Source organism: Anabas testudineus, chromosome 10 (assembly GCF_900324465.2).
Source record: "Anabas testudineus chromosome 10, fAnaTes1.2, whole genome shotgun sequence".
NCBI lineage: Eukaryota > Metazoa > Chordata > Actinopteri > Anabantiformes > Anabantidae > Anabas > Anabas testudineus.
This window is the reverse complement of record NC_046619.1, coordinates 17,654,499-17,715,446: the sequence shown is the minus strand read 5'-3', so window position 1 is coordinate 17,715,446 and position 60,948 is coordinate 17,654,499. Positions and strand designations below refer to the sequence as shown.

The 60,948-nt window shown below is 35.9% G+C and overlaps 11 protein-coding genes and 1 long non-coding RNA gene across 13 annotated transcripts in view; 6 read left to right on the top strand and 6 right to left on the bottom strand.

The window, feature by feature from the left end:
* The first annotated feature begins 1,037 nt into the window (after positions 1-1,037).
* LOC113160100 lies at positions 1,038-3,869 on the top strand. The gene is made up of 6 exons (XM_026357163.1): positions 1,038-1,120; positions 1,336-1,665; positions 1,778-2,131; positions 2,430-2,573; positions 2,701-2,744; positions 2,847-3,869. The coding sequence occupies exons 1-6, from the start codon at positions 1,081-1,083 to the stop codon at positions 2,979-2,981; spliced, it is 1,047 nt and encodes a 348-aa protein (XP_026212948.1). The 5' UTR covers positions 1,038-1,080; the 3' UTR covers positions 2,982-3,869.
* A 135-nt stretch (positions 3,870-4,004) lies between these two features.
* Positions 4,005-5,808, bottom strand: LOC113160108. The gene is made up of 3 exons (XR_003298669.1): positions 5,698-5,808; positions 4,718-4,782; positions 4,005-4,458 (listed from the first exon to the last, which is right to left on the bottom strand). It is a non-coding gene; the product is annotated as an uncharacterized LOC113160108 (long non-coding RNA).
* Positions 5,809-6,062: 254 nt separating this feature from the next.
* Positions 6,063-7,034, bottom strand: LOC113160964. Its single transcript, XM_026358429.1, has 3 exons — positions 6,981-7,034; positions 6,525-6,869; positions 6,063-6,427 (listed from the first exon to the last, which is right to left on the bottom strand). The coding sequence occupies exons 1-3, from the start codon at positions 7,021-7,023 to the stop codon at positions 6,063-6,065; spliced, it is 753 nt and encodes a 250-aa protein (XP_026214214.1). The 5' UTR covers positions 7,024-7,034.
* A 1,938-nt stretch (positions 7,035-8,972) lies between these two features.
* On the bottom strand, positions 8,973-11,489 carry LOC113160105. Its single transcript, XM_026357169.1, has 4 exons — positions 11,087-11,489; positions 10,649-10,990; positions 9,987-10,080; positions 8,973-9,358 (listed from the first exon to the last, which is right to left on the bottom strand). Exons 1-3 carry the CDS (start codon positions 11,487-11,489, stop codon positions 9,989-9,991), a joined length of 837 nt encoding a protein of 278 aa, XP_026212954.1. The 3' UTR covers positions 8,973-9,358; positions 9,987-9,988.
* A 10,630-nt stretch (positions 11,490-22,119) lies between these two features.
* On the top strand, positions 22,120-23,748 carry LOC113160963 (signal-regulatory protein beta-2-like). The gene is made up of 5 exons (XM_026358428.1): positions 22,120-22,159; positions 22,282-22,608; positions 22,712-23,071; positions 23,474-23,532; positions 23,614-23,748. Exons 1-5 carry the CDS (start codon positions 22,120-22,122, stop codon positions 23,746-23,748), a joined length of 921 nt encoding a protein of 306 aa, XP_026214213.1.
* Positions 23,749-26,782: 3,034 nt separating this feature from the next.
* LOC113160101 lies at positions 26,783-29,474 on the top strand. Of its 2 annotated transcripts, XM_026357164.1 has the most exons (6): positions 26,783-26,865; positions 27,078-27,407; positions 27,539-27,892; positions 28,194-28,337; positions 28,455-28,498; positions 28,613-29,474. In XM_026357164.1, the coding sequence occupies exons 1-6, from the start codon at positions 26,826-26,828 to the stop codon at positions 28,745-28,747; spliced, it is 1,047 nt and encodes a 348-aa protein (XP_026212949.1). In that variant the 5' UTR covers positions 26,783-26,825; the 3' UTR covers positions 28,748-29,474. The 2 variants fall into 2 exon arrangements, with proteins under 2 accessions (XP_026212949.1, XP_026212950.1); XM_026357165.1 differs by lacking the exon at positions 28,194-28,337 and having other exon boundaries at positions 28,613-29,470.
* A 421-nt stretch (positions 29,475-29,895) lies between these two features.
* LOC113160103 lies at positions 29,896-32,413 on the bottom strand. The gene is made up of 6 exons (XM_026357166.1): positions 32,360-32,413; positions 31,896-32,240; positions 31,453-31,794; positions 31,067-31,183; positions 30,435-30,499; positions 29,896-30,175 (listed from the first exon to the last, which is right to left on the bottom strand). The coding sequence occupies exons 1-6, from the start codon at positions 32,400-32,402 to the stop codon at positions 30,050-30,052; spliced, it is 1,038 nt and encodes a 345-aa protein (XP_026212951.1). The 5' UTR covers positions 32,403-32,413; the 3' UTR covers positions 29,896-30,049.
* A 1,783-nt stretch (positions 32,414-34,196) lies between these two features.
* LOC113160106 lies at positions 34,197-38,863 on the bottom strand. Its single transcript, XM_026357170.1, has 5 exons — positions 37,206-38,863; positions 36,752-37,096; positions 36,309-36,650; positions 35,406-35,499; positions 34,197-34,776 (listed from the first exon to the last, which is right to left on the bottom strand). Exons 1-4 carry the CDS (start codon positions 37,246-37,248, stop codon positions 35,408-35,410), a joined length of 822 nt encoding a protein of 273 aa, XP_026212955.1. The 5' UTR covers positions 37,249-38,863; the 3' UTR covers positions 34,197-34,776; positions 35,406-35,407.
* A 4,950-nt stretch (positions 38,864-43,813) lies between these two features.
* LOC113160099 lies at positions 43,814-47,390 on the bottom strand. Its single transcript, XM_026357162.1, has 6 exons — positions 47,329-47,390; positions 46,820-47,164; positions 46,380-46,724; positions 46,138-46,254; positions 45,248-45,312; positions 43,814-44,632 (listed from the first exon to the last, which is right to left on the bottom strand). Exons 1-6 carry the CDS (start codon positions 47,369-47,371, stop codon positions 44,492-44,494), a joined length of 1,056 nt encoding a protein of 351 aa, XP_026212947.1. The 5' UTR covers positions 47,372-47,390; the 3' UTR covers positions 43,814-44,491.
* A 3,521-nt stretch (positions 47,391-50,911) lies between these two features.
* LOC113160962 (signal-regulatory protein beta-2-like) lies at positions 50,912-52,761 on the top strand. The gene is made up of 5 exons (XM_026358427.1): positions 50,912-50,954; positions 51,092-51,421; positions 51,546-51,902; positions 52,005-52,320; positions 52,414-52,761. The coding sequence occupies exons 1-4, from the start codon at positions 50,912-50,914 to the stop codon at positions 52,139-52,141; spliced, it is 867 nt and encodes a 288-aa protein (XP_026214212.1). The 3' UTR covers positions 52,142-52,320; positions 52,414-52,761.
* Positions 52,762-55,314: 2,553 nt separating this feature from the next.
* On the top strand, positions 55,315-56,701 carry LOC113160961 (signal-regulatory protein beta-2-like). The gene is made up of 5 exons (XM_026358426.1): positions 55,315-55,357; positions 55,484-55,798; positions 55,931-56,278; positions 56,448-56,547; positions 56,671-56,701. Exons 1-5 carry the CDS (start codon positions 55,315-55,317, stop codon positions 56,699-56,701), a joined length of 837 nt encoding a protein of 278 aa, XP_026214211.1.
* Positions 56,702-60,844: 4,143 nt separating this feature from the next.
* Positions 60,845-60,948, top strand: part of LOC113160960 (signal-regulatory protein beta-2-like) — a 1,452-nt gene continuing 1,348 nt past the window's right edge. Inside the window, exon 1 of the mRNA XM_026358425.1 lies at positions 60,845-60,887. Coding sequence (XP_026214210.1) covers positions 60,845-60,887 — 43 coding nt within the window. The remainder of the gene's footprint in view (positions 60,888-60,948) is intronic.

Genomic DNA, 60,948 nt, shown 5'->3' with positions numbered 1-60,948 from the left:
CACATAACATAAATCCTTTGCAATGAATGACTACCCTTACATCTGGATCCAAAGACTTTGACCAAATGTTGTGTTGTCCCAAGAGAAACATTGTTAAGCCATTACTGCAGCTTCCTTCAGGTGCTACATGTTTGTAGGCCTGTCTGCCTTCAGTCTTGTCTTCAATAAGTGAAAAACATGCTCTGAGTTCCTTGTCTGACAGATGATGTTTTATGCTTTTGGATCATAAAGAGTTTCTGCCTCCTGAAGTGTCATCGATTTTTACTTGTCTATTACAGTTATTATTTTGTTTTCCAGGCCTTCAGCGGTTTAGCTCACCAGTTATCTACCAAATGCTAATATAACACTTTGTGTTGGTTTTTAGTTTTAGATTTTGGGTCGACTTGATTTAAAAATGAGGCTGCATCACTCTGTGTAATATTGTTCCCTTTCATCTATCTGCACTGAATTAAGTAGAAATTTAGTAAATTGGCGAGTGTCCACTTTGTCCTGCACATGTGCTCTTATAAAGAGCCATTTAGAAAAGTTCACCCTCAGACATCGAATTATCCGAGTTATGCATAAGCAGCAATTTTTTTCAAACAAGAATAAAATTTCTATAAAACAATACTGCAACAGTGACTTCACACACACTATAAAGCCTTTAGTAAGTTTGAAACACACTGACCATCTTTCTAAACCTTAAGTGATAGTGATGAATGTTATGTGGTGTCATGTAGGTCACTGTAAACCCAAAGATAGAGTTGAAAACAGCTCGACATGGAAGATATGTTTTTCCTTATAAAGCAAACTGAATTATGAGATTGATGTACTGTGTAATTATTCACGAACACCAAGAGTTTTAATTTCGTTTTTATGCTACAGAAACCACCTTAGAAACAATCTGCCCAGTAATGTGTTTTTTGAAGGTACAGATGAGCAGTTTGGCATTGTTTTCTGGTATTGAACAACACCACAAAACCTCAGATGTCAAAAAGTTGCATAAGAACAGAGTGACAGGAAATGTACTTTAGAAACTTGTAACCAAGAGGATGTATGAGACAGTTTGACCCATCACAGCCACCCTGTCACCTCGCTGAGATGATTCTTTTCTGGATTACACTGCTTCTTCATCAAGGAGGTAAGTGCTTTCTCTCTCTGTTCAAACACTGGTATTTATTGTAGCACATGTAAACTACATTTAAATTACGAAATTGTGTATATTAGTTATTAATATGATTATTACCTCATAAATGATTTGTCCTGTCTTCCTTTCACTGTCATCCATAATTAAATGATTATATTCTGATTATTTTGTAAAACTAATTTTATATTCTCTCTTGTATTTTAATTTAGATGCACTGATCTCGGTGACCACAGTCCAACTGGGTGATCCTGTGACTTTCAAGTGTTTTTTCCCTGATGCGGAGTACAGCAATACACGAGTGAAGTGGTACAAACAGAGCACTGGTGATACCCTCACATTAATTACTACACTGATGAAAGCTACTACAGATCCTGTATTTGAAAAAGGATTTAGTCACTCGCGATTCCATGTAAACCACACCCAAACAAAAAGCACTCTGACAATTTTGACGACAGTTGAATCAGATGAGGCCATATATCACTGTGCAGTCAGTACTTGGAGTAAGGATCAGTGGAGTGGCTCGTATTTGGATTTAAAAGGTAGTACACACACCTGATTCACAAAGACATTATGACTGTTTGGTATTTGTACATATGTTTTAACTCAGTCCTGATTAATATTTTTATAATTTCTACTCTTCTATATTTATAGAAAACAGTAAAAGAAGATCAAGGTATACTGTTATTCAGTGGCCGACAGTCTCTGATCCAGTCCGTCCAGGAGACTCGGTGGCTCTTCAGTGTTCAGTCTTCTCTGTCATTAAGAACAAGACGTGTCCAGGAGATCACAGTGTGTACTGGTTCAGAGCTGGATCAGATGAATCTCATTCAAACATCATCTACACTGGTGGAAATGATGAATGTGAGAAGAGATCTGACTCTGTGAAGAGCTGTGTTCATCGCTTCTCTAAGAATGTCAGCTCCTCTGATGCTGGGACTTATTACTGTGCTGTGGCCACATGTGGAGAAATCGTTTTTGGACAAGGGACTAAATTGGACATTCAAGGTAAATGTACATGTATTTTGTTTAATTATTTGTCTCCTTTAATTGTCCCCTTAAGTTATTTTAAGTGTTTTTACTCAAATTGAAACATTTAAAATGTGTTCTGCATAATACTTGCTGAGGTGTCCTTGGACAAGACCCTGAAACCCCCTAGTTGTGCTGACATTCACTGTCTGGCACCTGTTCAACTGCAATTTCTCCAAATGGGTCACTAAAGTATTTATTATTCTTGGTTTGACTTTGAAATGACCGACACTTTGTAACTTTTAATTTTGATTGTTTGTTCCTTTTTATGTTTCAGAAACCAGTTTGTCACCAGGCATCTTTGGTGTTTTACAAGATAATATAATTCTGCTTCTACTTTGTGCTGTCTTGGTTATAACTTTGGTCTCTACATCCTTGTTTGTTTATGCCACAAAGGAGAACAAATGTGATTGTTGCAATGGTAATAAAATGTATCTTATATCACATATTAATAAGTCAGTGGTAATTTCATTAAGTTCATTGTGTCAATAAAACCAGTGCAGTTTGGTGTTTTTATTTTAATTTTTAATTTTTTTTTTATATTGCAGCCACTGTTTCCTTGCAAAGAAATGTTGCAAAAGCAAATTTGAAGGTAAGATCCACTTATTTGAAACATATTTCAAAACAGCATTTTCACTGATAATTATTATTTCACAAAATGCGTCCTTTAATCAAAATTAATACATTTCCTCAGAGAGATAAAGACACATGGATTTATTCAACTGCTGTCTTTACCATGCTCAAAACCGGCAGTGGTGGAATGAGAGATCCAAAGGCAGTGGACAGAGAGAGGATCTATGCTGCTGTCAAAGCTTTTGGATTGAATTAGTTAACCACTGAGCCATCTGAGATCAGTGTCCAACTTGCAAGCTGATGTTACCGAGTTTGAAATCAACATTTTACATGGGGCCACAAGTCAAATCTGTTCTTTTCATTAGAATTAGTACATCCAGTCAAACGTATTGTTGTAAGAAAACATGTCACACTGACTCAGTCTTTTTCTCTGATATGACAAATCTATACTGCTGTTATGACAATCTGTCAACAGATGCTTCGTAATGACCGCTGCACACCACAATATGCTGACTTGGTGTGTTTTTCTAACCATTTATTCTTGTTCACCATACACAAACATGGATGGGTGTAAGACGCAACATAAGTTGTAGGAATGGGTTTAGAAATAATTGCATTGTCTGCATTGTTGTCATTTTGGTGAACAAAATGTCTATTGACATTGTCATATGAAAAATGTAACTGTAGAACTGTTAACAGCAGTAAAACATGATCAACATCATTTGACGACCTCTAGCGGCTGCAGTGAAAACTACATGGTGACCAATAATTGAACCCTCAAACCCTGGCACAACAAAGGACAGGACGTTCACACAGGAAACTTTGGAGTCCGGACGACTTTGTATTGATGTTATTCTTACCAGTCACCTGACAAACATGACGTGTCAGAATGGTATGTTTACCATATACCTACACCAGTTCCCAACTAAATTGCTTTGTTTACACAGTTGTTGTTCAGTGTTTCTGAAAAAACTTTTACCAGGCGACTAATGTCACGGGGGGTGACTTTGGTCATATGAAAGAGTTGAAACAAGCGACCTATGTGGGTGTTAAACAAAAGGACCTGTTGCGTTTAAATGCTAGGTTGTGCTTAAACTACACCTGAAGTAGTATTATTTTTAAAAATACTGTATTCCACAGTAGTGTGTGTTAATGTGTGAAGTAGGCCTACCACATAAAGAACATGGGAATTCTTAAAATTCGAGATTTTGCAGAAATTTTACAAAAAAAGAGTAGAAATAATAATAATGGACAGTATACAGACTTTTGTTTCCTACAAAACATTAAGCTAACAAGCTGTTTGTCATAATCGGAGAACTGATGTTTGCACAGCAGACTTAATCTGGATCAGCTTTGCTCCATTGTTTTTGCTTATAATAACTATTTATCCACTTGAGTTTAACAGTATTTATTGTTTATCATGAAAACGTCATTTACCTTTGACAAGCTGACTTATGTTATAACTGGATATATAATTTGTGGCCACTGAATTTCCTTTCTTGATATATTTTAGTTAGAGAAACAATAAACCAAAGCGACTTACAACCATAGCAGCCGGGAATTGAACCCCGGCCTCCCACATTGAAGGTAGTGTGCTTTCCGCTACTCTATCCAGATAATCTGACAGCAGAGTAAACACACTCCTCTGGAGACTCTCTCTTCCTTTTCCCTTTTTTCACTTTCTTCGTATTGAAATCCAGTGTCGCATAGTTTGCTGTTTCTGCATCACCATCCTGAAAATAATAGTGTATTAACACCTCTAATTTTAAACAGTGGTACTGTGAAAGAGCAAAATATACACATGTACCTGAAGGCCTTGGTATCTACTCATGGGCTACTGAGTAAAATCTCACTAAAAGTAAGGGTTTGATTAAAAATCACACATTACAACCTGTGACACATTAGGTGTAAGAAATTAGATGTCAGTCTATCATTGAGCAACATTCAACAGCACTATACTGTACCTAGCTGATTAATTTGAAGTATATTTACCAGGTCTGTTGATTGATCCACTGGCGATTGGTCATTGGCCAGATTCAGTGTGGTGCTCATTGCTCCTGTTAACAAAAACCAACCACCATTGTTTGGTCATAGTGTAAGTTCTTTGATTTTACAGTTAAATTTACTGAAATGAATGTGGGTCTTTTATATCATGATGTTATAAAGGACTGAATTTTTAGTTAGTTACTGTAGGTGTGGATTTTTTCTTGTTGTTGTTATTTCTGAATGTAAATTAATATGAATGTGATAAATTCCCCGGTAAGACACATTATTAATATGTTTTGCTCCCCAGGAGTCAGCATGTGCGCTCAGTTACACAAACCCATACGTGTTCTCACAGTCGTGCATACAGTTTTTTCCACATTGACCATCGGCCAGCCGTCAGTGCACAGTGTATAATTTCACATAACAGAATGGTGAAACAGCTCTCCATATATTTTAATTAGAAATATATACTTTTCATCAGTTTTTAACTACAGTTAAGAATTTTTACATTTTGTTTCTTGTTTTACCGTGTCTTTTCCGGGGCTTTTAACTGTTCTCCAGAAATATTAGTTTTCATGCCAAAGCTGTCTTAACTTAATTTGCACTGTATAGCAAGCAAACATACACTGAGCTCATAAAATAATTTAGTTTCAGCAGATTGAACTGTAATTAATTTTCCACATATAAATTTAAAAGGAATAACAGGTGCATATTCTTCCAGTAATAAACTCAATGTTGCCAACTAACATTTTACATGTAGTACAATATCACTTGTGTTTTTCAAACACTGAATGTGTGCAATTCATTTAACTGCTTTTAACATTAGGCAGCAGTAAAAGAAATGATTACCTAAAAATACAAAAAATTAAAAATATCAACACAAATATATATATATATATATTTTTTGCAGACATGAACAAGTTAAAGTAAAAAAAAATAGCACTTGATTCTTAACTTAAAAATATAATTTTATTAAATGAACCTACCTTTGCAATGTTCACAAACTCTCATTCGAATTACATAGAAAGTAAGAGCAGCAGTCACTGTCGCACAACAGGCCAGCAGCACTCCGAGTACTATCACAACTTGGTCCGGGTTAGATCCTGGAATTTCAAGAAACCTAATTTATACACATCTTTCCATGAGTACATAGGACAATCTTAGGATAAACTCCAAGGTTGTTGAGAAACTGAATTAAATGTATTTTCTCATTCAAGGTAGTGTAGTTACCATTTGCGTTGGAAGCACCGTTGAATTAATAGAGTTCTCCTCAAAAACCTAACCTAAATCTAATTGAATTTAATTGAATTTAATTGAATTTAATATTAGTTTTAATAGTTTAGATATATTATTACGAGAGGACTTTGAACATACTTGTCTCGACATTCGTTCCTTCACCAAACAAAATCTTTCCACATGTGACCACAGCACAGTAGTAAGTCCCAGCATCAGAGGAATCCTGTATAGTTTTGGACAAACTGTAAGAACAGTTCATCTCATCTTGTTCATCACTGCGGCTCCTGTGAGTGTAAATGAGGCTTGGGTGGGATCCTCCTGATCCTGGTCTGAACCAGTACACATTGTGTTCACCAAAGTGGACTTTATTTTCTTTGTCCTTGAAGAGAAGTGAACACTGGAGATTCACTGCATCACCCGGTTGGACGGACTCAGTCTGCGGACATCGTTTCACATGGACAGATTTCTGCTGATTCTGTTCTGCACAATTCAATAAAAAAAGCCATAAAAGAAATTTAATTTTTTAAATTGGTTGTATGACTGAAGGACATGGATATTGAAAATAAACAAACATTACCATTCACAGCCAGGTAGGTGCTATTAACAAAGGTTTGTGAATATGCTGTTCCACTTTGACAGGAGTAAGTTGCTTCATCCTCTTTGATGACGTTTCTGATTGTAAGAAAATACTGAGACTCCGACTCTGTGACTGTAAAACGTGAATTGTTAAATTGTCCATGAAGTTTTTGTTCAGTATAACTTCCTGTAGCAACAGTTTGGACCATGTACCCAAGAGACTGTTTATACCAATGGACAAATTTGCCTTCCTTCTCAGACACTAGACATCGCAATGTAACATTTCCACCAATTTCAGCCACAACAAAAGCGATCTGCTGACGAACCTCTGTGGGGTGGATCAGGGCTGAAGATGAGAGATATATATATATATATATGTTATAACCATACATTAGCATGGTTCAATATAAACATATAACATATACATTAGTATAGATAGACTAAAAGTTGTACTTACAGACTGTACTAAGAAGAATCAAAGCACCCAGCTGTCCAGTCATTGTGTTAATGCACCCTTCTCACGCACAACTGATGCCTTCCTACCCAAATGAAGGTTTACTCTCTTAAACATCAAAGTCTACAAAGTGGAAACTGATTGGTTGAAATGCTGAAAACGCACTTCCCCCCTAAATTTAGGAAATCATTGTCATTTTAAGTAGCTCTGCTACTTTGAGACTTTCAGTGTAATTCAGTTTCACCTAGCATGCATGTTTTATTTCAGTTGGTTTGTTTCTATATGTGAGCACCAGTTTTTGACAGTTAATATGTAATGATTTTAATGTTCTTTCACTTCACCATTTATTGAAAGCAACATGTGTAACATACTGTACTTACTAAACTAAATATGTCAGCCTACAGTTTCCATTGCAAATTAATGAAGTTAGTGAGTTACAAATATAACTGTAAACAGAATTATATAGAGCACCTTACAACCCCACTTGAGCAAGCACTAGGTGAAAGTGGAGAGGAAACACTGCCTTTAGAGGAAGAAACCTCTAGAGGGCAGAACCAGGCTCAATGTGGGCGGCCATCTGCCTCAACCAGTTGGGGTGAGTAGAAAGAAGAGAGGGAAAAGAACAGCAGGCAACAAAAAACAACAACAAGCAGGAGAAACACTGTGCAGGTTGGTAAGACCAGTACCTGGACTCTGGAGATATACAGTTTCAAGGCCAAAGATCCCTGCAGAGGAGAACTGAGAGAGGGAGACAGGGAGAAGGAAATACAACTACAGGAGAGACAAAAGACAAAAATAATGACATGCACAGTGACATTTGAATGGATAAAGGAGAGAAGCTTGAAAGCTAAAGGCTCTGTCTCCCATTCCACATTTGGACAAGTGCACCTGCACTCTGAGAACAAAGTGCTTCCCAGTAAAGTCACTGGACAAACTACAGTAATCATAAATAAAACAGCCACTTATAGTACTTGGTCCCTTAAATTTGCTTACTTCCTAAAGTATGTATACTGAACATATACCCATTTGTAGTTTGAATTTTGCTAGTAGTATCTGTCAATGGACTGTGTTTTGCCCTAACACAGAACTAAAGCATATATTACAAGTTATGTCAGTACAAATGTGTAAACTCAAATTTAATTGATGTGATGATAAAATCTCAATGAAATTGTCAAACATGTAAAAAACTGAAGACGTATTTTGCAGTTTTGAGCATTTAAGGGATAGCAGTTTCACAGCACTTTGCATTCAAAGGGGCATCAGCTACACTGAGATATTCATAATCTACAACTGGTTATTTAACTAACCACTCAGACTGTTTATACAGAAGAACCCTGACTGTGACCTTCAACAGGATATTTAGTGAGAAAACAGGTGCAACAAGAAACAGCTGAACATTTAGTTCAACTAATGGACCTGATTGGTGCATATGGAGTCAAGTAAAACTAAAACAATCTACAGCATGATTTATTTTATAAAAATATATATTTATTAGGGATTCATGGTTTTTGCTTATGTTAAATATGTTAATTTATTTATCGTCAGTCTTTCTTTTCTGTTCAGCCAGTATGAAAGCCTTTAATTTCCATTATGAATGAAGTAGCTGTGCAGTTGTTACTGTGTGGTAGACACTGGAACAGAGTTTATTGCATATTTATTCTCAAAATTAGGAAAGCATCAATTAGTACATTTATAATATTTAACAAAATTTTTTTTTACATTGAATGTTATGTTAAAAGAAAAAAAGTTAGCTCAAAAGAATAACTTAATTAGTACTATGCTAACATTCAAGTTTTGTTCATGTTGACACGGACTTTTTTTAAATGCAGTTTTTCATAACAATGACATTTCTGACACTGTCCCTTTTCTTTATTTAAACTTTAACAAATTTAAGATGCACTCCCATCTTTTACAGAATAAAAGAAACATCAAATCATGTTTTTTCAACAAGGCAACATTTGCAAATACAAGTAATGCTAGGAAAATCCTGCAGCCATGTGTGACTTATTCATTAATATTTAATGAAAAACATTTAAGTCCATGTTGTAATTTCTATTTCCAACTTGTTTGAGTTATCAGATAAACAGCTTGTTTCCCTATTCAGGTCAACATGAAACATTGTTAAGATTTGGGAGGTGTTTTTTTCTGTGTTGTACGAAAGTAAAATAATTCCAGCAGTTAGTATACATAAAAAATAACATGATTATTTACTTGCAAAGACAAACAGTATTAACTTTATTTTTTTATTTTACAAACAGTTGAACGTCTTTACACTCACTGCTCGTCATCACTGCTGTTCCTACTTTTTTCTTCTCCCTCTTCTTCCTTTCTTCTCTAAAGAATCCAGTGAGTAGTTCAGAGTCTGCGTCACCATCCTAAAACTGTAAACACAGCATGGACATTGATGATGTGTCAGATCAGGTGTGAGATGTGAGAACATATAAGGTTGTCCGACAGTATTCTTTGACCTTTCCTTGAAAAGACCAGTTATGATCGTAACATACAGTAGGTCTTATCAGGAAATGGTGCAGGCTTAGTGTGCAGTTCTTTGTATTATAATAATATGCTGATGCAAGTTACAAGTCTATTAGATGCAAATTAGAGTTTGATTCTTTTCAAACTGAGCACTGACCTAAGCGATTATAATCTTATGTTGCAAACTATGACTGGCATGTTGCAAATTGACAAGAAATGAGCTGTAATGCTCAACACTGAGCATCACAAGGCCTAATGTGATGGTGTGGATCCAGGAATATATGTTTTCAAGTAAATTAAAAATACAATAAAATAAAACAAAATTACAAAGAAATCCACCAACCTATTAATTTCAAGGTCAGAAATTCAGTGCCTGGTCCTAGTTTCCTCGGGCAAGACAGTGAAATCTAAGCCGGTCCTATATTTGTTTGTTCCTTATTGTTAGTCACTTTAGATAAATGTTTCTGCTAAATTACTGAATTATAACTGAGATCAAAGTTACATAATTAATTTCTGCAGTATTACTAAACTTAACTTTAGTCTCTTGAGAAAATTAAGATAGCGATAACAATCACACTGAAGGTCAACAGTATCCCGAGCACAGCAACAACCGGATCCAACTGTTGTCCTGAAATCAGAACAAGAAAGCAGAACAGACTCTTTACTTCACTCATCTTTCAATGAATAAAAGTCATTAGTGCCAACATGCATCATCAAGTTATAGTAACATTGTATTAAGAGTAAACAAAATTTAGCCAGATTACATGTATAGAAGTATAAAAAAGGTGAGTACAACTGTAATTTTGCTAATAATTGCTCACAGTGAATGTGGTGTTTGACAGTTTGACACTTCATTTAGTCCTTTTTTCTCTTCTAGTGAAGTTTGAGTCTTGTTTGAGTCGAGTGTGCCACCCATAGACTATTTGCCTATTTTAGATTCTTTGTTAAACATGGACAGATCTGGTTTTCATCCCAGTTTGCCTGCTTAGCCCAACGGCCTGCAGGTCACTAACTAAACTAACACTAAAGAACGGAGCATATAACTGAGTTGCAAGTGTTAATCAAAATCAAAATAATTGCTAGAATTACTTTAAATGACTACATTTGGAAACAGTTTTCTATTGATTAATTAAATACAATTATTACAATACAATTATACAAAAAACAATTTTTTTAATAACACAGTAAATTCATACTTGTCTCCACTTTTGTTCCGTCACCAAACAAGATCTCTCCACATGTGACCACAGCACAGTAGTAAGTCCCAGTATCAGAAGAGTCCTGTATAGTTTTGGACAAACTGTAAGAACAGCTCATCTCGTCTTGTTCATCACTGCGGCTCCTGTGAGTGTAAATGAGGCTTGGGTGGGATCCTCCTGATCCTGGTCTGAACCAGTACACATTGTGTTCACCAAACTGGACTTTATTTTCTTTATTCTTGGAGAGAAGTGAACACTGGAGATACACTGCATCACCCAGCTGGGCTGACTCAGTCTCTGGACTTTGTTTCACATAGACAGATTTCTGCTGATTCTGTTCTGCACAATTCAATAAAAAAGCCATAAAATAAATTTAATTATTTATATTGGTTGTATGACTGAAGGACATGGATATTGAAAATAAACAAACATTACCATTCACAGCCAGGTAGGTGCTATTAGCAAAGGTTTGTGAATATGCTGTTCCAGTTTGACAGGAGTAAGTTGCTTCATCCTCTTTGGTGACATTTCTGATTGTAAGAAAATACTGAGACTTCGACTCTGTGACTGTGAAACGTGAATTGTTAAATTGTCCATGAAGTTTTAGTTCAGTATAACTTCCTGTAGCAACAGTTTGGACCATGTACCCAAGAGACTGTTTATACCAATGGACGAATTTGCCTTCCTTCTCAGACACTAGACATTGCAATGTAACATTTCCACCAATTTCAGCCACAACGAAAGCGATCTGCTGACGAACCTCTGTGGGTTGGATCAGGGCTGAAGATAAGATATAATCTATTACAACCATACATGCATGGACATATAACATATACATTAGTATAGATAGACAAGTTGTACTTACAGAATGTACTAAGAAGAATCAAAGCAGCCAGCTGTCCAGTCATTGTGTTAATGCACCCTTCTCACGCACAACTGATGCCTTCCTACCCAAATGAAGGTTTACTCTCTTGATCATCAGTCTACAAAGTCTCCTGATTGGCTGAAATGCTGATAGGGCACTTCCCTCTAACAACAATTGTTGTTTTCTTTTATTTTCTGGACAAGGGGATATTTTTTAAAGCAGTTTTCATACTTTTGCAAGTTAAGTGCCTTAAATCTCAGTGCTTCACTGCTTTTTTACTCCTGTGAGTCCCCGCTTTTACAGATTTATATAAAAGTTATTGTGGAACTATTTATAAAGAGTAGCATGTGTGACATAACTAGGTAGAGACGAATGCAACTGTTGGGCTTAAAATCTGCCTAATATGACCATATTGTACTAAAACATACAGAGATGTTACTCTATTTAGCCTAGCCTCACTATTCTACACGGAGTTCCTGAAATAAAAGAGTTGAATTTACAGCTATCCAAAACAAAATTTAACATTACAACCTTCATTACTGTAAAAGTGCTGCATTAGATTGCATTAGTTCTAACTAGGTGTCTCTAGATGGTAAAATAAAGAGGCTGGGTTATTTAATGTGTGTGTAGAGCACCTGCTCACGGCTCAAAGACCTGATTAAATGTGCTATCAATGTTTTTTTTTTTTAAATGTCCAATTAAAGCCAGGGAAAATAACTTTAGATTGCCACCTTTTATGTTACTACGGCTAAATTGTTTCAAGTTATATTATATATTATATATTATATATTATATAGTCACTCTGATAGCCCTAAGCCAGATAAAGAGTAAGTAGAAGTTGTTGTTGTTGAAATGTTAAATTCAATACATAACAAATTAAACTTATATCTCTAGAAACAGATAAACTAAAGTAAATGTTGGTGAATAGAATATCCCAGACGTTTTTAAAGTAGACTCTGTATTTATTAGTTATTTCTCCAGTCATTACTATTAACAGCAGAGATATTTGACTGTCCTGTGTCCTGCGTCTGTTCTGTGTTGTTCTGAGTTGAACCGGTGCCACTAGTGTATTTGGTTTTCTATGTACACAACAGCATCAAAAGACACATCGGGTTGTTACATTGCAGTGGTTTGGATTGCTGGGATCACGCTGGGCTTGTAGTCTTGACTAAGTTCTTTTTTGAAAGCACAGGAAGGAAGGAGACAGATTGAGTTATAGCAGAGACACACCTAGTGCTTCTAAGTGTAGTTGTTTTCCTCGACCATATGCAGATGAAAGAAATGTTGTGTTGTATGTTTCTTTCAAGATTGTTTTAGGAAAAAACTTCATATCAGAAGAGAGTTGCTGTCGAGGACCTCTCTGTAGTTTCAGTTTCACACCTTCAAAGCTCTTTGTCAAAGCAGGTTGAATTCTTGTTGTGCAAACGTGCAAAACCACTCGTTAAAGCTGCAGATAGACAAAGGCTGTAACAGGCCATTTCACCACTTTTGACCAAACACCAAGGCGTTTTTTCGCAGAATAGACCAGACAGGATATGTAATGAGGCTAGAGGTGCATTAAGGGAGGTAGGAAGGTAGAAGAACCAGATGATTTTGAGTTAGTTACTGCGTATACAGATTTTTTGCCGTATTGCTAAACTTACCTTTAGTCTCTTGAAAAAATGTAAATCACAATAACACAGACAGCCAGCAGAATCCCAAATACAATGACAACGGGGCTCGACAGTTTTCCTGCAAACAGAAAATAAGTCCATAAGTAAGAGACATTTAACCCTTTAGTCCTGATTTACCTAATTTATTATACCCTGTGTTGTGAGATGAATAAACATTAGCCGTGAACTTTTACACTGTCCAAGTCATGCAGTTGGATATAACGTGACTCATGACACAACTCATGCATTGTTATTCTTCCAAAATATTTAATTAAAACAATATAAGCTAATGTTAAGTTTAGCTTAACACAGCGTGTTGTTCTAGTAATTCTTTGCATCAGAGGAGTTCTGAATATTTTTGGTAAAACTGTCGACACAGCTCCTTCTCTCTTGTTCATCACTCCTGTTCCTATGAGTGTAAATCATGGGATTAAATCATGGGATTAAATCCCACTGATCCAGATCTGAACCAGTAGTTGTGTTTACCTGGACATTGAACTTTGTTTTCTGTGTCCTTAGTGAGAAGTGAACACTGAAAGGTCTCTGGACTTTGCTTCCCATAGATGAAGATCTCTTGATTTTTTTGTATCTGTGTGATTCCTGTAAAAACACAGTCAAATCAAAATTTTGTCATCAATTTGGCTCAGGATCATAAGTACTGTACAAAGTTTTAGTGGGAGTAATTTCATAAATTTAAGGAAAGAAAGGCAAATCATTCAAGCATGGTCGAAAGTTGAGCTGAGGGATATTTTTATGTGTGATTTTATCAATAGTCGGTCAATCTGCTATTTAAACACAATCAAATTCAAATCTATGCAGAACTTCAGATAACCTTAGTACACTATAATCTTGAAGTCATGCTTTTTTTGTAACATCTAACGTTGATATATACTGTACAAGAACCTTTGCACCAAAGGTCAACCATAAGTTCTCGTGATCTTTTAACTGCAAGTGGTAATCAAACAATAGACTTTGCAGTCACACAACAATACTTAACTTGCCATGCATCACTTAGCAGTGGCATCAGCCAATCTGTGTACATGTTTATATAACTACCATCAAAATAATTGGTCCCCTTTCTTCAAAAGTGAGAGCTCAAGGTTAATGTCCATGCTTAAAAACCACACAATTTGGATGAGTTTGAACAATTTCAGGTAGGATCTCTCACGAGACAAGAAAAGTAAAACTGTAACTTATGTTCTGCTGTAACATGCATTTACAATATCTGTAAATGCATGTTACAGTATATACTTATCGTCAGTCTCCTGCAAAAATAAGGACTGCAATCACAGTTACTCAGATAGCCAACAGTACCCCGAGCATAATAACTACTTGGCCCATTGGTTCATCTGCAATCAGAAAATTAGTCCAAGTACATATTTAAGCTTTTAACGCCTTATTTACTGTTGATAAATTGACTTTTAAGAAGCTGAGTATAACTTTTATTATCTGCAGCTGTTCATCTCTAGCTTCCAGCACCATGATCATTCACCCTGCCTTTTTCTGCTGTCTCCTGATAAAACCCCTATTATACTATGATTATACAAGCTTATTCAAAATAACAAGACATTGGTGATGCTTGTTTTAATGTTAAACATATTAGCATCTGTCCCCTTTCTTATGTACAATTTATCTCAGTGTGCAGCTTCCCAGCGTGTATCCATAAAGGGACAGATGCTACCGGTTGTCTATTTTTGTATATTGTAGGTATGTATTTTTCTTTCCAAATGTGTTCCACATTTGTAAATAAGATTACTGTATAACCAGCCTTTCAGGAACATTTAAAACATGGTGTCCATGGATAAAACAATCTGGCCCCTATTTATTCTCACAACAAGCAAAGCCTCATTCAAAAGCTGCACTTGCAGACAGAAGGCCATTTCTCTTTCTCTTCCTTTGACCAACTACTAAAGCTGTTTGCTCAGAAGAGATCTCACTACAGGTTTCAACAGGATATGTAGGTGGGCTGTATGAGAAAGGAAGTGCTGCAAGGTGTTAAAAAGGCTAATTATAGTTTAACCAGTCCACAGAATCTGTTTTAATTTCACTTTTCTTGATATTTGTTTAATTGCAGTATAATTGTGTAAAAGCATTAAAGTTAGCCTAGCTGTACAGTACAGTGAAAGTGACAGATCTTATAAGTTACTGCAAGACGAGACACAAACGATAAATTACAGAATGTGTGAGTGTGTTTTGATTTGATTTTCAAATGGAATGAAAGATTGTTAACAAGGTCACAACATCGTATATTGATGCATGGCACAGATAAACATATACATATTTGTCTTCTATGTATGTGTTACACAGAATTCTGTATGCATGTACATTTACGTTTACATTTTAGTCATTTAGCAGACAGTGCATATAAGTTACGTGCACTGTGTATCACACTGCAAGCTAAAGGAAGAGAAGTGAAAACCATGGTCACCACACTGTTTCAGTGTGGTCTACATATAGTGTTTCCATCTAGCCTGCAGGCACATTGCATGCCACTGAGAGCAAATTTACCAAATATCACCTATGGGTTTTTAAACTGCAGTTGGCAACAAAAATAAGCAGCAGAAGAACATGGAGAATATGAGTTGGGTTTTTTCCATTAGAGTTATTAGTGAAGAGGTAGTGGTTGGACCAGCGAAGACTCTCTTCCCTGTCTCTTAACAAAAAATAAATGAAGTAAACAACCATTGCTTAACCCTCCTCCCATCGCCCCACTGCCTGTCAAGCCCTCCCTTTTGCTAAAAGTATAATTTTGACAGGAAGAAAAGCTGCTTTGCAATCACACCTTATTTTTGCAGCTCACCCACAACCATACTCAACTTTCCATACATCATTTGTCAGTGGTCACAACAAATGTGTTTGAATGTGCATGCAAACCGTGTCTATCTTCCTCTACATTATTTTGCATGTGCTGTAGGGATGGACACAGGATGGACTCAAGGAACTCTTTTGCAAACCTTTGATACTTCTCAAGGTGTTACTTTAGTGTACGTGCATTCAAGTCTGAGAGGCATCCCGTTTCATCTTCAGTTCTTGCTATACCAAACAAAAAGCTTAATCTTAATAGGCATCAATTAACATGTTGCCTCATTACATGAAGGTCTAAAATTGAATTTAAAATTGAAATTAAAAAATGCGAAGCCCATTCATTCATTCCTCCGTCCAAATAGATGAATCACAAACTGAAAATATTAGAACATTGCACAATGTCATCATAAAACAGCCCTCCCCCACTCAGACTGCTGTAGATGTCTGACAGAGTAGGCAGGGTTACCATCTGACCTCATCCTACAGTAGGTTGTTAACAATGGCTCCTACTCTGCTCTGTACTCTGGTTTTACATCACCTATTTACACGACTCAGGTAAAGGCCTGCTTTTAGTGACATCTGAAAAGGGTCTTCTTTTAGTTTTCACCAAAAGGTGGCAGTGATGCTGCAACTGCTGAAGTTGTGGTTGTTATTGATTATATGTTAATCAAAACAAGGTTCTTGTCTCTCCACTGCCCCATCGCTATGGTTGTAATAGTCCATGTTTTACTAGTCTGTCAGGAGTTAGATATTGTATATGAATAAAGTTTTGGGCAAAATGTAAGAGCATGCAGGATCTAGCCAAAAAGATATCATTCTTAGGTTTATCCATTGAAAAACAAGATCTGAATCTAGTATCCTCGGCCTTGGAGCTGTACTGTATATCTTCAGAGCGCAGTTACCAGCTCTAACCACCTGCCCAATGGTTTTGCTGCTTTTTGTTTCTTTCTTCATTGCCTGCTGTTCTTTTCTCTTTACTCTTTTTACTCACCCCAACCGATCGAGACAGATGGCCGCCCACCTTTAGCCAGGTTCCATTGCAGGTTTCTTCCTCTAAAGGGAGTTTTTCCGCTCCAATGTTGCCTAGTGCTGCTCAAATGGGGTTGTTGTGTTTTCTATATAATTCTGTATTTAGGTTATATTTTGAAAGGTTTTGAACCTTAAACACTGTAGTAACTGTAAGTGCCTTAACAAGACTTCTGTTGTGATTTGGCTCAATACACATAAAATTGAATTGAATCAAATTGAATTGAGTGTTTTTTTGTTGAACACAAACACTGCTTTTTAGAGACATACTGCAGACACAAAGATGAAACAACTGCTGGTGTTGTTTTATGTGTTTATGGTTGATACTGTGGTAGTAGAAACCCTAGCATTAGGGGCCAATCAGATAGCTCTGAAATGGTTCCCTCCCACCGGTGCAATTAGTGAAGTGAATCATGATTTAAGGTAACATCATTCTCAAACTTCTAATCACAATCACAAAATGCTGATCATGATGTGCATGCTGCTGGTCCTGAGTATAGGATGTAAGTATGTCCAGAGATGTATGATTGACTTAAAGTATACTCTGTTCACTCCAGAAGGCATATATGAAATAGCTAAACACTGCTGTATTTAATGTCTTTTTCAGTGTGCACAGCAGAGCTCTTTGAGGAAAAGACCATTCATGTTGGAGATAATGTGAGCCTGACATGTGCCCACAGGGCCATGGAAAGCTTGTTTTGGATAAGGCTTGTTTCTGGAAACCTTCCAGAAATAGTAGTTACAACCTATAACTTGGAGACTGTTGATCCTCACATTACAGCTACCAAAGAGCCTGGAACGTTTGTTCTGCGTATCACAAGAGCAAAGCTGAGCGATGCTGCAGTTTACATTTGCTTACAAACACATCAACAAAGTCTGTCATTTTTGAAAGAAACAGACCTGAGAGTTGAAGGTAAGTACAGAAATAAATCATATATAGTAGATTATTTAAGATATTAATGCTGGTTTTACTGTAATTTGTGAACCCTAGTATCTATACGTTTTCTTTCTTCTTTTTCCCAGCAGTAGAAACTGATATCATTCATTATTTGCTCTTTTTCAGAAAACACTGTGTGGGATACTCTGAAGAACAATACAGCTTCTTTTTTATTGTGTTTTTTGGGTGCAAGACTCATTGTTGGCTTTTCCATTTATTTCATACAGACTTGGGATATTTGCAGCAGTAAGAGAATATTGCTTATCTTTAAATATTGTTATTGTCTTTATTTACAATGAATTTTATAAACCGGTTCCCATTGTTTTGTTAGCAGGCACTGCAGCCAGTGATGGACAGCAGATGGTTTATTTATTGGTATGAGTATCTTTCATAAAAAAAGTTTTCCTTTTCTTGTTATATAGTCATCTTACAAAGTGTGCTTTATATTTCCTCAGCAGGATCAAGACATATGGACTAATTCAACTGTTGTCTTTACCACGGTGAAAACCAGCAGTAAAAGAACAAAAAGTGCGAAAGCAGCAGAGATAAAGAAGATCCACAACTCCAATTAAAGCAAAAACGCAGTTTGGGTAATTACACATGATATGAGCTTAAAGAGCAAATCCTCCTTTATATGTATGTATGTATGTTTTATGTATGTTTTATATATACACATATATATGTGTATATATAATTTCTTTTTTTTTAATGACATGTTAGTTACGTGTAAATACATCTGTCCAATCCATTTAAGACATGTTTTATACTTTAACATGGGTAAAATGAAGTTACAGGTACTTACACATACAATGTATAACGTATACAAAGAACCAACTAGTGGAGGTTCTTTCGTTTGAGCCTTTTTATTAATAATATTTTCATCAATATGTGTGCAAATTATTGACATGACATTAGTTTTAATCTAATTAAATCTAGCACTGCCTACATTTCTGATGCTTAGCCTTAAAGGTATGTGTTAATGTAAAAGGTTATTGAGAGCTTTGAAGAATCAAACAGGCTTTTCTTACAGCATAATGTGCATTTTGACTACTATATAAAAAAGTTTGCATTCTTCTGTTATTTGAGGTTTTTTTTTTTTTTTTTTTTTTTGACTGCTTGTATTTAATTGTTGTGCATATATCTACTTTTTTTTTTATTTGATTGATTTACACAAGGCTTGTATTTCCCATGTCAAATACAAAAGATGATACAAACATAATGACAATTATGATGAAATCCACAGAATAACAAAATGTTTTACAGCAGCTCTTTTATGTCAAATTAATTATTGTTTTTTTTGTATAATTTTCATTAAATAAAGTATTCTATTGTAAAAAACAAGATAATGAGTGGTGCTAAAATCCTTGTATCCTTGTATAGAGACCCTGTTTACTACAAACACTCTCGTGCCGACTCTCTGTTCATCGTCATTCGCTTTGTGTTGTTTGTAGAGAAATTCAGTTCTACATAGTTCACTGCTGTATCAACCTGCAAATAAAAACACATTCACATTAACAACATTAACATTGGTGTCGTGATATCTAGACTGGTTAAAAGAACATAACCAATGTCTTTTTGATCTGGATATGCTCTTTATGATATTAAGTGTTGGTGTTTGGTTTGAATACAAATCAGAAAAGTATCTTTAGTCCATTGCACAAAGGTTTGATCCATTGTTTGTTTCTAATTCTGACGTGTGACCAGCACTAAGTACAAAATACCACATGATTACATGTTGTTCTTTTTGATGGCTAATTGGACTAAAATGTTACATCAGGCTGATGGGAGAAGGTCGGGCACACGAAATGGAGAAGTCATGGGGTCTATGGTGTGATTCTCTGCTCCTCTTGTCGTATGCTAAGGTGTCTTTCGTGGCCTGACCCAAAATGGTAGCATCGTAGCTCTGTCATCGATGTGAGTGTGTGAATGAGTGAATGAGAAGCAGTGCATAACAATTTGAGCACCGTTAATGTAGAGAAGTGTTATTTAAGTGCAAACCATTAACACATTCTAGTATAGTTAATTTGAATTACCTTTTAATGCTAAATATATATTTAAAAACACTGAGCAGAAGCAATTTCAGAACTGCAGCATCACCCTGTACTGTGAATGTTTACATGTTATGTTCAATAAAGACATGAAAACATATGTTTGTGTATTATTATTTTAAGCAGACTGTGTTTTTCTATTGTTGTGACTTAGATGAAGATCAGAGCACATTTTATGACCAATTCATGCAGAAAACCATGAAATTCCAAAGGGTTCACAAAGTTTAGGTGTGGATTACCCAACATTTGTGAACATCAATTTCCTGAGAGTCCAAGGTAAATGGAACAGTATTCATCTTTTTAAATCTTAATTTTTATTTCTTACATTTTAAATGCTTTTCCTAATATTTCAGCAGACAACACATATTCATGGAAGGATTCTCTGGAGGTCAATAACATTCTGTTTCTGATGTGTGCTGTTTTGGCCATAAGTGTCACTGCGATAGCCGTCCTCATTTGTGCTATGAAAAAGTGCAATTGTTGCAGTGGTAATATTACAAATACATACTCCGGTCTTTCAAACAGCATTTATTTGTATGCAGCTTTTTTTTTTTTTCAACATTAGTGCTTGTATTGATTATTATTATTATTTTGCTATCCAGATGCTGGAATAGTTAGTGGTGATCTGCACAATCAGCAGGTATTTATAAGTAGTTTGGTAATGACAGATTTTTTTTGTCACAAAGTAAACTTATAACATGTTGTTGTGTATTTTCTCAGGCATATGAGGACAAGTTGCTCTATTCTGCTTGAAAGAACAAGACTCTACGCCGCTGTCAAGGCCTTTGGGTTGCGCTAAAACTGAAACCCTGTGGTTTCTTAACACTAAATCCTGCATGTAGTAGTTAATTATTTGCAACTGTGTACTTCTGTTTGTTTCTATGATATGTACTGTATATTCATACAGAAGAAATGCACTCCAATTGCTTGTTTTTTTTTTTAGAATATTGTCAATAATATTTTTAGTAAGTAGAAAAATAAATATAAAATAATACTTCCAAGTCCTGTTTTTTTAGCCTCACAGCTCTTTTTGTAGGTGATTTGCATGACTACTTCAATAACAACAAGCAAAGCCACATGTTCAGTAGCATGTGGCAGACACAGACTGTGGTTGGCCATTTTTCTACATGATCAACCATCTAGCTCACAAGCAGTCTATGGGCATCAACAGAGTGTGAGGTTAGGGGTGAAAGATTTACAAGGACCCACGCAGGTTGATTTTAATGGTAGGTAGAAATTTTAATTTCTACCTGTGTGGTGTATTTGCTCAGCTGATTATTAGACTCTTAAATTCACCTAGTAAATGCTGGTAGATTGTGAAAGGAAAACAGAGTAAAAACAAGGAGATCCAAACATCCTTACAAAATCAAAAAACATCCTTTGATTAACATAACACTGAACTGAACCAAACTGTGAACACTAAAATGTCCACAATTCTGGTTAGTCAAAAATTCTAATTATGTTGACACTGCAGGCATCTTCATGGCCCACTAGTTTAACAACTGCCCCAGATTTAAATACGATCAACTAGTTAGAAACTTTTTATTCTCATTCAGTCGACAAACTATGTGCTTCCCACCAAAGGGGGGCAGCATATGGTAACTTTACTTTTTAATATCACACACTTTTGTCTCCAGTTTTTACATCTGATCAGACTGTTGTAGCAAAAAAATTGGGGAGTTTCTTGAATTTGTATATTTAAGCTTCCTGCTGTTAGTTTAAGAAAAACATAAATACACAATTGAAAGAATATTTATTTCTATTGTTGTGTTTTGTGTAAATCACGCTAAAAGTATCTGAACCTCATGAATGATATCACATTGTATAAGGGCTGTACTGGGCCATATTGTTGTCACCACCTTTTAGGAAATCACCATGAGTTAAGTGTGTATTAATGGTACTGATGTGTTTTCATGATACACAAAGTCAAAACCACAATTGTTGATGCTGCCATGTTTGCACATCATACATCATATTTATTTTAGTGATTCCATTACAATTCATCATGATCAAAGGCCAGTCACACATTGTTCCTCCCATTTCAGTGCTCCCTCCCATTTGATATAAATGCGTTAGGATTAACCATCTTTCTGTATGATCTAACTGAACTGCTGTCCGGCTGAATTAACCAGAAAATGATTGTGTACTGTGTAGCTCTCATGTTCACCATAGCACGTAAGTATGCATCCAAAATTCAGTTTCACTTTTGTTATATTTAAAGTGTTGTCACTTGGTTCTATCTTGAGCATTTTGGATGAGGAGATGTTTTTGTAATAACTGGTTCATTTGTTTTTCAGGATGTGCAGATGACCAACATTTTTTGACAAAGACTGTTGATGTTGGACAGGATGTGACTCTAAAATGTAGTCGCCCGTCCTCAGATGCTGGAACCTTATTTTGGATCAAACTTGCTGCTGGAAATTTACCTGAAGTCTTAGGAGCCACTTACACGTTTGATAATGGCAACGTTAATAAGACTCCTCGAATCACAACAAGACAAGAGCCTGGAACATTTGTTCTTCATATTACTAAAACTGAGCTGAGTGACTCTGCATTTTACTACTGTGAGGAACATTTTGAGCTACGAACAACATTTGTGAACATCACTTTCCTGAGAGTCCAAGGTAAATGGAACAGTATTCATCTTTTTAAAACTTAAGGGAGAGTTAGTGGCATCATAAGTACTTGTATAATTGACTAAATGAAATACTATTCTTAATTTTCCAGGGCCTGAAGCTGATGTTACTGCCGTGATTCAAGAGTTGTCATCTGATCCAGTCCATCCAGGAGACTCAGTAACTCTCCAGTGTTCAGTCCTCTTTGATTCTAAGAACAGAACATGTTGTGGAGATCACAGTGTGTCCTGGTTCAGAACCAAATCAGATAAATCTCATCCTATTTTAATTTTTGCTCATGGAAACAGCGGGGATGAGTGTGAGAAGACTCCAGAGGCTCATTCTCCACAGAAATGTGTCTACAGCTTCTCCAGGAGTAATGTCAGCTCCTCTGATGCTGGGACTTATTACTGTGCTGTGGCCACATGTGGACAGATTTTATTTGGAGATGGAACAAAACTGGACGTTGACGGTAATCAGTTAATTGTTAATTATTGCATTTTGCCCTCTTAGTCATTCTATTAAAAGTAAATACCTACTATCTTAGCAAGAGGAAATAATAATTAAACACTTAATAAAGTTGTTAGAAACTTTATTGTTTATTAACTTTTCTTTTTTGTTTGTTCTTCTGCAGACAAAAATGCTGAGAGGAAAAATCTAATTATATTTCTGCTGAGTGTTGCTTTGACTCTCTGTTTCATTGTCATAGCACTTTTGATTTACACCATCAAGAGAAACAAGTATGATTGGCTAAATGGTAATAAAACATTTACAACTACTTCCTTTAGAATACTTTTTTGGGGATATAATGTTACTGTGTGCATTTTTACATTCTTAATGATTGTTATTTATCGTTGTTCATGCTATGATCCAGATGCTGCCAGGGTGCAAACAAATGCTGCAACAACCACAGCTGACCAACACAATCACCATGTAAGTCATTTTAAATGAAAGGACATTTACTTGGTACATTTTTGTTGACACCTACTTTCTAATAATATACAATTTTTACAGGTAAATGAAGAATCTCTGGTTTATTCTGTGCCAGATTTTGCACAAAGAATACCTGGGCAGAGTTTCAGGAGAGCTGCAAATGGAGCAGAGAGATCGAGTATCTACGCTGATGTCAGGGTTTTGGGGTATGAATAGCAACATATGGACTAGAGATTCTAAGACATGTTTGTTTAATGTCTGTATTGTATAAAATGTGGGAGATTTTTAGCAGCATATTGGAATAAGAATTATATTAATTGTCCATTTATACATGTAGGATTACAAGGAATTTGTTACCAGCTGATGGTGTTTCAATAGCAGCACGTATCATAGCAGGGTCGATGTCTCTGTTGAAGACTAATTCATTTAATAATAGTTTGTTTAATAATTAATAGACACTTTTTTTTTTTTTTTTTTTTTGATTTGTTCAAAGTCCAAATTACATTTTAAGACCACTGTCTCCTTCAGGACAACAGTCAAGTCTTTTTCATTGTGCTTACTGTAATATTAGCAAAATGTTTGTTTAAATTCTCATTTATTCATACAAATGTTGTGTAATGAAACTCAGCAAGAGCCACATTTTACGCCTAAACAGCCTCACAGAATGGTTAACAATGTGAACATAAAATCAGATGCACTGTGGCCCCAATATCACTGAATTATTGCCTTTTGAGATGAGAGATGAGATAAACTTTATTTTCATTATCTTTCATTTCAAACCCTCACAAATACTGTAAAACAAATAACACCCAACAATGAATGAACACCAACAGTTGATGCAGTAACAGAACAGACCGATGAACAAAAGCGTTCCTCAGCCTGTAAAATGCAACAGCTCATGTTCTCCATTTAGTATCAGTGTCTTCTATTTCACCACATTACCACTGCTAAAAAAGCCATTGTTTCTAAAATAAGAACTCTGTTTTTTGTGGTTTAATAAACTCTAGTCTGGTTTTTTAAAATGCTTCTCGGTTAATTCACTTTCAAAAATGATCCACCTGCAGTTTCTGATCTAGGGACAAAATGTAGGCAACTCTACTTTATTAAGAATAAGGATAAATGCCATTGTGGTTAAAACACTGACTGTAGAAAAATGCGGTGCAGTTCAGTTCAGTCTGGTGTCAAGCTCAGACTTAGTGTATGACAAAGTACCACACAGCCACAAGAGGTCGCCTGTTCTAAAATAATTGAAACAATTTGCTGTTTTAAGCTTTGAACATGTTCTACTTGTGGTTCAGTGCATTTCTTGGTGCACTGAGACATTTTGAAAACACAGGGGTGTGGTCCCTTCTAAGAGAGATCTGATGCTGTTTGTGTGTTGAGAGCACAAAAAGGTGAAACCACTTGATTGTTTGACAATGCGACACATTTACCACAAAAGCTTTACTAAACCAACTGATCTGATTGGTCAGTTGCACACACTTATTTCAGATGATTTGGAAACCGCAATAACAGATTGGAGCATCTCTTCAAGGTTGGTTTCTCAGAAAATGATAGCGACTTAAAACAGGTGCAATGTGCTTGTGTCCTACTTTACCCATGCAGCCGTTTCCTCTCATCATACTGTGATACAAAGAATCCTGTCTACAAACCATTATACTCACTAACAGTGCTCATGACCAGTCTTTTCCGTTTTTTTTAAAGACCATTTTTTATGAGTGAAATTCAGATCACAGGAAAAGACGATTTGATTTGAGGCAGTGAAGTTACAGTAGTTTTGGCTTTAGCTTCACATGCAGACAGTTTCATGAATACTGGAACAACGATGAGTTTTAACCACTGTACAACACCTTGTTGAATGTGAAATACTTTTCATTTCATTTCATTTTCATTTTGGGAGTTTATAAATAATGGAACAAACCAATGTAACTGCAAACCTAAAGATTGTCTTGAACACTTATATGAATAAATTATTTGCAATGATTGACTATCCTTACATCTGGATCCTAAGGCTTTTACCAACAAATGTTGAGTGTTGTCCCAAGAGAAGCATTGTTAGGCCATTACTGCAGCTGCCTTCAGGTGCTACTTGTTTGTAGCTCTTTCTGCCTTCAGTTTTGTCTTGAATAAGTTAAATGTTCTGAGTTGATATCAGCTGATTAACTTGGCCTGTGAAGAATATTTCCGCACATCAACTCTTTGGTTGCTTTCTTTTTTATGTTTTGGGTCATTATCTGTCTATAATATGAAGTCCATAGCCTTAAACTTTGCCTTGCTACTTTTATCAGCAGCCAGATCATCAACACCAGCGATACATTAGCATCCAAACATGCTCATTCTTTAAACTTGCTTCGCCCGTTCGGACAGGTGATGTTTTACGATTTGGATCATGAGGTTTTTCTGTCTCCTGAAATGTCATCGACTTGACTAAATCTTCCTCACCATGGATACAAATTTTTGCTCATCTATAACAGTTATTATTTTGTCTTCCAGGCCTTCAGCGGTTTAGTTTGCCAGTTATCTACCAAATGCTAATATAACACTTTTGGTTGTTTTTTTTTTGTTTGTTTGTTTTTGATTTTGGGTTTGACTTTATTTAAAAATGAAGCAGCATCACTGTGTGTAATATTTTTCATCCATCTGCACTTCTTTGCTAAATTTAGTAGAGCGGCGAGCGTCCACAACCTTTGTCCTGCACATTTGCTCTTATAAAGAGCCATTTAGAAAAGTTCACCCTCAGAAATCTGATTACCTGAGTTTTGCACAAGCAGCATTTTTTTCCCAAACATCTAAGAATTACATTTCTACAAAACTATACTGCATGAGTGACTTCACACACACACTTTGAAGCCTTTGGTAGGCTTTACACACACTGACCATCTTTCTAAACCTTAAGTGATAGTGATGAATGTTATGTGGTGTCATGTAGGTCACTGAAAACCCAAAGATAGAGTTGAAAACAGCTAGACGTGGTAGATATGTTTTCCTGATGCGGCAAACTGCATTATGTCATGTACTGTGTAAATATTCACGAACACCAAGAGTTTTAATTTCGTTTTTATGCTACAGAAACCACCTTAGAAACAATCTGCCCAGTAATGTGTTTTTTAAAGGTACAGATGAGCAGTTTGGCATTGTTTTCTGGTATTGAACAACACCACAAAACCTCAGATGTCAAAAAGTTGCATAAGAACAGAGTGACAGGAAATGTACTTTAGAAACTTGTCTACTTGTAACCAAGTGGATGTATGAGACAGTTTGACCCATCACAGCCACCCTGTCACCTCGCTGAGATGATTCTTTTCTGGATTACACTGCTTCTTCATCAAGGAGGTAAGTGCTTTCTCTCTCTCAAACACTGGTATTTATTGTAGCACATGTAAACTACATTTATAACATGAAATTGTGAATATTAGTTATTATTATAACTATTACGTCATAAATGCTTTTTTCTGTCTTCCATTCACTGTCATCCATAATTAAATGATTATATTCTGATTGTTTTGTAAAACAAATTTTATATTCTCTCTTGTATTTTAATTCAGATGCACTGATCTCAGTGACCACAGTCCAACTGGGTGATCCTGTGACTTTCAAGTGTTTTTTCCCTGATGCGGAGTACAGCAATACACGAGTGAAGTGGTACAAACAGAGCACTGGTGATACTCTCACATTAATTACTACACTGATGAAAGCTACTACAGATCCTGTATTTGAAAAAGGATTTAGTCACTCGCGATTCCATGTAAACCATACCCAAACAAAAAGCACTCTGACAATTTTGACGACAGTTGAATCGGATGAGGCCATATATCACTGTGCAGTCAGTACTTGGAGTAAGGATCAGTGGAGTGGCTCGTATTTGGATTTAAAAGGTAGTACACACATCTAATTCACAAAGACATTATGACTGTTTGGTATTTGTACATATGTTTGAACTCAGTCCTGATAAATGAAATAAATATATAATAATATTTTTATTATTTCTACTCTTCTATATTTATAGAAAACAGTAAAAGAACGTCAAGGTATACTGTTGTTCAGTGGCCGACAGTCTCTGATCCAGTCCGTCCAGGAGACTCAGTGACTCTTCAGTGTTCAGTCTTCTCTGTCATTAAGAACAAGACGTGTCCAGGAGATCACAGTGTGTACTGGTTCAGAGCTGGATCAGATGAATCTCATTCAAACATCATCTACACTGGTGGAAATGATGAATGTGAGAAGAGATCTGACTCTGTGAAGAGCTGTGTTCATCGCTTCTCTAAGAATGTCAGCTCCTCTGATGCTGGGACTTATTACTGTGCTGTGGCCACATGTGGAGAAATAATTTTTGGACAAGGGACTAAATTGGACATTCAAGGTAAATGTACATGTATTTTGTTTAATTATTTGTCTCCTTTAATTGTCCCCTTAAGTTATTTTAAGTGTTTTTACTCAAATTGAAACATTTAAAATGTGTTCTGCATACTACTTGCTGAGGTGTCCTTGGACAAGACCCTGAAACCCCCTAGTTGTGCTGACATTCACTGTCTGGCACCTGTTCAACTGCAATTTCTCCAAATGGGTCACTAAAGTATTTATTATTATTCTTAGTTTGACTTTGAAATGACCGACACTTCGTAACTTTTAATTTTGATTGTTTGTTCCTTTTTATGTTTCAGAAACCAGTTTGTCACCAGGCATCTTTGGTGTTTTAAAAGATAACATAATTCTGCTTCTACTTTGTGCTGTCTTGGTTATAACTTTGGTCTCTATATCATTGTTTGTTTATGCCACAAAGGAGAACAAATGTGATTGTTGCAATGGTAATAAAATGTATCTTATATCACACATTAATAAGTCAGTGATAATTTCATTAGGTTTATTGTGACAATAAAAGCAGCGCAGTTTGGTGGTTTTATTAATTTTTTTTTATATTGCAGCCGCTGTTTCCTTGCAAAGAAATGTTGCAAAAGCAAATTTGAAGGTAAGATCTTTTTTTTTGTTGTTTTTTTTAAAACATATTTCAAAAAAGCATTTTCACTGATAATTGTTATTTCATAAAATGCGTCCTTTAATCAAAATTAATACATTTCCTCAGAGAGATAAGGACACATGGATTTATTCAACTGCTGTCTTTACCATGCTCAAAACCGGCAGTGGTGGAGTGAGAGATCCAAAGGCAGTGGACAGAGAGAGGATCTATGCTGCTGTCAAAGCTTTTGGATTGAATTAGTTAAGCACTGAGCCATCTGAGATCAGTGTCCTATTTGCAAGCTGATGTTACTGAGTTTGAAATCAACATTTTACATGGGGCCACAAGTCAAATCTGTTCTTTTCATTTTTAGAATTGGTACATCCAGTCAAATCAATGTATTTTTGTTCTGTTTATGTAAAACTTAACTGGGAAGTTCTGGTGCTGGTTAGAAATGCATTATAAGAAATACTACTGCAGTCAAAATAAAAAAAAAAACAGGGCCTATCATGTTAATGGGGTTATCTTTATTAAGAAACACTGACCACAAGCAAGCCTTGAAAATTAGTCTGTGTACATATAAAACTGTTTATGCATGTCACGTTTTACTATTGTTGATGTTCAATCACACAAATGTATTGTTGTATTAAAACATTTTAAAATGGGCTTGGTCTTTTTCTCTATGACAAATCTATACTGCTGTTATGACAATCTGTCAACAGATGCTGCATTGTTGTCATTTTGGTGAACAAAAACCCTCAAAGTTTGGGGTGGACAGGTGGCACAACAAAGGACAGGACGTTCACACAGAAAACTTCTGTGTCACGTGACAAACATGACATGTCAAAATGGTATGTTTACCATATTTCTACGCCCGTTCCCAACTAAATTGCTTTGTTTACACAGTTGTTCAGTGTTTCTGAAAAAACTTTAACCAGGCGCGTAATGTGAAGGAGGGTGGCTTTGGTTATATAAATAGGTTAAAACAAGCGATGTGTGGGTGTTAAACAAAGCTACCTGTTGCGTTTAAATGCTAGGTTGTGCTTAAACTACACCTGAAGTAGTATTATATTTAGAAAATACTGTATTCCACAGTAGTTTATGTTAATGTGTGAAACACCACATAAAGAACATTGGAATTCTTAAAATTCGAGATTTTGCAGAAATTTTACAAAAAAATAAATATAATAAAAAAATAATAATAATGGACAGTATACAGACTTTTGTTTCCTACAAAACATTAAGCTAACAAGCTGTATGTCATAATCGGAGAACTGATGTTTGCACAGCAGACTTAATCTGGATCAGTTTTGCTCCATTGTTTTTGCTTAAAATAACTATTTATCCACATTATTTTACAGTATTTATTGCTGATCATGAAAACGTCATATACCTTTGACAAGGTGACTTATGTTATAAATGGATATATAATTTGTGGCCACTGAATTTCCTTTCTTGATATATTTTAGTTAGAGAAACAATGAACCAAAACGATTTACAACCATGGCAGCCGGGAATTGAACCCCAGCCTCCCACATTGAAGGTAGTGTGCTTTCCGCTACTCTATCCAGATAATCTGACAGCAGAGTAAACACACTCCTCTGGAGACTCTCTCTTCCTTTTCCCTTTTTTCACTTTCTTCGTATTGAAATCCAGTGTCGCATAGTTTGCTGTTTCTGCATCACCATCCTGAAAATAATAGTGTATTAATGCCTCTAATTTTAAACATTAGTACTGTGAAAGAGCAAAATATACACATGTACCCGAAGGCCTTGGTATCTACTCATGGGCTACTGAGTAAAATCTCACTAAAAGTAAGGGTTTGATTAAAAATCACACATTACAACCTGTGACACATTAGATGTAAGAAATTAGATGTCAGTCTATCATTGAGCAACATTCAACAGCACTATACTGTACCTAGCTGATTAATTTGAAGTATATTTACCAGGTCTGTTGATTGATCCACTGGCGATTGGTCATGGGCAGAATTCAATGTGGTGCTCATTGCTCCTGTTAACAAAAACCAACCACCATTGTTTGGTCATAGTTTAAGTTCTTTGATTTACAGTTGCATTTACTAAAATGAATGTCGGTCTGAATTTTGACTTTGTTACTGTACATGTAGATTTTCTTTTTTTTGTTTTTTTTTTTTTTTTTTTTTTTTGGTTATTTATGAATGTAACTGAATATAATTATGATAGTACACTGTTAAGCCACATCATTAACAAGTTTTGCTCTCCAGAAGTCAGCATGTGCACTCAGTTACACAGACCCTTACCTGTTCTCACAGTCGTGGATCCTGGCTTGCATAGTTTTAGGTAGGACCGTCTTCACTTCTCATCAGTTTTTAACTACAGTTAAGGATTTTACTAATTTTACATTTCATTGCTTCTCTCATTGCTTTTAACATTTGGCAATTGTAAAAGAAATTACTACCTAAAAATACACATTTTTAAAAATATAAACGCAAATGTTTTTTTTTTTCTTTCTTTTTGGCAGACATGAACAAGTTAAAGTAAAAAAAAAAATAGCACTTGATTCTTAACTTAAAAATATAATTTTATTAAATGAACCTACCTTTGCAATGTTCACAAACTGACATTCGAATTACACAGAAAGTAAGAGCAGCAGTCACTGTCGCACAACAGGCCAGCAGCACTCCGAGTACTATCACAACTTGGTCCGGGTTAGATCCTGGAATTTCAAGAAACCTAATTTATACACATCTTTCAATGACTACATAGGACAATCTTAGGAAAAACTCCAAGGTTGTTGAGAAACTCAAAAATGAAATTAATTTTCTCATTCAAGGTAGTGTAGTTACTATATATGTCGGAAGCACTGTTGCATTAATAGAGTTCTCCTCAAAACCTAACCTAAATCTAATTTGATTTAATTTAATTTAATTTTTCTTTTACTTTTAATAGTTTAGATATATTATTACGAGAGATTTTTGAACATACTTGTCTTGACATTCGTTCCTTCACCAAAGAAGATCTCTCCACACGTGACCACAGCACAGTAGTAAGTCCCAGTATTAGAAGAGTTCTGAATAGTTTTGGACAAACTGTAAACACAGCTCCTTTCCTCTTCTTCGTTACTTCTGTTCCTGTGAGTGTAAATGAGGCTTGGGTGGGATCCTCCTGATCCTGGTCTGAACCAGTACACATTGTGTTCACCAAACTGGACTTTATTTTCTTTGTCATTGAAGAGAAGTGAACACTGGAGATTCACTATGTCACCTGGTTGGACTGAATCAGTCTGCGGACATCGTTTCACATGGACAGATTTCTGCTGATTCTGTTCTGCACAATTCAATAAAAAAAGCCATAAAAGAAATTCAATTATTTAAATTATGAAAAGTATGACTGAAGGACATGGATATATGAAAAATAACAAACATTACCGTTCACAGCCAGGTAGGTGCTATTAGCAAAGGTTTGTGAATATGCTGTTCCAGTTTGACAGGAGTAAGTTGCTTCATCCTCTTTGGTGACGTTTCTGATTGTAAGAAAATACTGAGACTCCGACTCTGTGACTGTGAAACGTGGATTGTTAAATTCCCCATAAAGTTTTTGTTCATTATAAGTTCGTGCAGCAACAGTTTGGATCATGTACCCAGGAGACTGCTTATACCAATGGAAGAAATTGCCTCCCTTCTCAGACATTGGACATCGCAATGTAACATTTCCACCAATTTCAGCCACAACAAAAGCGATCTGCTGACGAACCTCTGTGGGGTGGATCAGGGCTGAAAAAAAGATATATAATCTGTCATGGCTATACATTAGCATGGTTCAATATAAACATATTACATACATGTACATATAACATATACATTAGTATAGATAGACTAAAAGTTGTACTTACAGACTGTACTAAGAAGAATCAAAGCACCCAGCTGTCCAGTCATTGTGTTAATGCACCCTTCTCACGCACAACTGATGCCTTCCTACCCAAATGAAGGTTTACTCTCTTGAACATCAAAGTCTACAAAGTGGAAACTGATTGGCTGAAATGCTGAAAACGCACTTCCCCCCCTAAATTTAGGAAATCATTGTCATTTTAAGTAACCCTGCTACTTTGAGACATTCAGTGTAATTCAGTTTCACCTAGCATGCAAGGTTTATTTCAGTTTGTTTTGTTTATCTTATGTGAGCACTAGTTTTATCTGTAATGATTGTAATGTTCTTTCACTTCACCATTTATTGAAAGCAGCATGTGTAACATACTGTACTTTATATAAACTAGGAAAAGGGCAAACATGTACTAAATATGTCAGCCTACAGTTTCCATTACAAATTAATGAAGTCAGTGAGTTACAAATATAAGTGTATACAGAATTACTGTATATAGTGCACCTTACAACCCCACTTGAGCAAGCACTAGGTGAAAGTGGAGAGGGAAAAGTGCCTTTTAGAGGAAGAAACCTCTAGAGGGCAGAACCAGGCTCAATGTGGGCGGCCATCTGCCTCAACCAGTTGGGGTGAGTAGAAAGAGGAGAGGGAAAAGAACAGCAGGCAACAAGAAACAACAAGAAGCAGGAGAAACACTCTGCAGGTTGGTAAGACCAGTACCTGGATTGAGAGAAAAGGAAAAACAACTACAGGAGAGACAAAAGACAAAAATAATGACATGCACAGTGAAATTTTATTAGGTAAAGGAGAGAAGCTTGATAGCTTAAAGCTCTGTCTCCCATTCCACATCTGGACAAGTGGACCTGCACTCTGAGAACAAAGTGTTTCCCAGTAAAGTCACTCGACAAACTACATTAATGATAACTAAAAACAGCCACTTATAATACTTAAATTAAATTAACTTAAATTTGCTTACTTCCTAAAGTATGTGTACTGAACATACACCCATTTGTAGTTTGAATTTTGCTAGTAATATCTGTCAATGGACTGTGTTTTGCCCTAACACAGAAATAATACATATATCACGGGTTATGTCAGCACAAATGTGTGAACTCAAAATTAATTGATGTGATGATAAAATCTCAATTAACTTGTCAAACATGTAGAAACTGAAGACGTATTTTGCAGTTTTGAGCATTTAAGGGACAGCAGTCAAATACGTGGTTCAGGATATATTTGTCTACATGTTTCTCTGTAAACTGGGGTGAACCTCAGTTTTGTTCTAGTTTCACAGCACTTTGCATTGAAAGCAATGTGTAAAGCTGCAGGCATCAGCTACACTGAGATATTCATAGTCTACAACTGGTTATTTAACTAACCACTCAGACTGTTTATACAGAAGAACCCTGACTTTGACCTTCAACAGGATATTTAGTGAGAAAACAGGTGCAACAAGAAACAGCTGAACATTTAGTTCAACTAATGGACCTGATTGGTGCATATGGAGTCAAGTAAAACTAAAACAATTTACAGCATGATTTATTTTAATAAAAATATATTTATTAGGGATTCATGGTCTTTGCTTAAGGTAAATATTGTAATTAATTTAACTTTAGTCTTTCTATTGAGTCAGCCAGTATGAAAGCCTTCAATTTCCAGTATATAATGAAGTAGCTGGAGTTGTTACTGTGTGATACACTGGAACAGATCTTATTGCATATTTATTCTCAAAAGTTAGGAAAGCAACAGTTAGTACATTCATAATATTTGACAAAAATAATTAACATTGAATGTTATGTTAAAAGAAAAAAATTGCTTAAAGGACTAACTCAATTAGTACCATGCTAACATTCAAGTTTTGTTCATGTTTTTTTAATGCAGTTTTTCATAACAATGACATTTCTGACACTATCCCTTTTCTTCATTTAAACTTTAACAAATTTAAAATGCACTCCCATCTTTTACAGAATAAAAGAAACATCAAGTCATGTTTTTTCAACAAGGCAACATTAGCAAATACAAGTAATGCTGGAAAATCCTGCAGCCATGTGTGACTTATTCATTAATATTTAATGTAAGACATTCAAGTCCATGTTGCAATTTCTGTTTCCAACTTGTTTGAAGCATCAGATCAACAGCTTGTTTCCCTATTCAGGTCAACAGGAAACATTGTTAAGATTTGGGAGGTGTTTTTTTCTGTGTTGTACGAAAGTAACATAATTCCAGCAGTTAGTATACATAAAAAAACATAATTTTTCACTTGCAAAGACAAACAGTATTAACTTTATTTTTTTATTTTACACACAGTTGAACGTCTTTACAGTCACTGTTCGTCATCGCTGCTGTTCCTACTTTTTTCTTCTCCCTCTTCTTCCTTTCTTCTGTAAAGAATCCAGTGAGTAGTTCAGAGTCTGCGTCACCATCCTCAAACTGTGAACACAGCATGGACATTGACGATCAGATTAGATCAGGTGTGAGATGTGAGAACATATAAGGTTGTCCGACAGTATTCTTTGACCTTTCCTTGAAAGGACCAGTTATGATCGTAACATACAGTAGGTCTTATCAGGAAATGGTGCAGGCTTAGTGTGCAATTCTTGGTATAATAATAATATGCTGATGCAAGTTACAAGTCAATTAAATGCAAATTAGAGTTTGATTCTTTTCAAACTGAGCACTGAATTAAGCGATTATAATCTTATGTTGCAAAATATGACTGGCATGTTGCAAATTGACAAGAAATGAGCTCTCATGCTCAACACTGAGCATCACAAGGCCTAATGTGATGGTGTGGATCCAGGAATATATGTTTTCGAGTAAATTAAAAATACAATAAAATAAAACAAAATTACAAAGAAATCCACCAACCTATTAATTTCAAGGTCAGAAATTCAATGCCTGGTCCTAGTTTCCTCGGGCAAGACAGTGAATTCTAAGCTGGTCCTATATTTGTTTGTTCCTTATTGTTAGTCACTTTAGATAAATGTTTCTGCTATATGACTAAATTATAACTGAGATCAAAGTTACAAACTTAATTTCTGCAGTGTTACTAAACTTACCTTTAGTCTCTTGAGAAAATTAAGATAGCGATAACAATCACACTGAAGGTCAACAGTATCCCGAGCACAGCAACAACTGGATCCAACTGTTGTCCTGAAATCAGAACAAGAAAGCAGAACAGACTCTTTACTCCACTCATCTTTCAATGAATAAAAGTCATTAGTGCCAACATGCTTCATCCTATAAGTTATAGTAACATTGTATTAAGAGTATGTACTAAGAAACAGCGATTACAAGGTTAACAAAGAATTTAGCCAGATTACATGTACACAAGTATTTAAAAGGTGACTATAACTGTAATTTTGCTAATAATTGCTCATAGTGAATGTAGTATTTGACAGTTTGACACTTCATTTAGCCTTTTTTTCTCTTTTAATAAAGTTTGAGTCTTGTTTGAATCCAGTGTCTGCCACACACACGCTCATACTCCCTGCTGCACACACTCTGCTCAATGACTACACGCAGCTGAATAAATGCTTCTCTTACTCTCTGCAGTATATCACACCAGTTTAACCAGTATCAACCAGTCTCCGCCAGATTGTGTATGCATGTTGTTGTGTTGCAGCCATTACCTTGTGTACATGCTCCTTTTGTTACAGTTTTTTCTCGTGGCGTCTTGGACTATTTGCCTATTTTAGATTCTTTGTTAAACATGGACAGATCTGGTTTTCATCCCACCCTCCCTCTTAAGCCCACCTGCCTGCAGGTCACAAACACTAAAGAACTTCTTTAAAAAACGGAGCATATAACTGAGTTGCAAGTGTTAATCAAAATCAAAATAATTACTAGAATTACTTTAAATGACTACATTTAGAAACGGTTTTCTATTGATTAATTAAATAAAATTATTACAATACAACTATACAAAAAACTATTTTTTTAATAACACAGTAAATTCATACTTGTCTCCACTTTCGTTCCTTCACCAAACAAGATCTCTCCACATGTGACCACAGCACAGTAGTAAGTCCCAGTATCAGAAGAGTCCTGTATAGTTTTGGACAAACTGTAAACACAGCTCATCTCGTCTTGTTCATCACTGCGACTCCTGTGAGTGTAAATGAGGCTTGGGTGGGATCCTCCTGATCCTGGTCTGAACCAGTACACATTGTGTTCCCCAAACTGGACTTTATTTTCTTTGTCCTTGAAGAGTAGTAAACACTGGAGATTCACTGCGTCACTCGGCTGGACTGACTTAGTCTGTGGACATTGTTTCACATGGACAGATTTCTGCTGATTCTGTTCTGCACAATTCAATAAAAAAGCCATAAAAGAAATTCAATTGTTTAAATTATGAAAAGTATGAAAAAAGGACATGGATATGTGAAAAAAAAAAAAACATTACCGTTCACAGCCAGGTAGGTGCTATTAGCAAAGGTTTGTGAATATGCTGTTCCAGTTTGACAGGAGTAAGTTGCTTCATCCTCTTTGGTGACATTTCTGATTGTAAGAAAATACTGAGACTCCGACTCTGTGACTGTGAAACGTGGATTGTTAAATTCCCCATAAAGTTTTTGTTCATTATAAGTTCGTGCAGCAACAGTTTGGACCATGTACCCAAGAGACTGCTTATACCAATGGAAGAAATTGCCTCCCTTCTCATACACTGGACATCTCAATGTAACATTTCCACCAATTTCAGCCACAACAAAAGCGATCTGCTGACGAACCTCTGTGAGTTGGATCAGGGCTGAAGATAAGAGATATGATAGGTTATACCTATACGTTAGCATGATTTAATATAAACACATTACATGCATGGACATATAACATATACAATAGTTAAAAGTTGTACTTACAGAATGTACTAAGAAGAATCAAAGCAGCCAGCTGTCCAGTCATTGTGGTAAAGCACCCTTCTCACGCACAACTGATGCCTTTCTACACGAATGAAGTTTTACTCTCTTGATCATCAGTCTACAAAGTCTCCTGATTGGCTGAAATGCTCATAGGGCACTTCCTTCTAACAACAATTGTTTTTTTAAATTTCTAGACAAGGGAATGTTTTTCAAAACAGTTTTTCATACTTTTGCAAGTTACTTGTGCCTTAAATCTCAGGGCTTTGTTGCTTTTTTACTCCTGTGATTCCCAGCTTTTACAGATTTGTATAAAAGTTATTGTGGAACTATTTATATAGAGTAGTGTGTGTGACATAACTAGGTCTTAAAATCTGCCTAATATGACCATACTGTACTGAAACACACAAAGATGTTTCTCTATTTAGCCTAGCCTCACTATTCTACACGGAGTTACTGAAATAAAAGAGTTGAATTTACAGCTATCCAAAACAGTTTTAACAAAAACGTAAAATTAAACCTTCATTGCTGTAAAACTGCTGCATTAGATTTCATTAGTTCTAACTAGGTGTCTCTAGATGGTAAAATAAAGAGGTTTGGTTAATGGGTGGGTGTGTAAAGCACTTCCTCACATCTCAAAGCATTAATTAAATGTTCTGTCAATGTCTTTTTAAAGCTCCACTTAAAGCCACGGAAAATAACTTTAAAAGATTGCCCCTCTTATATTGCTACAGCTAGCTTGTTTGAAGTTGTATAACAAATATTCAATCTGATAACCCTGATCCAGATAATATATAATACACATAAATATCTCCAGAAACGGAATAACTGAATAAATGTTGGTGAATAGAAGATCCCAGACGTTTTTAAAGTAGACTCTGTATTTATTAGTTATTTCTCCATTCATTACTATTAACAGCAGAGATATTTGACTGTTCTGTGTCCTGCATCTGTTCTGTGTTGTTCTGAGTTGAACCGGTGCCACTAGTGTATTTGGTTTTCTATGTACACAACAGCATCAAAAGACACATCGGGTTGTTACATTGCAGTAGTTTGGATTGCTGGGATCAAACTGGGCTTTGCCTAAGTTCTTTTTTGAAAGCACAGGAAGGAAGGAGACAGATTGAGTTATAGCAGAGACACACCTAGTGCTTCTAAGTGTAGTTGTTTTTCACCATATCCTCGACCATATGCAGATGAAAGAAATGTTGTTGCGTATGTTTCTTTCAAGATTGTTTTAGGAAAAAACCTCATATCAGAAAAGAGTTGCTGCTATAGTTTCAGTTTCACACCTTCACATCTCTTTGTCAAAGCAGGTTGAAATCATGTTGTGCAAACATGCAAAGCCACTCGCTAAAGCTGTGGATAAACGAAGGCTGTAACAGGCCATTTCACTACTTTTGACCAAACACCACGGCGTTTTTTTACAAATAGACCAGACAGGATATGTAGTGAGGGTAGAGGTGCATTAAGGGAGGTAGGAAGGTGGAAGAACCAGGGGATTGATTTACTTTGTTGTAACTACTATATGTTAATATTGTCTTAAACTTAAACAGGTTAACAACCACTGTGAATCACAATATAGAGAAAATGATGTGGAACCAAATAAGAGGAAGAAAAATGTATACACACACAGTATGTGTGTGTGTGTGTGTGTGTGTACTCACATCTCCTCTGCAGGGTTTGGACTGTGAGTCTGGTGAAGCGGATCAGTAAAATGATCTGAACACAGTTGAGAACCTGTTTTGCACATGTGCGCTTATAAAGAGCCGATTAGAAACCAAGTGATGTTATTTCTGGGAGACATCTGCCTGAAGAAATCAGGTTATGCTAATCTCCTAACCTGATTATGGTAGCCACATTTCCTGTTTACATTATAATTAGGAAATCTGGTCAAACCTGACCGTAACCTGGTTACTTCAGTGCATGTAAATAAAAAAGTGTCTCACAGAAGGTCGAATGTAATTCCTTTATTTAGTTGCTTAGACGTGCACTGGAACCCTAAACATGTCTGACAAAAAGAGGAAAGCTTGTGAACGTTTATAAATAAAAAATACACTGCATATCTCTGATCGGTCAAACAAAAATGTGGTCTGTACACCTACTGCAGTGCTATAGAGTGCTTCAATCAGTTGTTGCCTGATTGATTTTCAGCTTGGTTAACATTCAAGTCCAGCATTTACAGCACAGCATATGTTTTTTTTTATTGTCTTTGTAAGTGTGTCCATGCAATACACATTGAGATGGTTTCGAGCCAAACAATCAAGCTTCCTCCATCTTGGGTCCAGAAAATCTAGGATTTTTCAAAGAATAAAAATTTCAGTAAATGCAAGTTACTGCGTATACAGATTTTATGCAGTGTTGCTAAACTTACCTTCAGTCTTTTGAGAATATCAAAATCGCAATCACAATAACACAGACAGCCAACAGAACCCCAAGTACAATGACAACTGGGCTCAGAACTAAAGACGACAAATGAAAACAATCAGCTAAAAGACAACAAGAAGAACTTAGACAACAGAAGAGAAATCATTTCACTAACCAATTACAGAGATGTTAGGAGGTATTGTTTAGAAATAACTAAATGTCTAATATATTTCAATCAGAAAATTAGTCCAAGCACATATTTAAGCTTTTAACGCCTTATTTACTGTTGATAAATTTACTTTTAAGAAGCTAAGTAAAGCTTTTATTATCTGCAGCTGTTCTCCGACCAGGACCATGATAATTCACCCTGGCCTTTTTCTGCTGTGTTCTGACAAAACTAACCTTGTATAATACTATGATTATACAAGGTTATTCAAAATAACAATGTAATTTGTAGCATCTGTCCCCTTTCTTGTGTGCAATTTATCTCAGTGTGCAGCTTCCCAACGAGTAACCATAAGGGACAGATGCTTCCGGTTGTCTATTTTTGTATATTGTAAATGTTTTATTCCAAATGTGTTCCACATTTGTAATTAAGATTATAACCAGCCTTTCAGGAACATTTAAAACCTGGTGTTCTTGGATAAAACAGGAAATCTGGCCCTATCTAGTCTCACAACAAGCAAAGCCTCATTCAAAAGCTGCACTTGCAGACAGAAGGCCATTTCTCTTTCTCTTCCTTTGAACAACTACTGAAGCTGTTTGCTCAGAAGAGACCTCACTACTGGCTTTAACAGGATATGTAGGTGGGCTATATGAGAAAGGAAGTGCTGCAAGGTGTTAAAAGGCTAATTATAGTTTAAAAAGTCCACAGAATCTGATGTTTTAATAATAATAATAATAATCTGTTTTAATTTCACTTTTCTTAGTATATGTTTAATTGCAGTATAGTGTAAAAGCATTAAAGTAAGCTTATCTGTACAGTACAGTGCAAGTGACAGATCTTATAAGTTACTGCAAGGAAAGACAGAAACAGTCAATTACAGAATGTGTGATTTGATCTTCAAGGAAATAAAAGATTGTTAACAAGGTAACAACATCTTATATTGATGCATGGTACAGATAAACACATACATTTTTCTTGTCTTCTATGTATGTGTTACACAGAGTACCGTATGTTTGTATGTTACATGCACTGTGCATCAAACTGCAAGCTAAAGGAAGAGAAGTGAAAACCATGTCCACCACACAGTTTTAGTGTGGTCTACATATAGTGTTTCCATCTGCCCTGCAGGCACATTGCATGCCACTGAGAGCAAATTTAACAAAGATCACTTATGGGCTCATGGTTTTTAAACTGCAATTAGCAACAAAAATAAGCAACAGAAGAACATGGTGAGTATGAGTTGGGTTTTTCCATTAGAGTTATTAGTGAAGCGGTAGAGGTTGGACCAGTGAAGACTCTCTTCCCTGTCTCAAAAAATGAAGTGAACTAAAAAACAACGATTGCTTAACCCTCCTCCCATCGCCTCACTGCCTGTCAAGCCCTCCCTTTTGCTAAAAGTACAATTGTGACAGGAAGAAAAGCAGCTTTGCAATCACACCTTATTTTTGCAGCTCACCCACAACCATACTCAACTTTCCATACATCATTTGTCAGTGGTGACAACAAATGTGTTTGAATGTGCATACAAACCTTGTCTATCTTTCTCTACATTATTTTGCATGTGCTATAGGGATGGACACAGGATGGACTCAAGGAACTCTTTTGCAAACCTTTGAAACTTCTCAAGGTGTCACTTTAGTGTAAGTGCATTCAAGTCTGAGAGGCATCCCGTTTCATCTTCAGTTCTTGCTATACCAAACAAAAAGTTTAATCTTAAAAGGCATCAATTAACATGTTGCGCCATTACATGAACGCCTAAAGCTCTTCATAGGTTGAGCCCATCCATTCATCCTTCCTTCATGCAAATAGATGAATCACAAACTCTACAACATTAAACATGCTGTAACAGCCCTCCTCCACTCTGACTGCTGTATTTTTCCTGCTGTTGTTTCACTGTCGATGTCTGACAGGGTAGGCAGGGTTACCATCTGACCGCATCCTAGGTTGTTCACAATGGCTCCTACTCTGCTCTGTACTCTGGTTTTACATCACCTATTTACACGACTCAGGTAAAGGCCTGCTTTTAGTGACATCTGAAAAGGGTCTTCTTTTAGTTTTCACCAAAAGGTGGCAGTGATGCTGCAACTGCTGAAGTTGTGGTTGTTATTGATTATGTGTTAATTAAAACAAGGTTCTTGTCTCTCCACTGCCCCATCGCTATGGTTATAATAGGCCATGTTTTAATAGGCCAAGGCTGGCCAACCCTAGTCCTCAAAAGCCACAGCTCTGCTTGTTTTCCAACTATCTCTGCCCTACTCTCTGCTGATTACCTGGATCAGATGTGTCCAGCCAATGGTTGGAAAACAAGCAGGGCTGTGGCTCTTGAGGACTAGGGTTGGCCACCCCTGTAATAGGCTGTCAGGAGTTGACACTCACTGGCATCATTCACACATAAAGTGAAATGGTAAAACAAACTAACAAGAAAAAGCGCAAGAATCCTAATCGACCATTCTAACAGCTGCATTGTCAGATATTGCATGTAAATCAAATTTTGGTTAAAATGTAAGAGCAGGCAGGATCTATCTAAAAGTAGTTGTTCCATGGAAAAACAAGATCTGAATGCGGTATCCTCGGCCTTGGAGCTGTATATCTCCAGAGTGCAGTTACCGGCCCTAACCACCTGCCCAATATTTTTGCTGTTCTTTTCTCTCTCCTCTTTTTACTCACCCTAACCGATCGAGGCAGATGGCCGCCCACCATTGGAGGTTTCTTTCTTTAAAAGGGAGTTTTTCCTCTCCACTGTTGCCTAAAGCTTGCTCAAATGGGGTTGTTGGGTTTTCAATATAATTCTGTATTTAAGTTATATTTTGTAAGGTTTTGAACCTTAAACACTGTAGTAACGGTAAGTGCCTTAAGATGACCTTGTTGTGATCTGGCACTATACAAATTAAATTAAATTCAGTCACAACTTAACACACACAATGTTGTTTGTGTTGTTGAACACAAACACTGCTTTCAAAGACATACTGCAGACACAAAGATGAAACAACTGCTGGTGTTGTTTTATGTGTTCAGGTTGATTCTGTGGTAGTAGAGTGAAACTCTGGCAACGTCAACCCTGGCCAATCAGATAGCTCTGAAATGGTTACCTCCTACCTGTGTAATAATTGAAGTGAATCATTTTATCATGATTTAAATTAACATCATTCTCAAGCTTCCAACCACAATCACAAAATGCTGATCATTCTGTACAGACTGCTGTTCCTCAGTGTGGGATGTAAGTATGTCCAGAGATGAATGATGTCCTTAAAGTATATTCTGTTCAACTAAACACTGCTGTGTTTAATGTCTTTTTCAGGGTGCACAGTGGAGCAGCCCTTTGAGAAAAAGACAATTCATGTTGGAGATGATGTGAGCCTGACATGTGCCCGCAGGGCCATGGGAAGCTTGTTTTGGATCAGGCTTGTATCTGGAAACTTTCCTGAAATAGTAGCTATAAGCCATAATTTAACGACCATTGATCCTCGCATTACAGCTACCAGAGAGCCTGGAACGTTTGTTCTGCGTATCAAAAGAGCAAAGCTGAGCGATGCTGCAGTTTACATTTGCTTACAAACACATCAACAAAGTCTGTCATTTCTGAAATACTATTCTGTTTTTGTGGTGTGTTTTGGGTGTAAGTCTCATTGTTATAGGTTTTTCCATTTATTCCATGAAGATTTTGGGTTTTTGCAGCGGTAAGGCAACATTGAATTTTTCTGTTTTTACTTTGGAAACACACATTTTATTCATTTCAAATTTTGTGCAGTCAACCACATTTCTCGGTTTGTAAATTTTAAACTTTATTTACAATGCGTTTTATATAACGTTTCCCATTGTTTGGTTACCAGACACTGCAGCCAGTGATGGACAGCAGAAGGACTATTTATTGGTACGAGTCTCTTTTTTAAAAAAGTTTTCCTTTTCTTGTTACATAGTCATCTTACAAAATGTGCTTTATTTTTCTTCAGCAGGATCAAGACATATGGACTAATTCAACTGTTGTCTTTACCATGGTGAAAACTAGCAGTAAAAGAACAAGAAAGAAGAGAAAAAGATGATCCACAACTCCAATTAAAGCAAAAACATATGGTTTGAGCTGGAAATCCTCTTTAATATGTATGTATATTTTTAAATGAACATTGAAAATGAATTTTGAAAAGTTACATGTAAATACATCTGCCCACTCCATTTAGCACACGTTTTATACTTTTATATGGGTAAAAAGGAGTTACAGGTACTTGCACACAAAATGTAGATAACATATACAAAGAACCAACTAGTGCAGTTTCTTTGATTGTGTTCACAATTTGAGCCTTTTTATTAATAATATTTTCATCAACATGTGTGCAAATTATTGACATTACATTAGTTTTAATCTAATCAAATCTGGAATAGCCTAAATTCTGATGGTTGGCCTTAAAGTTTTGCTTTGAAGAATCAAACTGCATTTTTGCATTTTTTTTAATTGACTGCTTTGTATTACATTCTTGTGGATATATTTACTTTTTGGTATTTGATTGATTCGCTTAAGTCTTGTATTTCCCATGTTAAGTTCAGTTCTTTAAAAGACGTTACAAACATGATGAGAATGATGATGAAATCCACACAATAAAGAACGATTCCCATGTTATTTCTTTATCTAACAGCTTTTTGTATGTATTATTTTTTTATATAATTTTCATTAAATAAAGTATTATATTGTAAAAAACAAGATAATGAGCAGTGCTATAATCCTGGTATCCTTGTGTACAGATCCTGTTAATTATAAAGTAGGTCAGTGCTGCACGTGTTGATCTGCTCTGCTGTATTCTACGGCAGAGTACAAACACTCCCGTGCCGACTCTCTGTTCATCGTCATTCGCTTTGTGTTGTTTGTAGAGAAATTCAGTGCTACATAGTTCACTGCTGTATCAACCTGCAAATAAAAACACATTCACATTAACAAAGCTTTTTTTTCAGATTGGTGATGTAATATCTAGACTAAAAAAGAACAGAATATGCTCTTTATGCTATTAAGTGTTGGTGTTTGGTTTGAATACAAATCAGAAAAATATTTTAGTCCGTTGCACAAAGGTTTGATCCATGTAACATGATTACATGTTGTGTACTTTTTGTTGGCTAACAGGACTAAAATGTTACATCAGGCTCATGGGAGGAGGTCAGAAACACGAAATGGACAAGTCGTGGGGTCTATGGTGTGATTCTCTGCTCCCCTTGTCATATGCTAAGGTGTCTTTGATGGCCTGACCCACCACGGTAGTATCGTAGCTCTACCATCGGGATGTGTGTGTGTGTGTGTGTGTGTGTGTGAGAAGCAGTGCCCAACACTTTGAGCACCGTTAATGTAGGGAAGTGTTATTTAAGTGCAAACCATTAACACATACTAGTATAATTAATTTGAATTACCTTTTCATGCTAAATAAACATTAAAAAACACTGAGCAGAAGCAATTTCAGAACTGCAGCGTCAGGTGATGATTGTGTGTAGATTTGTCACTATGAAGCATTTGCTTCTATAGAAGGATATTTACCAAATCATTTGTTTGATCCGCACTTGGCCTGTCACGTCCAGGGAGATGGGAGGCACTCATTTCTCCTGTTAATAAAAGTAAATATTGTCATTCTTCTGTGGTGAAGCAGGAAAACTATTTTTTTGGTCACTTCCTCTGGTTACTTGGTTTGGTGGGTTGGCCAACTCTAGATTGGTTCCTGGTGTTTTTTAATTCAATTTCACAATTAGCAAAGCCTCTGTGATCACTGGAAAACTAAAAACTTAAAAAATGTTTTTTCTATGCTTTCGTTGATCTGTGCCTGACCACAAAATGTTATTGTGGAGGTCTACGTATGTCCCTTGAACTTCAAATCTTGATTTTCATCCTGACATCCAGTGTGAATCATGGGAACATATATACACAGGCCTGTTCCTTTAAAACTATGTCTTGTCACTTCAGTTTTTTACAGCTAGACTTCAGTCATGTTCTAGACGCACCTCAAGAAAACTAAACCAGGATGCACCTGACCACAGTCTGGGGCCACAGCAGAGGTGAATGTACTGTACATGTACATAAGCTTTTTTAGTTATAATAAACATTTTTTCATTATACCGATGGTTATTCTGTGTAGACTAATGGGGAAAAATAGCTTGTTTTTTTAATTTGCACTGCAGTAAAACAGTATGAGTACTTTTGTTTAAAGTGTACTTACCTCTTTTCTATACTATACTACCATATACAGTATAAATTTTAGTTCTCTTTTGTCAGTTTTTTAAAAATATCAACTGTTCTGCCATAGAAGCTATGGGTGTATGTAGAAGGTGCAAGTAACTCATTATGAATTACTAGTATTATTACTATTTGTATTGGAGTTATGATACACTAAAAGCCAACATGTTGTAATTAGAGTGCCCATATAATTTATCTACCTTTGCAGTGTTCACAAACTTTCCTTCGACTTCCAAAAAAAATAAAGGCAGCAATCACAGTCACACAGCAGGCCAACAGTACTCCAAGCACAAGAACAGCTAGGTCTAATTCTGGTTCTGGAATGAGAAAAGCACACTCAGAAAAGTTCAGCAATTTGAATTTATTTATTTTTGGAAGAATTATTCATTGTTAACAAGACACTCTTAGAATTGATGGATGTTTAAAAACTGTAAATACATACTTGTCTCCACTTTTGTTCCTTCACCCAACAGGATCTTTCCACATGTAACCACAGCACAGTAATAAGTCCCAGTATCAGAAGAGTCCTGTATAGTTTTGGACAAACTGTAAGAACAGCTCTTTTCCCCTTGTTGATGTCTCCTGTCTCTGTTTGTGTAAATGACGCCTGGATTAAATTCTTCTGATCCAGCTCTGAACCAGTACACACTGTGTTCATCTGGACACTGGACTCTGTTTTCCATGTTCTTGGAGAGAAGTGAACACTGGAGATTCACCGTGTTGCCCGGCTGAACTGACTCAGTCTCTGGACTTTGTTTCACATAGAAATGATTCGGCTGATTCTGATCTGTGTGATCATTTAAATGCAAGTAATTCACAAAAAGGTTTGATATGACATACAAATATTGTGATTATGATATTAAAAGTAAAACATATACTTACCATTCACAGCCAAGAATGTGCTATTGACAATATCCTGTGCATATGCTGTCCCATTTTGACAAAAATATATGGCTTGATCTCCTTTGGTGACATTTCTGATGGTAAAAAGATATTGATCTTGCCCTTTTGATATTGTGAAACGTGGCTCTTTAAATTGTTCAGTGACTGTTATTACACCAAGTATTCCTGCGGCAATTTTTTGTGCCCTATATCCAAGAGGCTGTTTATACCAATGAAAGAATTTACCTTCCTTCTCAGAGACTGGACAAATTAAAGTAACGCTTTCACCAACTTCAATTTCGGTCAAAGGGATTTGGTGAAGGACCTCTGCAGCTTGAATCAGAGCTTAAGAAAAGAGACAATATGTGTGTTATAACACAAGAAGACAAAGTATTTGTATTACAAACAATACAATATATAAAATTGACTTGGCTAATCTGTATTAATACACTTTCACACAAAGTATAGTAAAATTTATTTTTCCTGTAGTGAGCAGGTAGTGAACTTACATGCTGAACTGAGAAGAATCAAAGCAGCCAGTTTTCCGATCATTGTGGTGCAGCACCCTGGTCTTGCACTACTGATGTTGTTCCACCCCAATCAAAGGTTTAGTCATATGTGATGAAGGTTCACAAAGTAGAAATCATTGTGATTGGCTGATATAAAGAAACTGACATTGCCCCTAAATTTTTCCAACATGTCATCTACTGTACAAACACGAAATCCACTGTTGATTAATTATCATGTTAATTAGCTAACTAAAAAACTAAAATAACTCTCTAAAGTGATATTTTTCTTCTCTAACAACCAACAAGAAGGAACTTAATGTATTTTCCAAAGTGCCTGATTATTCTCATAAACTTTTTAAGCAACTGCATGTTTTACACAGTCAGTCACGCAGTTTGTTTACAATTCCTAGTTTCTTATAATGTTGCTTATTTCTCTCAAACATCAATACTGAAAATATCAATAAAATGTAAACATATGTTTTCTGCCTTCTTCTTAGTTAAGGTTGGGGAAAGATTGTGGTCTGGCCTTATAGAGAACCCACACTCATAATATAGACAGACGTAATGATGTAATGTAATAATAAAACCACAGTCTTTTTTTTTTCACCCATCACCAGATTACCTTTCCTGTCTAAACCTAACCACAGGTGGGATTCTAAAGTCAAACTCAGGTCTCCAGTGTGACAGTTGTGTGCTTGGTGTGCCTGACATTGATCCAAGCCACTTTCTTGAAGAATTAGTTTATTTCATTAAAACAAAGGGGGTTTAAAAAACAGTTCAGCGTTTAATACAAAAATGTTGTTGTAGTTTCAGTTAAGCTGCACAGCATTGTCAGTATTTGGAGACAGGATTGGGTCTAACAACACAAAATGATGCACTAATCAAAGAGTAAAGTGAAAGACTATTGATGTCAAAATTGATCTTATCTACACTGTTCAAAGGGAAAGAGAGTTCAAATAGGGGGAGTTGTAGTAAGAAGGCCGGCCTGTAAATGAATCAGACGTATTTTAAAATCTGAGGAGGAGAGTATGTTTCTGATGGAAAACTGGACCTTTGCAGTTTTTCTACAAATTCAGGTAACAACATAGCTAAGGAACATGCAATCTTTCACTTTATTTGAATATAAAGAACTGTAGAAGAAGACTGTCAGAGACCTTTGCTTTGTCTTTGTAGATCCAGCACTTTGTAAATGTACTCTGCATGTCTGAGAACAAAAAGCGTAGCCACATGCAACAGGTACACAAAGAGTCAAAGGCTGCGGTGGCCCATTTCTACCCTTTGACCAACCAGTGAAGTTGTTTACTCAGAACAGAGCTGAAGATTGGCTTTAACAGGATATGCAGCGAAGGTGAAGGGGGGAACCTTATGCTATTTTGAGTTTCAGTTTGACTTGACTGGCGGAAACCATTGTTAGCAAAAAGAAATCATGCAAACTACTCACAAAATAGTTTTTTTTTGTCCGAATAGTAAGAATTATTTACCAAAATCCATCAAAATTGATTGTGGGAAATATTTTGCGCTCTTTGTTTCAAGAGTTACAAGTCAAAAGACAAAACAAGTCACTAGCAGAGGTTAAAACTGACAACTGAATATTGAATTGTTTTTGTGCCTTCTTTTTATTTAATATACAGCTAAAAGAAGAAGTGGTCACATTCACAACGTAAAGGCTAATTTCAACAGCTGAACTAAATGCTAATGGCTCAGGACAAGGCCCAGATGCATCCAGGTGGAATGTGCATTGTTTTATGTCTAGTTACATTCAGTTGTAACATTTTTCTTTTGTGTCAAGATATAATTGTTGCAAGAGCATATCTTGCTAAAGCAATGTTTTTTTTTCTTTTTGCAGGTATAGTTAAGATGACAGTTCAAACCTTTCTGGGTATACCACTCCCCTTTTCTCGCTAACTGTACCACTGAAAACCACTAAACCACACAGACGTGCAAACACAAATGGACATGACAACATATATTTTGGGTGGGTGGGTAGGTGTAAGTGTCCAACCCTTAAAAAAATTCCACTCCTCTCACCATGCTGAGCCCGTGCTCTGCATTAGACTAAACCAGAGACGGCAAGACAGCATGAGAAGACCACCCGTCTGAGTTTGAAAGCGTAACCACAACGTTTCCATGCATCATTGGTTTGTATGCAGCTAGACTGTGCAGCTTTAACTGTGTGCATGCACATGTGTGCACGATTGTGTTTCCCATGCATAAAGAAATTTAAACCCATAGTTTGCTTGAGATATCTTGTTGATTTATGAATATTTTGTTGCCAGAGTCTTTGTTGGCATGTAGCTGAGTTTGTAGAGGTCAGTGGTTTAACTCCTGGTTCCTCCTGGCTACATGTCAACACACTAAAACCATCGTTGTGCCGTCATCTACTGCAGCTACCCAAACAACATTATCCCCAAGCAGATCTATAAAATATGTCATTATCATTACCACTGTAAAGAATATTTACAGTAGTTACAGCCCTGCACCATAGTAGCTCTCTCATTGCTGTTAGCCTAAGTTACTACATATTGGCACTGGCTCCTGCCCAGCTGAATAGTAGCTGAATAGGGCAGTAGCTGTAACTCTGCCTGCTTTGCTCTTCCTGTTAATGTGTTTCACTACAGATGACTGAAAGGCAGAGTGGGTGAGTCATCACTGATAGGCTGACTATTCTCAGGTTACGAACTCTGTGGGGGTTTGAAATATCCCAGACACTATGAAATTAGCTAATTGTAGTAATTACTGTTTATTGCCACCAGCAGATTTTGAGTCATATGTCACATAGAACTGACTGATGACCTTATTGTACCACCAACATAAGGGCAACATTTTAATTTGTCCAGTATTGTTCATGGGACATGAGCATTAGCTTTAGTTAAATCAGCATTGGTGTGGTTGATGACTCTTGAAGCCAATTATCACAAGAATGACATTTTTTCATGGCTCTCATGGAGCAGATAGTATTGTATTTTATCAGACCTCTGGGTTTTAATGCTCCATGCCTGTTTTTTCCCATCTGGTACATTTAGTAAAGATTTATTGAGACCACTGGCAGTAAAGGCTAAATAATGATATTATGGTGTTAAAGGCTAAATGGTGAGTAACCGAACAAAGAAGTCTTTTTTAACTTATTTTTACTTTAAATAAAATGGGGACTTGCAACCTGCCTTTTTTGCCAAAATCTAAATTTTTGCTATCAAACATTATTACATATGGAGTGACATATTTGAATGATAGTGAATGTTAACTGCATGCACAAAAAACATAAAACAAACCTTGAGAAAGTATTGTCCTATACTCATTAAATAATTTAGTTGTCAGAAATCATAGATTCAAAATAAAAACTCAAAACATAATGGTTCTTTTATTTTACAGTATCTCTCTTACTGTAGGTGTCAGATACATGAACTCAAGTTGGAAAGTTTTGGTTGATATATTTCCACTTATGTGGTAAAGTGAAACTCCGACATACAGTAAGGAGATGCCAATCAGGTTGCTTTAAACTTGTTCCCTCCCATTTGATTTGATTATATTAAAGAGAATCAGCTTATAATAGTGTCCAATTTAACTGCAGCCTCAAAAACAAAAAATGTACATACTGTTTTATTTACTGCTGATACTCAGAGATGGGCGTAAGTACTTTACATGTAGAAAAGTCTTATTTACTCGTTTATTACTAGATGTAGCATATTGTTATCTTCTGTATAGATAGGATATGCACATGTACATTTATCTGTAAATGTTAATACATTTTATATTTATTTTTCAGGATGCACGGACAATCAGACCTTTGCAACAAAGATTGTTGTTGTTGGAGAAAATGTGACTCTAACATGTACCTACCAGATAACTACAGACATCGAAACCTATTTTTGGATTAAGCTTGCTGTTGGAAACCTGCCTGAAGTCTTGGCTAAAGCAAACAGCTTTGATTATAATGGTTGGAATGTCATTTCTCGCATTACAACAAAACAAGAGCCTGGAAGTTTTTTCCTGAATATTCCAAAAACAAAGCTGAGTGATACTGGATTTTACTACTGTCTGAAATCACATCGTTTTAACATCACTTTCTTAAAAGGAACATTTCTAATAATTAAAGGTAAATAAGTAAAAACTGTGTTATTTATTTGTTTTTAAATAAATCATGCTTAACTATGATCCAAAAATGTCAAAAAAACACCCTTCCTGTCTTTTCTGAGTAAATCTGTGTCTTTGAATTCCAGAGCCAGAAGCAGATATCACTGCCATCGTTCAAGACTCTCCAACTGATCCGGTTTATTCAGGAGACTTGGTGACTCTCCAATGTTCGATTCTCTTCGACTCTGCGAAGAAAACATGTCCAGAAGATCACAGTGTTTACTGGTTCAGCATTGGATTAGATGAATCTCGTTCCAATTACATTTACGCCCTAGTAAATAGCAGTGATCAATGTGAGAGGAGTACAGATGCTCAATCTCTGCAGAAATGTGTCTACAACTTCTCTAAGTCCGTCAGCTCCTCTGATGCTGGGACTTATTACTGTGCTGTGGCCACATGTGGAGAGATTTTATATGGAGATGGAACAAAACTGGACGTTGAAGGTAACAATATCATATTTCTTTATATTTCATATTGATCATCACCTAAACAGTCAAATGTTAATTAATTAATTCTGTAATAATTTTGTGTATTTTATGCTTCAGTTGTCAGCGAGTGTGACACACAGGACAATACAATTGTCTTTCTGCTGTGTGTTGCTTTGGCTATAAGTCTGATCACTATTGCCGTCCTTGTTAGTGTCATCATGAAAACTTCATATGACTGTTGCAGCGGTAAATAAAATTACTCAATAATTGATGTTACTTTAAAAATTTGCCCAAAGCTAAGCTCATTTGAGTCACAGTAGTACTGTATAATTTTAACATTTTAAATAGTTAAGTACAGTGAAGCATTTTATACAGTTTAATTTTTTTTTAAGTTGCAGTTGCAGCAACCAGTGATTATCAGCAACAACATCAGGTAAGGAAGCTGTAGATGTAGCTTGAAAAGTTATCAGCAACTTTTATCTATTTTATTTAAATAAAAATCTGGGTCTACACTTTGCTTCTTCAGAGAAATGAGGACACTTTGGTTTATTCTGTACCAAAGTTCACCAAGAGGAAAACCGGCAAAGCAGGAAGAAGAAATGCAGAAATGAAGGAAGAGACGATATACACTGACGTCAGGGCTTTTGTGATTGATTAATTATGCAAACACTGAATTTACCAATTGATTAAAAATTTAAATACTGTATATATTTTTTGTGTGTTACATGCTTGAGCAGAACTTAAACAATGTTTAATCCATAATTGTAATCAACATTTATTTCACAGTTCATACAAATTTCTTGCAAATACTGAATAACATAAGTTAACAGAGGACATGAGGTTGGCTAGTGGTAGGGTAGAAGATGTCCATGATAGAGTTAGGTGGAAAAGGATGATTCGCTGTGGCGACTCCTGATGGGAAAAGCCGAAAGAGAAGAAGAAGATATAAGTTTGTTCACAAAAGGAAAAATAAAATAAATTGAATGCAAAATAAACAAAGTTATTAGTTATGTTCTACTAAAAGCTGTTGGCAAAGGTTTCTATTTTATGCATTTCATTTGTTGTAAGTGTTCTAATATCTTCTTGGATGTGTTAACTTCCCTTCCAACCTAACTAACCTCCCAAAAACCTTCATCTTTGTCTCATGTTGTTTCTTTTGTTAATAAATTTCCACATCTAAAATTGGCATCTCTTTATTTATTTAAAGTTTACTTTCTACAGTACAGCATGTTTACTGTACGTGTTTCTTTGTCCAATAATTGCAGGAAGCATCACGTCTGTGATTTTTCTGTTCTGCTTTTTAAAAGCAATGATTCAGAATGTGAGAAGAAGTGTCACAAAACAACCACAATGTGTTAAGACATTCAGATTTTTGTATCAATTCATGTGTTTTCATCAGCATCAGCACATTTCAACACAAGAAACCACAAGTTTTTGTTTTGTTTTGTTTTTATATTTGTAGGGATCAATCAAATGGAGTTTAACATCTAAACCTTTGAATCCTATGGGTATTTTATAGTTAACATAACCATAACCATATGGATAACATAATTTCAAGTAGTATATGGGAAGATTTATAAATAACAATAAAACAGATGAAATACGGTATAGTAGTGAGTCTTTGTGAGAGGTGTTTTATGGGTTTGGTGTGTGACTGTATTTGTCTACAACCACATCCGTCAGTAGTCCATCTCATACATGTCTGACAAAACTTATTCAGTCTTATTTAAATCAATCCGTCTGAGTACACAGACCATCTTACCGCTACTTAATGCATATTTTTACACAAATTTTAATTTTAAGACTTTAATTTTATTTTCTCAAAACATGCAAAACTTTTATAGACATCTTCCTTTTCATACAGTATGTGTCTGATTGCTGTGATTGTGCTGTCTCTTGTGTTTTTGTGTCTTCTGTCCTGATTCCCGGTCTTTGTGTAGAGGATGTGGTGTAGGTCAGATAAAATAGAAATCTGCACTCACAACATCTTTCACATCTTGATGGAAGTTGAAGTTGTTAATTATCCAACAGTGTAAGGAGGAACTGAAAATAATAGTGGCAACATTAATAGGAGTCCCAATAACTGCTTAGTCTCCATCCAGTTAATTTAAAATGCTGCATTCAAAGTTCTGACTGGAATTAGCAAGATAGATCATATTTCTATGTTAGCTTATCTTTATTGGCTCCCTGTAAAATCCAGAATAGTATTTAAAACACTTCTCCTCACATATAAAGCACTTAATAATTAAGCTCTATCTTATCTTAAAGACCTCACAGTTCCATATTCTTCCAGCAGAACAATTGATTCTCAGATTTCAGGTCTACTTGTGGTTCCTAGGGTGTACAAATGTACAATAGGAAGTATAGTCTTTAGCTATGAAGGTCCACTCCTGTGGAACCAGCTCCCAGTTCAGGTTCAGGAGGCAGATACCCTTTCTACATACAGTATAAGACTAGACTTATTAATGTTTATAGTTAGAGATGGATCAGGTGACTCTGAACCATCTCTTAGCTATACTGCTATAGATTAGTCTGCTGGGGGACCTCCACTGATGCACTGAGCTCCTCTCCTCTGTCCTTTCTCCCCTATCCATTCAAATGCCACCATTGCATGTCATTAACTTTTCTTTCTCCTATAGTTGTACTTGTCATTCTCTGGACCTGTATATCTCCAGAGTGCAGTTACTGGTCCAACCGACCTGTCCCGTGTTTTTCCTGCTTGTTGTTGTTGTTTTTTGTTTCTATACGTTTTTCTCACCCCAACCGGTCAAGGCAGATGGCCGCCCACCCTGGGCCTGTTTCTGTTCCTTTCCTCTAGGGGTTTTTTCCTCTCCACTGTCACCTAGTGCTGCTCAAGTGGGGTTGTTGGTTGTTTCTATATAATTCCTTTTACAGTTATTTTTGTAAGGCCTTAAAGCGTAAACACTGTAAAGTGCCTTGACATGACTTCTGTTGTGATTTGGTGCTATAAAAAAAACAGGTAAATTGAATTGAATTGAAAATTCAGATTTTAGTGATCTTTGTCAAAATAAAATATTATAAAAATAAAACCAATTTAAAAAAATATACAGTATATATATCAAATTATGTAAATGGTTGTCTGCAGTTTTAAAATACCTTAAAAATAATTGACGTATTTATTGTAGCTAGTTGCAGTTGTTATGTAAAGCTGAAATGCTAAATAAAAATTCACTTTGGGAAAGTAAAAGCAAAACAGAAAAGAAAAAAGTCCAGACAAATCAAAGTAGAAATAATACTGTATGATGTACAAAGACCAGGGTGAGACCAGTGTAACAGGAAGTACAGTGTTGAATCTGTTTAGTGAAAACCAATCAGAAGCATTTGATGTTCTGACCAATCGTGATCATCGCACCTCCTTCCCTCACTGAAATACCAAAAACTCTAACAAAGAAGACATAATGTCAAAATGCTCGTGTTGTGGATTACACTGGTTGTTCTTCAACGAGGATGTAAGTGCTGTTTAATACTAAGTATTTTTTCAATTCAGGATTCACACATCAACTGGCTCATTCTGCATCATATCGTGTCAATTTCTTTCCGTGTTTTAAATTTATCGTATTTTTCCTTTTATTCAGTTTCACTGGTTCCAGTGGTCACAGTTCAACTTGGAGAACCTGCGACCATCACATGTGATGGAATCAGCAGCAGTGTAGAGCTCTACTGGTACAAGCAGAACACTGGAGACGATGTCAAAATAATTGTGATGATGTGGGAATCCAGACCTCAGTTTGCACCAGGGTTTTCTGACTCAAAACTGAAAGTAAATAGTAGTAAGAACTCGAGCAACTTGACCATTTTGAGGACCACTGAAGAAGACGAGGGGCTTTATCACTGTGCTGACAGAGAGGGCCTGAATTCTAAATGGAGAGCAAAATATTTATTAGTAAAAGGTAAAAATTTGATCTGTATGTGCAAACGTAAAGTGATTCTTGTGTTTTTCCAGTCAATACACTAAACTTTGCTCCATGTTTTCAAGTGTGTATGGAAACCCCAAAGCTCTAACACAGTGTTTTATTACTCAGGAAACAGTGAGAGGACATCAAACTATACTGTTGTTCAGACAGTCTCTGATCCAGTCCGTCCAGGAGACTCAGTGACTCTCCATTGTTCAGTCCTCTCTGACTCTGACAACAAGACGTGTCCAGGAGATCACAGTGTGTACTGGTTCAGAGCTGGATCAGATAAATCTCATCCAGACATCATCTACACTGGTGGAAATAATGAATGTGAGAAGAGACCTGACTCTGTGAAGAGCTGTGTTTATCGCTTCTCTAAGACCGTCAGCTCCTCTGATGCTGGGACTTATTACTGTGCTGTGGCCACATGTGGACAGATTTTATTTGGAAATGGAACAAACCTGCAAATTGGAGGTAAAAATGTCATTATTCCATCTATAAATGATTAAAAAGTAAAATTGTACAGCAAATAAAATAAAATCCACAATAAACCGTTAGCACTTGTTACTTTACGTTTAAACTTGTACCAGGAGGTAAATTTAAAAATCCTTTACTCATTTTTTTCCTTTTGTTAATATGACAGGAACCAGTATACCACAGGTGGCCAAGACGATCATTTTTCTTCTTTGTGTGGTCTTGGTTATAAGTCTGATCGCTATAGTCATCCTCATTCGCACCATCAAGTGTGATTGGAATGGTAATAGAATATTTTACGTTTCTCTGTTAAACTCTGTGAACTCTTCTCCGTCTGTTACTAAAACTACATTCTTGTTTTTTTCTTGTCTTCTTTCTTTTTCATTCTCCAGCTGCTTCAGCTCTGAAATCAAACAGTGGTAATCAGAAATGTCAACAGGTAAAGTATTTAAGTGTAGGAATAACCTTATGAAAACAAACATGAAGGTTGTTTATCTCCATCATTTCATATATTTTCAGAGAGAAGAGGACACTGCTGTCGTCTTTACAATAATGAAACGGATTTAAAGGCAGCCGAGAGCATAAGGATCTACACTGCTTTGAAGGCTTTTGGATTAAATTAGTGAGTTTTGCCTTTGTTACAACTCTTAACCATTTTTGATGAATTATTGTAAACATATGCAATTTAATTTGTGCTCTAACAGTAAATGTTGAGTCTTCATGCCAAATAGTAAAAGGCTAAATTACAGTGTTAAACAATATAATTTGCAGGAATTAATTACAGTAGTAAAAATTAAAAACTAAATAAGTTAGTAGAACTACACTGATTCACTGAACTATAAACATGTTATCCTGTAATATTCCAATTTCAATTTTTTTTTTTGTGAAACAGTTTTACTGCTGTAATATATCAAAGGACAAAGCATGTTTGTTATTCTGCATAATTTCTGAAATGGATGGAAAAATCCCTATAATTTTTAATTTAATTATGCTTTTTTTTTTCTCTTTTTGTTTTCCTGGTCATTTCTTCTGTGTTCTGTGGCTTACATATAAATGCTATTCTTACAAAGGTGGATTTTAAAATGTAATTTCTCATTTCACTTGAACCCTCATTAAGGTGGTAAACTTGGTGAGAGTCTTATTAATTGGTTAAATTTTTCTCAAAGCAAGACTGCAAATACAGCGTGGCTATCATAGCTTGAGTGCCTATGCTTAAATGGTTTGTTTATACTCTACTTACAAAACTGAAACAATTATTATTCTCAGTTTTCAACTAAAAATGCAAGAATGTTTCTATCAGGACTGTGCTAAGATCACTCGGGAGCTTTGTTATCGAGTAGATAATTAGTGAAACAGAAAGGACCTGAGACAACTATTATACTTTAAAAAAGTCAAATTAAGCATAAAATAGAAGTTGAGGTAAAAACTACAAAAGTCAGTTCATTGTGATCTGTTTGTATATTTTGTATAACCTTTTGCAGACACTAAATCATTTAATTTACAAAAGGAGATAAACCATGCTTTTAATAGTTATTTAATGGTAATGTTCTAATAAGAGGTTTGTGAATTTAGATTTTGATATGTGTAACTATCAAAGCATTTTTTTTTTGTGTTCAAATGGGCTCATGATGCAGCTGGAGTTTTTCAAAGAGCAGTGTGAAGAGTTACCTTCCTGGCTCTTTTATCTGCTGCTGTTTCAGAGGTGTTAACTTCCTCTCAGTATCCCCATCTCTGTGTCAGTGTGTTGTTTTCTTTGTTAATAAACGTTCACATCTAGAATGAACACCTCTATACTTATTTAAAGCTCAACATGTATAGTATTTATACAGTGCCCCTTTAAAAAACAAAAAAGTCACACACTAATATTTCGTAGGACCACCTTTGACTTTGATTACAGCACACATTCACTGTTGCATCGTATCAATAAGTGAAGATTATTATAAAAACTTGGAAAGTTAGATATAGTTGATATATTTCTTCTAGTGTGGTGAAGTGAAACATCGACATACAGTATCAAGAGGCCAATCAGGTTGCTCTGAACTTGCCTACCATTTGATATGATTACATTAAAGCAAATCAGTTCATCTACAGTACAGTATGTTTACTGTAGGTGTTTCTTATCCAATAATTTCAGGAAGCATATTTTTTTTAAGTTTTGGAAGACAACCACATTGCGTTAAGACACTCAGAATTTTGTATCGATTCACTCCTTTTTTTTAACGTTATCATAAAATCTCAAAACATTTTCTGCTGAGAAAAAAAACATGGTTATTCATAAATAAATGTAGTATAAAAAAAACCTTAGAGTTGAACAATGTAGTACCACAAACCAAAAACTAGTCTACAAAAGCTGCACTTTTTGTTCTGGTCAAACTGTATAAATGGATGTCTGTTTTAGCAAGTTTTTGTTTTGTTTGTTTTTTTGTTTTTAAACAAAAAACAAACACAATAATAAATAATATTTGCAGTGATCAATCAAATTGAGTTTAACATCTAAATTTCTTTTGCATCCTATGAGTATTTTATGATGTAACGTAATTTCAAGTAGTACATGGGAACTTTTCATTACTATCAATAAATAAGATAGATTAGGTTATATTGTTGTAGTGAGTCTTTGTCAGAGGTGTTTTTTTGGGGTTTGGTGTGTTACTGTATTTTTCTACACTAAAAACAATGCAGCCATATCCTTCTTATTTAAATCAATCCGTCTGAGTACACAGATCAGCTTACTGCTCTTATTCTACTTGTCCTATATGTTTGTAAAACAAAAGTTAATTTTCACACTAGATGTATTTAGAAATGTCAGTAGATGTTCTGCCCCTTTGGCTAGGACTGGCAAAACATAATAAAGTGTAGAGGAGGTGGTGTAGGTCAGGTTAAATAGAAATCTGCACTCATAACATATTCCACATCTTGATGGAGGGATCCCTCTTCTTTCATTTTTTCTGGATGTTTCCCAAAGTACAGGTTGAGAAAACTGTTATTTATCCAACAGTGTAAGGAGGAACTGAAAATTATAGTGGCAACATTTTAAAATTACATTCTTCTTGCCTAAAAGCCATAAAGGCCTGGATGTCTGATTTTCTACTCCTAAAATAAAAAGACAAAACAGAACATGTTCTTTGGTCCTGAAGACCTCAGAGATATGATGCCTAATCATATTCTGACAGAATATTGGCCTCAAGTAATACTCTGAGGAATCTCAGAGTTATCTTTGATCAGGAAATCTCCTGTACATCATGCATAAAATAGATCTCTACAACTGCTTTCTTCCACATCAGGAATAATGGTAAAATTAGAAGCACCTGTCTCTCTCTTACTTCCAGACTGGAGAATTGCAATTCAATACTTATAGGATATCCCAATAACTGCTTAAAAATCATCCAGTGTATCCCAAATGCTGCAGCCAAAGTTCTGGCTGGAATTAGCAAGAGAGATCAAATTACTCCTAAATGTTCTTGTTTCTGTTGGCTCCCTGTAAAAACTTGAAAGGAATTTAAATAATCAAGCTTCATCTTATCTTAAAGACCTCATAGTTCCATAATTTTCCAGCAGAACATTTCGCTCTCAGAATGCAGGTCTTGTGGTTTGTGTGTGGTTTAGAATGGGAGGCAGATACTTTAGCTATCAAGCTCCTCTCCTGTGGAACCAGCTCCCAGCTCAGGTTCAGGATTTAAGACTAGGCTTAAAATCTTCCTTTTTATGCTGCTATAGATTAGGCTGCTGGGGGACCTCTACTTTCCATTCTTCTCTATCCATTCAAAAGTTACCATTGCATGTCATTAACTTTTTCTTCTACTGTAGTTGTGCTTCCCCCTCTCTATCTCCCTCTCTCCGGAGGTATCCTCAGCCTTGGAGCTGTACATCTCCAGAGTGCAGTTACCGGTCTTACTGACCTGTCAAGTGTTTTTCCTACTTGTTGTTTTTTATTGTTCTTTTCTCTCTCCTCTTTCCACTCATCCCAACCGGTTGAGGCAGATGGCCCCCCACCCTGAGCCTGGTTCTCTTTCCTTCCTCTAATGGGAGTTTTTCCTCTTCACTGTCACTTAGTGCTGCTCTAGTGGTGGTATTGGTTGTTTCCTATATAATTCTGTTTAAAGTTTATTTTGAAGGGTCTTAAACCTTAAACACTGTCCCTTGGTATGACTTGGCACTATACAAATACAAGTAAATGAGAGTCTGATTTTAGTGATCTTGATCCAAAGAAAATAATATTAAAAGAAAAATAATAAAATACATGGTTTACATACCATACCATTTTATTATTAATTTCAGCTTTACATACCATTTACAATGGTAAATGGTATGTAAAGCTGAAATGCTAAAAAAAAATTCACTTTGGGAAAGTAAAAAATAACAGAAAAAGAGTCCAGACAAACAAAAGTAGAAATAATACTGTATGATGTACAAAGACCAGGGTGAGACCAGTGTAACAGGAAGTACACTGTTGAATCTGTTTAGTGATAACCAATCAGAAGCATTTGATAATCTGACCAATCAAGATCATCGCACCTCCTTCACCCACTGAAATACCAAAAACTCTAACAAAGAAGACACAATGTCAAGATGCTCGTATTGTGGATTACACTGCTTGTTCTTCACCGAGGATGTAAGTGTTGTTTAAAGTACTTTCTCAGTTCAGAATTTACACATCAACTGGCTCATTCTGC

Coding starts and splice junctions, on each gene's coding strand:
- LOC113160100 (XM_026357163.1), top strand. CDS start 1,081: ATGATTCTTTTCTGGATTACACTGCTTCTTCATCAAGGAG. Junction 1,121..1,335: donor ACTGCTTCTTCATCAAGGAG/GTAAGTGCTTTC, acceptor ATTTTAATTTAG/ATGCACTGATCTCGGTGACC. Junction 2,745..2,846: donor TTGCAAAAGCAAATTTGAAG/GTAAGATCCACT, acceptor ACATTTCCTCAG/AGAGATAAAGACACATGGAT.
- LOC113160964 (XM_026358429.1), bottom strand. CDS start 7,023: ATGACTGGACAGCTGGGTGCTTTGATTCTTCTTAGTACAGTCT. Junction 6,870..6,980: donor GATTCTTCTTAGTACAGTCT/GTAAGTACAACT, acceptor TCTCATCTTCAG/CCCTGATCCACCCCACAGAG. Junction 6,428..6,524: donor CACCTACCTGGCTGTGAATG/GTAATGTTTGTT, acceptor TGAATTGTGCAG/AACAGAATCAGCAGAAATCT.
- LOC113160105 (XM_026357169.1), bottom strand. CDS start 11,489: ATGTATATGTTATATGTCCATGCATGTATGGTTGTAATAGATTATATC. Junction 10,991..11,086: donor CACCTACCTGGCTGTGAATG/GTAATGTTTGTT, acceptor TGAATTGTGCAG/AACAGAATCAGCAGAAATCT. Junction 10,081..10,648: donor CGGAACAAAAGTGGAGACAA/GTATGAATTTAC, acceptor TTCTGATTTCAG/GACAACAGTTGGATCCGGTT.
- LOC113160963 (XM_026358428.1), top strand. CDS start 22,120: ATGATTGTGTACTGTGTAGCTCTCATGTTCACCATAGCAC. Junction 22,160..22,281: donor TCTCATGTTCACCATAGCAC/GTAAGTATGCAT, acceptor TTTGTTTTTCAG/GATGTGCAGATGACCAACAT. Junction 23,533..23,613: donor CTGACCAACACAATCACCAT/GTAAGTCATTTT, acceptor CAATTTTTACAG/GTAAATGAAGAATCTCTGGT.
- LOC113160101 (XM_026357164.1), top strand. CDS start 26,826: ATGATTCTTTTCTGGATTACACTGCTTCTTCATCAAGGAG. Junction 27,408..27,538: donor CTCGTATTTGGATTTAAAAG/GTAGTACACACA, acceptor CTATATTTATAG/AAAACAGTAAAAGAACGTCA. Junction 28,499..28,612: donor TTGCAAAAGCAAATTTGAAG/GTAAGATCTTTT, acceptor ACATTTCCTCAG/AGAGATAAGGACACATGGAT.
- LOC113160103 (XM_026357166.1), bottom strand. CDS start 32,402: ATGACTGGACAGCTGGGTGCTTTGATTCTTCTTAGTACAGTCT. Junction 32,241..32,359: donor GATTCTTCTTAGTACAGTCT/GTAAGTACAACT, acceptor TCTTTTTTTCAG/CCCTGATCCACCCCACAGAG. Junction 31,795..31,895: donor CACCTACCTGGCTGTGAACG/GTAATGTTTGTT, acceptor TGAATTGTGCAG/AACAGAATCAGCAGAAATCT.
- LOC113160106 (XM_026357170.1), bottom strand. CDS start 37,248: ATGACTGGACAGCTGGCTGCTTTGATTCTTCTTAGTACATTCT. Junction 37,097..37,205: donor GATTCTTCTTAGTACATTCT/GTAAGTACAACT, acceptor TCTTATCTTCAG/CCCTGATCCAACTCACAGAG. Junction 36,651..36,751: donor CACCTACCTGGCTGTGAACG/GTAATGTTTTTT, acceptor TGAATTGTGCAG/AACAGAATCAGCAGAAATCT.
- LOC113160099 (XM_026357162.1), bottom strand. CDS start 47,371: ATGATCGGAAAACTGGCTGCTTTGATTCTTCTCAGTTCAGCAT. Junction 46,725..46,819: donor CACATTCTTGGCTGTGAATG/GTAAGTATATGT, acceptor ATGATCACACAG/ATCAGAATCAGCCGAATCAT. Junction 46,255..46,379: donor AGGAACAAAAGTGGAGACAA/GTATGTATTTAC, acceptor TTCTCATTCCAG/AACCAGAATTAGACCTAGCT.
- LOC113160962 (XM_026358427.1), top strand. CDS start 50,912: ATGTACATACTGTTTTATTTACTGCTGATACTCAGAGATGGGC. Junction 51,422..51,545: donor AACATTTCTAATAATTAAAG/GTAAATAAGTAA, acceptor TTTGAATTCCAG/AGCCAGAAGCAGATATCACT. Junction 51,903..52,004: donor AACAAAACTGGACGTTGAAG/GTAACAATATCA, acceptor TTTATGCTTCAG/TTGTCAGCGAGTGTGACACA.
- LOC113160961 (XM_026358426.1), top strand. CDS start 55,315: ATGCTCGTGTTGTGGATTACACTGGTTGTTCTTCAACGAGGAT. Junction 55,799..55,930: donor AAAATATTTATTAGTAAAAG/GTAAAAATTTGA, acceptor TTTATTACTCAG/GAAACAGTGAGAGGACATCA. Junction 56,548..56,670: donor ATCCTCATTCGCACCATCAA/GTGTGATTGGAA, acceptor TTCATTCTCCAG/CTGCTTCAGCTCTGAAATCA.